Source organism: Arachis hypogaea, chromosome 17 (assembly GCF_003086295.3).
Source record: "Arachis hypogaea cultivar Tifrunner chromosome 17, arahy.Tifrunner.gnm2.J5K5, whole genome shotgun sequence".
Taxonomy (NCBI): domain Eukaryota; kingdom Viridiplantae; phylum Streptophyta; class Magnoliopsida; order Fabales; family Fabaceae; genus Arachis; species Arachis hypogaea.
In genome coordinates this window covers 128765939-128838027 of record NC_092052.1, presented here as the reverse complement: position 1 = coordinate 128838027, position 72089 = coordinate 128765939, and the positions used below count along the sequence as shown (strand labels likewise).

The window sequence follows — 72089 nt, the reverse complement described above, 5'->3', positions numbered from 1 at the left end:
GTAACCATTAATTGACCATCAATAATATTTTTAATGATGAGAGATTATATCCAATAGTGAGAGATCACTCACTTTTTTTTTTATGGTTAAGTGCTAGTCACAAAACACAGAAGTTGTTGGCTCCTAGACTTTTTCTAAAAGTAAATGCTACGATGTCTTAGACATTGTGTTTAATTTACTAAAAAAATAAATAGATAATATTTAATAAATTTTAAATATTTTATTTTTATTTTATATATTTTATTTTTTATTTATAAAAAAAATTAGATAATTTAGACAGTACAATAAAAAATACTATAGAATTCACGAAGAATAAAATAGTGGTTTGTTTGTTACCTGACAAAAAAGCATGACAAGGCCACCAGAAATAAAACAGAACCTTCGACCGAAGCGATCAACAATAGTAGTAGAGAAGAGGATGGAGGTAAGGTTAACAACTCCAAGAATAATAGCAGAGAGCAAAGCAGCATCATGTCCGAAACCCACAGATTGAAAGAGATTAGGAGAATAGAAAGCGACGATGTTGATACCAGTAAGCTGCTGAAAAGAAGGTATTAAAAAGGCCATGACCAAGTGAGGGCGATACTGCCTCTCAAATATCATCATAAACGGTTCCTTCTCCACAGATTTCGCGATTTCAGACCACCTAATGAGTTCTTTCAGCTCAGGTTCCACGTCGGTCTCGGAGCCTCTCACTTGCCGAAGAGCCTTCCTTGCTTGCTCTATCTTGCCACGTTGGACAAGACTGTTGGGGGTGTCGGTTATGAGGAAGGAGCCAATGGTGATGACTGCGGCAGGGACGATGGCGATCCCCAGGGAGACGCGCCACCCCCAAGTGTGTTTGGCTGTGCCGTAGTTGATGCAGCCCGCAACCACCACTCCGATTGACAAGAAGAATTGGAACCCTGCATTAAACGCGCCTCGCCATTTTGGTGGTGCGATTTCGGATAGGTACAGTGGAGCTGCCTGATTAATCAAAAGAGAATATTAGGAAAACAATGACCATATTAAACAATACGAACAACTATAAATTAAATAAAAGTACATTATATTTTTTAATTTAATGTTATTAATTAAATTTATTCTTTTAACTTTATTAATTTACATTATTTACATTTTGTTCAAAAAAATTGTTGATTACCTATATTTCTCCTTAATGAAATTCCCACCTACTAATTAGTTTCCCCTTTAACAAGAAATACTAACATAGTGTACATAAGATGCCATATGTAAATTCATTTCACTATAATGGACTTTGGAGTTTGGAGTAGGTGGGTTGATTGTGGAAGGAACGCTAGTTTTTTTGTTTACATGAACAATGTTTAGCAAACAGTAAAAAATTAGTCTAATTAATTTAAAATTAACTTATTTAATATTTAGTATTCACTAATTATTGTTAGAATAATTATATAATTTTAGAGGTAATAAATATGTAATTACGGATATTATGTATATAAAATTATATATATTATATTATATAAAATAATTTTAGATATTATTTTTTTAATATTTTCCTTTCATATAAAATAGTAATGATGGAACTTTAAAAGTCAAGTTAAATAAATTAAGAAATTTAAGTGATTAACATACTGTTTTGTTTTTATCTTATTTTTAAATTAATATTGATCAACTTTTTTACACTGAGAATTAGTTCCTTGACCTTCTCCTCAATGAAGATGAGGAAAGTATAATTTGGAGTTAGTGTAAATATGAAAAGACCTCCTGAAATTAAAGATCTCTATGATTTGCTCATTATAATATTGGACTTGGCAGTATTCCCTTGTTGTTGCATGTGACTCATGGACTTATCACTCATGGTCAAAGTTGGACATGATAAGAAATGAGGGAACTAGCAATTTAAGCTAAGTACACAAATAATTAATGGCCTAGTTGTTATTAGAATATTCTTTTAAAAAAAATTGTTTTCCTTTAGAATCCGCTATTTTCAAAAAAAAAATAATATATCTGGAACGTGTTTTAAAAGCATATGTTATTGAAAAACTAAAATTAATTTATTTTTTTTAAATTAGTTAAATATTTTATAATATTTTTTAATTAATTATATACTTATTAATTTGAGAGTCCAAGAAATTTTGTGTGGGACGTTCTCGTTTAAAAAAAATTATTATGTTAAATCTTAAACTTTAAAAAAATAAGGTATATAAATTATTTTATCACACTTTTTAGAATTTATTTGTTTAAGTAAAAATAATGAGTATAACTAAATTCTAAAGTAAGAACTTATATGTATTATTTTTATAAAATTCAAAGACTTTAATATAATAAACTTTTTTAAAGGCAGAAAAATTTGATAAAAAAATTTTTTAAATCCTATTTAAGTATATACTTTTAAAGAGTAATTAATATTGGTCAACTTTTTATTATAAATTATTTTTTAATTTTTATATTTTAGAAAATTTAAAATTTATTATTTGAAATTTGAAACATAGAATAAAAATAATATTAAAAAATTAGTTAATATCAATTAAAAAATAATTAATTTTATAGCTAAAGTCTTTTAAAATATACTCTTAAGAGATATGTTAACAATTGTTTAGGAAAAAATTAAAATAAAGAAAAGAGCGTTGACTAACCTGATTAGTGAAACCAACCCCAAAGCCGAGAAGGATACGACCCAAGATGAGCATGGCAATGTTTTCAGCTCCTCCGTTGAAAGCACCGCCGACAAGGAAGGTGGCGCCACCTATCATCATGGTGATCCTGCGGCCAAGCGCGGCCGTGACTCGGCTTGCAACGAGCGACGACATCAAGCCAGCCAGATACAAAGAAGACGTGAACAAAGTAAGCACTTGACTGTCATACACACAGTACAAGTTCACTTTAGTACCAGCTGCCTTCCTCAGTATGTCTGGGAAGAACTTCTCAAGAAACGGTACCATTGTTGTCACACCTCCTGAATTTTTTATACAAACAATTGTTAGTTAACTCGTCTGGTATTTAGATTTATAATTAATATTAGCTAGGATTTAGATTTATAATTAATCTAAAATGTATGATAAATAAAATAATTTTAAAAAAATTGACTGATGTATGTAAGTCGAAAAAATTAGTTATTTAACCTTACTCATCGAATAATTATGACTTTATGAGTTATCATAATAAGAAGGCAAATTAATAACATGGGAAAAGATGAATGAAGAACCTGAAACTCCGATGTCATATCCAAAAATGAGGCCACTGGATGCAGCAACAAAGCAAGTGATGACAACTGAGAGTGTCACCCTGCCGTCGAAGCTGCCGGCCGGTGTATCAACCGCAAATCCGCCACCCGCCATTTTCTGTGAGTCTCTTTCCTTGACTCTATAAGATTCAAATAGCAGCAAGGTTTTTGCTGCTTTTGTAATTGAGTCTAACTCTGTGGAAGGACACGCTCAACAGCCGAGTGTGTGGAAACTTATTTATAGGGTCGTAGCCTGTGTACACGTTTGTCCTTTTGTAAATATTTTCATATTTTTGTTCTTTTGCAAATATCTTCATATATATGTTCATATATATATATATATATATATGAAATAAAAGGTATTAATGCCACGTACATGATTTTAATTTTATTTAAAAAATTTTTAGAAAAAATTAAGATGTATACTAAAATTAATCACTAAAATCAGTTTCATTAGTCTGTTTAAGTAAGTATCGGGAGTTCGAATTCTACCTTGTGCATACAGTAATGCATTGTCCAGCAATAAACTCTTAAATGAAACTCAGTATTGTGGCAAATTAGTCTTTGGCTTGTCAGCCTAAAAAATACCGTGAAAATAAAAAAAAAATCAGTTACTAGTATAGAATATATATTAAAATATTAAATATATATTAAAAATAAATTAAATTATACGTATATATACTTAATTTTAGAGATTTATTTTAATGTATTAATAGTATTTTTTAAAAAAATTATTATATAAGCCACCGTAACACCATCTGTAATTTGTTGATTGATTCATAGTACCAATTAGTAATTACAATCATGAATTAAATAATCTTTTAAAAATTGTTGACTATCTAGTACTATATGATCCATTCTTTTAGCTAGCTAGCCTTGGCTACGATACGTATAGAGTACTACTGTCACACAATAATTGTTCCTTGTTTTCTCTTTTAAGATAATTTGTTCTCCATATTAACCTACTAAGTGATTATTGATGCATCGTTTTTCTGGTAGGAATGATATCATTATCACGTATAAGTATTTTATGTTAGTTCCACCTACTAAAAAAAATCATTAAAATTGACGGTCAAATCGACGGCTTAATCATCGATAATATTAAATTTCGACAGCAAAATAAACGGCAGAAGTGATCTCTATAAAACTTGTCAATTTTTTAAAATTCTAATAAAATCGACGATTTGTCTAGCCGTCAATAATAATTTAATAAAATCGACAGTCTTACTGTCTATAATATAAGTTTGAGAATTTTACATTCTTACTAAAATCAACAATAGTGCCGTCGATATTATTATATAAAATCGACGTCATCTTTGTCGATATTTGATTCAATAAAATTGACCATATTTCCGTGTATAATATCATTATCACGTATAAGTCTTCTATGTTAGTTTCACCATGCATCCATATCAGTCTTCTTTTCATACATTTATAATAACGAATATAATTCTCTGTCTGTCTTATTTGTGTTTGAATTTCATGTTCAATTTCCTCTTTCTAAATTCTAACCATTCAGTCTACTTATATGTCTGTCTAACTAGTTTAATCTCTCATAATTAATTTTGAATTCTGATAAAAAGAGAAAAATGAACGCTAGTTAGTAATTATTAGTATTCAATGTTTAGAATTTCTTAGCTTATACACGTCTACAATACATACAATGTCCATTGACTATATGTGGCTGTGAAAAAAATAATTCGAGTCAACCTCAGAGCAGATATATATCAGTATCAAAATTGAATTTATGATCCATATATGTACGTATAATTCGTGCTTATTTGGAAATTATCTATGAATTGAGATTTTGTAACCTCAAATTTTTATGCCATGGCCCTTTTCTTTTTCTCAAAATTTCTAATTCACAAACAACGCTTTAGCCAATTAATTACTCTCAAATCATCATTTTTCATTTTTTTTTAGTCAAATAGTTTATTTATGGTTTAATTAGTCCCTATAATTTTATCGAATTTTTAATTAGGTCTTTATACATTTTTTTTTTTTAATTGAGTCCTTATACTATATCAGATTTTGTAACTAAATCTATATCGTGACAAAAATATTAGAATTAACAGAATATTCTGTTTAATTATACAAAATATTCAGTCAAGTGTTAGACATATTCATTTTGTTTAATAGAATATTCTGTTAATTCCAACGTTTTTGTCACAACAGCGACTTAACTACAAAATCTAATACGGTATAGGGACTCAATCGAAAAGAAAAAAGGTATAGGGACCTAATTGAAAATTCAGTAAAACTATATGGATAGACAGAATAACCAAACCTTTATTTATTAATAAATTTTAATAAAATTAATTTTAATACGTTGATAGTATAAAATATTTTTATATAATTGTTTAATTACATTTATATTTTTTAATAATTATTTGCACAATAAATATAAAAATTAGTTATTTTGACTTACGTAATATTATGTGATTGAATATACGTATAAAACTGTTTTATACTGATATAATGTATTAAAATTAAATTAAATTTTAATTACCAACTAAATTTCTAATTTTTTTTATCCCATAAACAAATAGTGCACATATTAGATTTCAATTCCTTTTAGAAATTAATAAGTATAGTCAAATTTATTTACTCATTATTTAAAAAGATATGAAAATACTTAAATTTTAAAAAAGATCCTCTATATAAGCAAATTTTGATTGCCTCTAATAAAAATATCAAAATATTTGATACGAGAATTGATCTAAAGAAATATGAGATTAGGAACAGCTTAAAATTAAAATTTCTTCCTACAACATAGAAGGGGTGAAGTTATTGCTCCTCATTTTGCGAACAAGCCATATGTAGAGAGCAGTATTGCATCAATAATTGCACGTCCAATCTTAACATTAATTAAATTTTTTAGGTATATGTTACGTGTATATTAAAATTAGCTATCAAAATCAGCCATCAGAATAAAATATATATTAAAATATAAATACATATTAAAAATAAATTAAATTATATATATTTATATAAAAATATATTAATAACTAATTTTAATGACTAATTTTAATGTAGAAATAACATTTTCAAATTTCTTCAAAGTAAGCGCCACAAGAAGACCGGGTTTATGATGTATTTTTTGAGCAGCCAAATCTGATCTTTCAAACACTGATGACCACGGAATGAAAGCTACCTTAGCTTTATTTTATTTATTTAGTGTTTTTTTTTTTTTTTGGTGCACCTACCACTTGTTTACTTTATGCAAAGACTCAGGACATGACATTTATAATAAGGGTGTAATTATCATGTGTCTTTATTTATCATTAATAAAAAATTTTAATTCTTTTATTTAATAAATATATTAAATTTTAATTTTTTTATATTTTTAATAAAAAAATTTAATTTATAATTTTAATATATATACTTAAAATACAAGATAGATAATCCTTGCAACAAAATTCTAAGACTCTGGAAATATTGATACTGAAAGAAATGTACCCACAAATTCAATACATAACGAACGGTCAAAGAAAAAACTGGTCAACTGCACAAATAACTACTAAAAATAATGCCATATTTTTGTGGGAGTTTATGAGTCCAATACACAAGTGAACTTAGTCAAAATATTGTTGTCAAATATCTATCAAGTATAAACAATATAGACGGCAAAGTCTCGGCAATATAGTTCGTTACGTAGGTGACAGTGAAATACTTGAAGAAAGAAAAGAACAAAAAGAAATCTACAAACCAACTATAACATAGCCAACTAAATCAACTCCTTATTTTAAATTTTAAATTTTAAAAAATTAGAATAGTAAAAATTTATTTTCTTGTAATATTATATGAACTTTGTTAGGTAAACAATAGTTTTTAGAAATAATGTGAACAATGAATTTTAATATTGGCCCAATAAAGTAAAAACACACTACATCTTTAAATTATTCACATAAATTTTAATGAAAAAGTCTAGGGAGCTAGCAACTTTATTAAATTCTGGCTAACATGTAATCAGCAAAAGAAAAGTGAGTAATCCCACACTATTAGATGAAATCTCACACCAAGAAAAACATCATTGATGATTATTTGATGGCTACAAATCACAAAAATTGTTGACCCCTAACACTCCTCAATCTTAATAATCATCCACACACCTAATGAATTGAACATCCAATATATACATTGTTCACATTATTTAGTATTTTTATTGACTACATGTACTTTTTCTAAATATATATTTCTTAATTAGTTAACTGGAGTTGGCTTTACTCTTAATTGGTTCTCCAACAAAACTCAAAATAATTCAAAAAAAGAAAAGTACAAGGGACAATTTTTTTATAAGCCAACTCACCAAATTTTCTTTAAATCTAATTTTAAAATTCAAAAAAGGAAAAGTATATGGAATCAATTCCAAATCAGTCAAGAATGGAACAACTTAATTAATTATAAATATAGTAATTAGTTTTATTTATTTATGATTTAAAATATTGGTTATTAAATATTTCACCACATTTAAATTAGGAGATACGTTAACGTAAATCACAGAAACTGATTCAATTAGCTTCCGTCTTTTCACCTTCCTTCCCTAACCAAATGCCTAAAACATGATAAATCAAAAAATAGATTCAGAACCATCCAATTTATAAAGAAAAGAAACATCCTAATGCCTAGCATAAGCATAATCCACATAGAGGTTTTAGATTCACCCAGAAACATTTGGTTGATTTTTGGCTGGTACTCTCTTGATTCTCTAGCATTGTTGTTCAAAAAATTAGATTTTGTATTTTTTATATATCTAGGCAGTACAACTCCAAACCATAAATCACTCTTTATATGCACTCTCATCTCCTCTCTTCCACTCCCCCTCCTCCCATCCACTGTACCGTTGACATTTGCCTCGCGCCATCGACGCCCATTCCGCCACGCTCACGCCATCGCATCGCACTCTTTCATCTCGCTCCCGCTTCCTATCCTGCTGCCATTGCCACGCGCGCCTTCACCCTTGCGTCGCCGTCCTCAATCGTGCCACTCCTACCCTTTTTCTCTCTTCTTTGGATGTAATTTAGATTTTTTCGATGTAATTTAAAATTTTTTTTTTGTATATGTAGATGTTTTTTTGTGATATTTTTTTATAAAAAATAAACATCCAATTATAAAAAAAAAATCTCCACTATCTCGAGAATGAATTTTCAATTCACAAATTTTAATTAACTAAAAAAATTCAATATTTACACAATGAAATATCCCATTAATAAAAAAAAACATCCACAGCTTTTTTTTATAAATTTTAGGATGCAGTGCAAATAGAAGTTGGTTGAAATTGATTACATCCCTTATTAATTATCTAACGGAGTTATTCAAAGAATTGCCAAGTCACCAAAAAAAAAAAATTCAAAGAATTGCCAACTTAATTGAAAAGAAAATTAACAAGTTGTAAGAGCAAGTTTGAAATCAGAAAACGTAAAAGTGCGGCTGTACTGTTTTGTTTATATTTAATATTAATTAATCATGGGTCATGTAAAATATAACATTGTTTATACGTCCATCATGTTAGTTAAGATAACGATATGTGACACTTTTATATACGAAAATTAATCTCTATATAATATGCATCGCATGACGTACAAAGGAATCAAATATTTTGACAAATATTTATTCACGAAAATATTTAACCACTGTGATGAATCAAGGATATATAGTGCTAACTTGATACTAGTGTTTTTTCATTGAAATAATTAAGTATATAGTAGCGACTGATTTGGTGGTTTGTTATAAAGAGGGTCATGAATTTATTTTTTTTTAAGTTTTAGTCGATTAGAAGAAATATATAAATAATTATATTTTTTATATATATTTTTAAATAAGAATTTTTTTATTTATTTAAATTTATTTATTTATTTTTTATTTTATGTTTTTTTAAATAATAAAAATTATATTTTAAATTTTTTTAGTTATAAAATTCTAATATTATATTACAAAATTATTTTTTTAAATGTTTAAACTGATTAAAAAAAATATACGAATGGTTAAAGAGAAATAACGGTGCTAATAGTACATAGTGATAGTAATTAAGTGTCGGTCAATTGTTGAATTAGCCAGCCTTCTTGCTTGCAGACTTGCAGTCCATAAAGACCTTACTAATTAATTGCAGGAATGGGTTTTTTAATTTTTTTAATAATTAAAAAAATAAAATATAAATTTTTATTATTAATTTAAAAAATATAAAAAATTTTAAAAAATAAAGATTATATTTTATTTTTTTAATTACTAAAAAAAATTGAGAGAATACATTTTCGTTAATGGCCGCCAGCTATATAGTATGTACTTTTATTGATTTTGTTGCTATTATTGTTCTTTAGACGCAATAGAAGGTGTAGACCATAATATAATTCAACCATCCCCCTTAATTAAATACCAGCTTACTCTCGGATAAGATATAATAGTGTTATTATTTGTGTTGAAAATTTCTACATAGTTGAATCCTCTATAGAGACACGTGAACCAAACGTAGCATAAAATAATTTACACGAGCATATAGAATAAGCAACCAAATAGATTGAGAGTACATTCACTATTTGATCACTAATTCCATTGCTTGTTCAAATTTAAATTATATATATATATTTTCTATAAATCTATTTTGATATAGTTCTATAATTCTATTCAAATGGAAGGATATCCGTACAAGACAGGTCGATGATTGGGTTTTGATACAAGTTGTTTCATTATTCATTAGTAACAAGATAAGTGTATTGAAAGTTTCTACATTATGACTTAATCTAACTATTTAAATTTTGGTGAAAACTCAGTTGCAGTCGACTTCACGTGAAGTTGATATCTGAGAACCGTTAAATGATTTGACTGATTTGACTAAACTTTTATCTAACGGCTTTCGGGTATCAACTTCACGTGAAGTCGAATTCACGACTTTCGAGTATCAATTTCATGTGAAGTCGAGTTCACCTGAGTTTTTACCTTAAATTTTACATGCTTCGGTTAAGCATGTGCTAGGAGAGCTGCGATGTGATATTGGGAATACGTCTACTAAAGGAGGAGAAAGCAATTTTGAATAAGAAATGAAATTTTGAATAAGAAAGCATGGTCAATTGAAAATGGAAAATTTGAATATTTCATTCATCAAAATTTTAATACACGTCATAAATGATCATTCTAAAAGATTGAAAACGGTTGAGTGAGGTATATAAATAATTTTACATAGGTAATTCATAATGCAATCTTTTTTCTATAAAAAATTGTAGCTGCAAAATCACCATCGAATTCCACTTTTCAGAAATTATAATACAACAAAAATTTATTCTTGCCACCAATACACAATTTGTTAGACTGCTTTCGACGATGGATTTGATTTTTTTATAAAATGTTTTTATATTAAAAAAAAAAAAAAAGTGGCAAACGAGCATATATGTAATTGATAGTCAAATAAAATTAAGAGTAAATATATATTACAAAAAAATTTTAATCTTTGGTACTAACGGTAGCTAGTAACACGAGCAATTGTGCACATCAACTTGGAAATTTGAATCATGATTGAAGGCAACAAAAAGCATATATGGCAGCAAATTAAAGTGTCAATTATTGAAAAAGACAGGAGCAAAAGTCGAAACAACATAGTCTCCAGAAACAAAAGGAGAAAATCCAGAAAATGTACATGATCCTAGGAAGCAGCTTCAACAGTAGAGACCATAGCATGAAGCATACGTACACATCACAGACAACACATAAGACAACATAAGAATAATACAAAGACAAGATAAGATGGACCTGAATCACCTAAAGCACATAGCATCCATCACCCTTCAAAGAAGGGATGAAGGGGTAGGCTTGGTAATTCACTTGCCAACATAACAGACACAAAATACACTAATCAACATAGAAAAACAAGAACAGCAAGAAAGGAGTTCTTCTAATTAGAGGGGAATTATTTGAGAACAACAACATATAATTGTGTCATCACTGCAGATAGGTAAACATGATCATCATCATGGCTCACTTCTTAAGTAGGCTTCCAGAGAATATCCTCTTGCAGTATGGACTAGTGCGCAAGATCTTGTAAGGCCTAACTGCTTCCACCAATGATACATGAAGTGCACCCTATACATATAATTAATCATCATAAACTACACAAATGATCATGGATCAAGAGTATCACAACACCCAATTGAATATGCCCAAATAATTAATGTTAAAAAGAAAGCACCTTTTCTTCATTCTAAATGATTAAGTCATAAGATGAGTTTGGTTTGTCAAACCTTGGTATATGCAAGAGCAGATTGAATGACGTAGTTGGCATAAGGGTCTTGCAATAACTGCTCAAAGTGGGGTGTAGAGAGCAATTCACGGACAATTCTGGACCTGCTATCTGCAACATGCTTGAGGCATTTCTCAACCACATGGCTGCTGAATTTTTGTGTAGACAGGTTCACAAAATTCCCTTTCAGCTGAGACATCAATTTCGTTGAGGCAGTTGGGTTCTCTATCTCTATAATATACTGAACAACATAGTTTCTGCCATACATAAAATATACAAACATTTGTCTTTTAAATCATCAAATCACTGTCACTAATATTCGGTGACTAATAGTAATAGAAAATGCTGTTCCCAAATCATGTCTTTTCCAGTCATACAGAAAATCATGATTTGCCATTTTGAAACTAAGGACAAAACTTCTCAAACCTTGGTGCTTTTCATGTGGCAAAGCAAAATTGATTGGATTGGAAAAAGACACTTACTTTACAGATTGAAAATTTCCATCAAGCATTTAATGCATGCATGCAAAATTATAGAAGAATAGAGAATGTCTTTATTAAACACGAAATTGAAAAAACCATGAATGTGTTTAAGACAAATAGGCACGGAGAACTATTGAACACGAAACATGTTGCACCATGTATAAAATCATTGGAACAAGTTACCCAAAGGAAAAAAAGAAAAAAAAAAAAAAAAGGATGCAAGATCAAAGGGTATTATTTATTTACCCAAATGGATCCTGAGCGAGGAGAAGACCATGCTTGCAAATTTCTGCGACCAGCCTCTCACGATGTTTTCCAACGGAATAATCAATGCAACGTTGTAGTACACAGCATCCATGTCGATGAGTAGCTATGTCAACACAAAACTTTACACCAGCTTCAAAAATAAACTGCCACAAAAACAACAATAAAGATGAACAATATAAAAAGCAATTTCGTCAATAAGTTTCAAAGGAAAACAAACATAAAAGTTGTGTTTAAAAATCCTACAAACTTAATATTGATATGTAAAACTAGTGACAATAATGCTGGTACCAAACATGTTGAAGTGGTAAATTAATATTAAATTAAAACAAGTTTGTTTGTATAACTTGCTTGCATGCATCCATGGTTTGAATTCCATGTGAAGTTGTGCCAGGTTGTTGATTTCTATGAAGATTCAAACTGATGGCAATCATCATGTGACACTGAATAAAATTGAGATTATATTCGGCGAAACTAAATTATTACATAATCAAATGTTAGGTTTCTGCATTTATGGGAATAATGCACTCCAAAAGCATATATGAGTTATGATTTTGGCATGCATGAGTAAAAGGTTAGAAAAATAATAGTTTTATGATGATATTACCACGGAAACAATGACAAAAAGAGTATTGTTATTTATGCTATTTTTTTAATAATATTTCGATGTATATTATAATCTTTCCTTTAAACATTTTCTGAGAAAATTCTCTTAACCCAAAGACAAAGCTTATGATGATATCAATTTTTTTCCTAAAAATAACATTTTTATTAACATGAGGACAGAAAATCCCTAAAAGCCTATTTTCATTACCAATTTTGATGCCATGAATTATTATTATCACTTGGGAATCATTTCAATCTGAATGAATAGTACATTCATTCACAACATTTGCTTGGAGGCTACATAGTCAAATTTAATGTCTCATTCTCATATGAAATCAAACGATATTGAATTAAGTACACAAGAAGAATGCACAAATGTAATGGATAAAATTGGTTAACAGTAAACACTTATATAAAAGAGAAAATTATTAGTATTTTATATATAATAGTACCTCATTATCTTGACAGCTAAGACATTGCAGGCAACGTTGTATGACATGGTTTCCATTGAGATCCTTAATAAGGTCAAGGAAACCTGGTTGAATTGCACCCTTCACCAATGAAATTTGCTTCGCTGAGTTGAGGGTCTCAATCAGCTTCTGCACCACGCGCGTACTGCCAAAAGTTGCACAATAAATTCACCTCAGTGAACCACAAGAACAAAAACAATGTAGAGTATTTCGGAAAAGTTGGGTTTTTTTTTTCAACATACATCAAATTTTGAATCATATTAATTCTTCACTACATATACACTTTCTCCATTATTCGATGAGAAGAGTGTCCAAATGAATATCAAAGTTTTGAGTCTAAAAAAACATTTTTGAACAGCAAACACATCTTACCCCATAGTGTATAGTATAAAAAAGTTGTTACCCAATGCCTTTACAGGACTTGTTAAAGTTTTTCATTAGAAAAAGTTTTGATGTATAAACTGCTAATAAGTGTTCATTAGATAAAAATTTGAGAACTTTTCTTCATTAGAACAATAATTAACAAGTGTGTTTAGCTAGAAATAGTTATGCATGTTTTTCTCAGTCTTAGAACACTGGATTACTAAAGATCATAAAACAACAACTGCTTTTACTAATTACTAACCAAAAAGCACTTTTAAGAATCCGTAAAATATGAAGTTTTTGATAGAAAAATAAAAACTTTAAGCTTTAAACATATGAAATGCATGAAAACATTTTTTGGACTCAAATGTTGTTAATTAAGTGAGTCATTGGAAGCTAAAAGGTCTAGGTTGTACGTACCCGTGGGTATTCAAGGAGATTCGGACAAGCTGGCCTTGTTCTTTAGTGAGCATGAGAACAATTTGCAACCTTTGATCTTCATTGCAAACATCTAGAAGCTTCTGAACAAGGTAGTTACCAAAAGGGTCCATCATGAGCTCCACAACATTCTCAACGATCCCTTCAAAAACCACCCTTACATCCTCAAAGGTGCCTTCTTCAACCATCCTCTGCAAAAACCTGCAACCGTTCTGGTCCTTCGCCATGTTGTACACGTAACCCTGCGCCTCAGCTAGGTTATAGAAATCCAGCATCAATGGCACCGACGATGGATCCCTCACGAAACCGCCATTGTTGTTGTTGGTGTTATTGTTGTTGTTTCCACCACCACCACCACCACCTTGGCCATTATTATGATGATGATGATGATGATGAAGCTCATCGCATGGAACCTGTCCTTGACCGTGACCCTTCTTGAAACCTCTTACGGAACCACCGTAACCAGTGCTTTCCACGCAGGGTTTTACCATTTCTCTTCCTTGGATAATGACGCTGTTATCGCATCTAAAGGCAGCACGGTCACCACCATTTCTCATCGGAGAAATACACTGAGGAAACTCACCGCTGTTAGCGGCGGCGGCGGCAGCAGCAACTGCCATTGCCGCCATATCCCTGGGCGCATTCGCTGGGAGCCTAGGGTGCATTATCTGAGAGAATCTGAAGGGGTTCTTGACGCCGCCGCCCCATCCATTGGGAGGTTCACACTCGACGCCGAAATGCTGCTGATGAGACCCAACGAAACGGTCACAAACGTAAGGGTTTACGAAAGCCGGTGTTGGCGGCGGCTGCTGCTGCGGCTTCTGCTGCAACTGATGAAGGTTGTTATCACTTGTAGCCTGTTTCATCATCCTCTGGTCCATGATGTGATGATGGTGATGGTACACATGGTGATCATGATGCTGCGGAGCCATTGGAGAAGCTTCAAAAGCGTAACCTTTGGGAACAAAACCTGGGGTCACCGATACGGGAACCCCAGCAGCGTTGTTGCAGAATGGCGGCGGTGTTGTTTCATCGAAGAAAGGGAGGTTATTGGAATCAATGGAGCATGCGTTGTTGTTGTTGCTGTAAGCCTCCACGACGTCGTATGGGCTTCTGCTTTTGGTGGTTCCGTTTTCGACGATGCTCATTCTTGAGAAGTTGTTGGCCAGTGCGTTTCCTCCTCCTCCTCCCAGATCGTCGACCCATTTGTCGGCGCCGAAGGTGGTGTTTGCCACGTGGAATCCCGACGCCTGATCGGTGTCCATCCAGAGACAGTGGTCGCCGCGATACTGAGCTGGATAAGGAGAACTGCCGACAGGGCCACCGTCTGCGGCCGAGAAACGAGAGGCGGCGGCGTTGTTGTTGTTGGTGGTGGTGAAAGGGGCTCTGTTGGTGAGAGGTGAGCCGACGGCAACGTGGTCGGGGCGAAGGTTCATCAATGGCGGCGAGGTGTTATTGGGAACGCCACCGAACAAGGAAGATTCATTGTCGTCTCTGCGATTCCTGGTAGTTTCAAGGTTGTTCCTTCTATTGGTGTTGTTGTTGTCCGGGATCCTCAACATTACTGGTTAATGGGAGACAAAGAACAAAAAAAGAAAGAAATTGGGGTATTGAAAACTAGGTTAATGAAAGTGGGATAGAATTAGAAAGGACAATGAAAAATGGAATGTCTGAGTGTCATGGGGATTTGGGAGCAAAGAAAAAGAGAAAGAGAGAGTGGGTGGTGCTGAGGGATTAATGTGACAGTGACAGAGTAAGAGTGACAGGTTTAAGGGAGTGAGTGTACTGGGTGCTGCTGCTGCTCACGCCCCCAAATTAAAGAGCCACCCACGCTACGAACAACCACACTTTCTTCTTTTTGTTCTCTCTCTCTCTCTCTCTCTCAGCTTTGCTTTGGGTGCAGTATTGTGCAAATTGTTGGCCTGATCCGATAAAATTGTGAGAATCCAATCTCACATTCCTACTTAGGCGGTTGAATACTCTGAATTCGTTGTTCTTTTTATTTACATTTTATTTTTTGTTTTATTTAAAAAAAATATTAAAATCTAACTAAATTTAGGAGCACTTTTTATTTTTTATATTGTGCAGAACATGGTATTTTACAATCATGTTAAAATATGATATGTTTATTTTAGATGTGGAGAATATAAATCGGACCATTAGGTTTGTCACTTGAAATATAAATCTGACATTTAAATTTGTGTATTTTATTTTTTTTAATTTTTAATATATAAATTTAACCCTTAAATTATATAACTAATCTAAATCGAATCTTCAATTTTTTTTTTCTTCTTAACAAATCTGATATCAAATTTCTATAAAAATTTAAAGAAGTCAAATTGAAACCTTTGATTTGTTTTTTTTTTAATTTAAAAAAAAATTGTTTACAAAACACATCACCATTCCATAATCCTTTGTAACACATCAAAAGACTTCATTACTAAAAAATGAGTCAATTTAAAATTTAAAATTTATAATTTTTAATGTAAAATTTAGAATTCATAATTTAAATTTAAAATTTAAATTAAAAAATTATTTTTAAAAATTTTATTAATGTCAATTAAAAAAAGTAATTATTTAACATTATTCTTTTATTTGATTGTTTTAATTTGTATATAAGTTGAGTAAAGTATCGTTTTTGTCCTAAGCGTTTGGGGTAAGTCCCAAAGTTATCCCTAACATTTCAATCGTCCTATTTAAATCCCTAACGTTTTAAAATTGACTCAATGTTGTCCTGCCGTTAGGGATCCGTTAACAAAATTGACTGCGGGACAAAATTGAGACGATTTTGAAACGTTAGGGAGTTAAATATGACGAAAACGTTAGGGACAAAAACGATACATAAAAATAAATTTTAATTTAATTTTATCTTTCAATAATATTAATTTTTTACTGTATATAGTATTCAATTATTTTTTAATTACATCTAAATAAATTACAATTAATCACATTACTTTTATTTTAAATAAATTTATTTTTTTATAATTTTAAAGAATTTTGATACATTAGAGACAAAAGGTATAATTTATATTTTATTGTATATATATTTTTTTCTATAAATTTATATACTAGGCATTCTATAAACATTTCATGATAATTAAAAATCTTTACAAGTAAAATTATAAAAAAATAATTTATTTAAAATGAAAGTAATACGATTAAGTGTAATTTACTTAGATATGATTAAAAAATAATTGAATACTATGTATTGTAAAAAATTGATATTATTGAAGGATAAAATTAAATTTTATTTTTATGTATCATTTTTTTCCCCAACGTTTTCGTCCTATTTAAGTCCCTAACGTTCTAAAATCGTCTCAATTTTGTTCCCCCTCAATTCTGTTAACGGATCCCTAACGGCAGGACAACGTTGAGTCAGTTTTGAACCGTTAGGGACTTAAATAAGACGATTAAAATGTTAGGAACAACTTTAAAATTTACCCAAATGTTTGGGACAAAAACAATACTTTGCTATTATTTAATGATTATGATAAAAAGGATTTTCTGGTAAATATTTCAAATTCAAACCAATCATAAGGGTTCATCCGATGATAGCCCTTGTTATCTTTATTATAAACACCATAAAAAAAAAATTAATAACAAAAATTTCTACATGCCATATTATGAATTCAGGGGAAATAAAGGATAGAGTAGGATAAAGTTTGAACACAATTCTAATTTTATGTATATGTTGAACTTGTTATTAAAATTTAATTTTTTTTTACCTGTAAATTGAGAATAATTTATCTCTAATTTTATTCGCAAAATTGTTAAACTATCAATTGATGATCTTACTTCAATAGTAAAGACTTTTATTTTTATCATATATATATATATATATATAAAGTAAAGATTAATCGAATAAAATTAAAACTCAATACATATTATCCGACCTATATTTAAACTTACTCTACACTCAATTTTACCTGCAGCAAATCAAATTAACAATCTTATCCGACCAGATATTTACAAATACCCGCAAATAAAGTGAATGGTACCACCTTGTTAAAATTCCTCCTAATCATAATATATTTTGGTTTGATGTTTATTGCGAGTACTGTAGATTGTAGAAGTACATAGAATTAATAGCATTTTAGTTGTCTTTATTTATTTTTTAATAAGCTTCATAAGTGTTGAGCTTTTTTTTTCCCTTAAAAAAAACAACTCTTGCAAATATGAAAAACTAAAAAATTTATTAAAAAATATTGAAATTTCTTTAATATTGAAAAAAATCAGCTGACAATTGACAGAGAATATTCAATTTCTGGTAATGATGCGTAAATATTACACCCACCAATTTAAAAAGTATTAGAAATAGGAGAATCTTTGATTTTTGTTTTCTGAAAATTAAAAATTTTTAAAATATTTTAAATTGAAATCAGACATTTTTTATTTTTCAAAAATTTAAAAAATTTAAAAATTAAAATTGAATCCTTCAATTTTCAGTTTAAAAAATTAAATTAATTTTTAAATTAAAATCAGACTATCCGAATTCACTTTTTACAAAATAAGAAAGATAAAAAATTAGAATACTGAAATTAAACCTCTAATTTTTTTTCCCAAAAAGCCCCCATATTTTAGTAAAAAAAAAAAAAAAAGATATACATAACAATATAACTCATGAAATTTATTTTTTTTGCCTCGCTTCAAAGCTACCCTAAGATGACTTTTTCTTTACCTGACTGCTTTTCAAATTTGAGGATGCAACCTACAATAATCCTCCTTATTCCAGCAACTTCTTGACTTCATCACCCAAATAAATTTGGTGATTGGTGTCCTCATTAATATCAGCTAATAGTACATGCTTCTACACAGCGCCGATTCAAATTTATACAAGTTAATTAATGCAAAATGAATAGCAAAGTACAATGGTACGTTTTAATTAAATCAGGTAAACAGTCCAAACTTCCATTAAACCAAACACGGAGGAAAACACAGGATTATGGACATACAACCAATTAGCAGATGGTCCTTTTCCCAGTCAAAGAAGACATCAAGAAGCCTAAAGACACGAATGACCAAAACCCAGAAAATACATGGTCAAATAATATATATAATAACACATCCCCACTAAATTAACAAAACGAAGGACAGTATATGAGAATGACTCTGTTAGGACCCTAACAAATTATACCAATGCAATGCTGCTCTCCCCACCCGGCGGCTTCCGTACGCCCCCAAGGTAGTCTCTAGATTCTACCTTCCCATCGGCAAAGATGTTGCTGCCGCTCATCTCTCGTAGTTTAGCCCCGCTCAGCGATTTCTCGGCAGATGAAGGCGGCACATCCCCCTTGAATATGTCATTTCCCGAAAGCTCTGAGAATTTCTGGTTGTAAATCTTCTTTGCTGTTTTAAGTGGTTCCCCATTAGACTTTCCATCACCCTGTTAGAAACAAAGCCACAACACAAGCAACTTAGATATTTCAGATGCACAAGCAACATGGACTAGCATCTCAAAAAGTCAATTATAATGTCTAGTCTCCATTATTCATTCTATGACACAATTAACCTCAGTTTCCCTTTGTTGTGGAATCACAGCACTAATCATTTTGCATAGATGAAGTATGATCCATAATTTATTAAAGACATCTAACTAGATTTTGAAAAACATTTCCCCCCAAGAATTCAAGTTTAGCAACTTATAGTGGTGCATACATGTGCAGCGGGTTCCCCAATATCTATGCTCCCTTTCAACTCCATTATGCGAGGAGTTATTGGCCGGGGTTTGATTTCTGGTGGTGGAGCAAATATGTCATGACCACTAAGCTCCTTGCACTTGGCATCCGAAAGCTGCTTTTTCAGTTGAGAGTCTTCACTTTCCAGAGTTCCACTTAGCTCCCGCTGCTTGGCCACCTCTGGTAAACTAGTGGGCTTTTTTGGAGAAATAGCCTCCTCATCACCAAAGGAGATATGACTGATTCCTGCAATTGCTTGCTGCAATTTCCAAAAACAATCACAGTGCTTGTTAGCAGGGATCCACCGCAATAACGCATATAATTTGTGAAATTCACCAACTATCCATGTTCATATAAAAATTAAAATGATACCTGATACATCCGCAATCCTGTTTTATTTGCAGAAGGGTTGGCACTGCCAGCTTCTGATGCGTCACTTTCCCCTTCACCCACAAAAATTCCACTACCTGTGATCTCCTTCATCTTATACTCTGAACAAGGCTTTCTGGAAAGTCCACATGTAAACAATGTTAGATGCCGCAAAACATAAAGCCACAAACCAAATTGATATGGGATTTCATATATGGGAAAAACATAGTTCTGTCATCATATTTATTGTGATTAAATCCATTTCTTCACACTAGTTTGCAAATCATATATGCAGCAAGCAGAGCTATAGCAGCACATACACAAAGTATCAATTAAAAGAAATTAGTGAAATAGCCCTTCTTTATTTTGTATCGAAATATCTCTGCGGCGTCAAATATTTTGGGGGGCTTATCATTGTCTTGCAAGCCCCAGGATTTGGGCCAAATTGGTGGAAAGGATAGATAAACAAGTGAAGGGATTTCTTCATTCTGAGACATGACATAATTAGAAGTTACGATGATGTTAGGACCATCATTGATACGGTCCCAAGAAAAAATAGAGGCGATACTTATTATAGGGAAAGATGGGATTAGAGCAAAGAAGCACAGAATTGAATTTCATATTACTATTTATAACCAACCCCAAAAGTTTTTAACATGATATTTCCGTACTCTAATGTTAGAATGACATTGATATGACACTGAACTGAAGCATCACATTCCCCTATTTCCTTTCCGAAATGATGAACGAAAAACGAAAGAAAGAACAAAAGAAAGTAAAGCAGGTGAACCCTTGGGAATAAACGTAAATCAGAAGAAAACTAGGAACTATGATTGAAATTTTGAAATGATAGATCCGCTGATCCAAGTAAAACAATTTAAGCAAAAAGATAAGACCAATTCTCAGACATTCGCTTTCTATTGCGGGGTGCTGGATGTGTGAGTGGACTATGGAGGACTATGGCCTAAAAAAGAAGTAATTATTAATTGACTACAGATATAGGAATACACAAACACAAATTTGGGAAAGTTTTATTCCATTTAAAAACTTAAAAATAAAAGAACCAATTCCAGAAGCATGCCTTTTACCACCTCTAGGCCATAGTAATCCAGGAATGTTATTAATTAGATAATGATAATAAGTAATAATTTATACGAAAAAAATGGAGAAAATGAGGAACAGATCTCACCGTTTGTTTAAGGACTCGACCTCCTCATCAGTGACCTGACCCCCAAACACCACCTTGCTGATCCCATCGGACGGCTACAATTATTCCATCACAGAAATTATTATTATTATTATTATTATTATTACTATTATTCCATTAATACCTTCTAGAGAGAGAGAGAGAGAGAAACCTGGTGAGAGCGAAGGGCGGAGGAAGGAGCTGGAGAATCAGCTGGCGGAATCTCGGACCAAACAAGCAGATCTGCCGTTGATGTGTGTGGCTTCCTCACCGGAGTGCTCCTCTCCATTATTCCTATTCTTCTTCTTCTTATTCCTATTCTCCCAATCCACCCAACCAAACACTCATTAGTCTTTACCCAAACAAACAAGAAAGAAATAAGTAAGAAGTAGAGACGTGCCTGTTGGTGATGAGTGAGTGTGTCTTGTTAATATTAGTACTAATCTCTCTCTCTCTCTGTGTGTGCAGTGAACAAATGACGACGATGACCTTGCTGATCTCGAAGATTCCTTTTCGGAATGAGAGGACACACTCGATTTTATACGATGAGAGAATTGGGGGAAAATAGAGAGAACAGGACCAGTACAAAGTATAAAAGAAAATAAAGCAGCTACAAGTAGAAGAAGCAGTAGAAGCTACTCTACTTGGTTGTGTTTTAAAAACAAAGCAAACGCCAACAATGCCATTCGCTTCGCATATCTCCCTTATTTATTATCCACTCCCCACTCCTCTCTTACCTGACCTCACCTTTTTCCTTTATTCTTTTTTATTTTATTTAATTCCTTTAATTGTTTTCTTGCCTTTTACTGTCTCTCTCTCCCCTAAAATTTTGAATCTTATACCGCCCATATTTGTGTATTTCTGTTTCTAGTCTTTGTATTACCCTTTTCAATTAAACTTAATTATGGACGGTAACCACGTACCGCCACGTGTCGGTTGCTATACCGGAGCACGCATTACTCCCGGCTCGCTCCTCCCCTCAAAAACTCTCTTTCCGTTACTCTCCTTCCGTATTTTTTTTTCCGCACGTCATTTCCTACTACTACTTAGTACTTACTCTTTTTATTAACCTCCTAATATGTACGTTCAACTTTACATTAATATATACACATATATATCCATTGGAAATGTGAAATAAGTAATTAAGTACTATACTGTCCTGTGACTAATTAATAACAGGAAGTGAAATTTTTATAATAGTATTATTAAGGCACATTCCTAATGACGATTGTTCTATAGAGCTTGTTGGCAACCCGATATTAGTGGCTAGTGTAGTGGGTTCTACTTCTACACACGAACATTACAGCTGCTACACATTCCTTGTGCTCAGAAATCTCGTGATGTTCATGTGCAAAAAGTCAAGCATTGCCAACTAATTTGTCATACTTTGGGAAATTAATATTCTCTCTTATACACTAGCACAACATAATCTAAGAGGGAAAGACGCAACAAGCATTAAATCAAGTGAGCTTTCTTCCAGAATTAATAGACTGAGCTTTAATTCTATCTTTTTTTTTTCGGTAAGTGAAATTCCCTTTTTTTTCTTGGTTATCCTTATGTAATACATATTTGAATGAATCAGAAACCATTCGTGGGACAGAAGCAATAAACAAGAAAAGGTGTCACGTGTGGTGAATGAGCATCTCTTTGCCAAGTGCCAACTTGTGTGATTCATGATTAAGATTATATGAATCGTTTTGTGTTATCAAGTGAGAAAGTCGTCCCCTCCCTCACATGCTCATAAGCTAAGGTTTTGCTTTTTCAGCCTTTTTTTTTTCCTCCTTTGGAAATTCCCGTCCACATTCCCAAATCCCAATTCCAACTTCAAAAAGTTCCTCCAAAATAGGATAGAATAGTAAAATATTTACAAATAAATATTTTTAAGAAACAAGTTAAATTTTCTGTGTATGAAATTTAGTTAAATTTATACATTTATTGTCAATTGTGCCAACAGGTGAATATACGGTGGGTATAAGGACATTTTGGTCAATCAAGTGCAACGTAGGTTTTGGTTTGACGAAGTGTAACGGCATCCAATGTAACGATAGAGTGATCCGTTGGAAAGCAAAATCTTGTAGACGCTAATTACGTTTATTTCAAATTTCAAAATATTGTGCACCTCAACTTCAAAAATATTCTCATGATACAAAAGTTCAAAATTTGAAATACTCAACTAAAAAAATAATAATTTCACCCAAATAGTCTAATATATTAATTATGATAAATTATTAAAATAATATTCGAAAATCTCAAATAAATGACAAATAAATTTTTAAAAGATAATAAAATATTAAAATCTACAAGAAAGACGAACCGCCAAATGAGTCTATTATCGACGACGAAAAATGTTGAGCAACCTAGCACGTCTATATAACATCAATAACTTCAAACATATAACATCCAAGTCACCAAAAAAAAAAAAAGCATATAACATCCAAAATCCACAAATTAAAGTTAATTTGTTATTATTTATTTTTTATTTTGCAGGTTATAAACCAACAGTTTTTTTGTATGTTTTTTACTTCTAATAAATTAAGAATAACGAATTTGAGATTCTGGATTTTTTCTTTATAAGATGTGTTGTTATAATTTGAAAATATTTTTTAGGATTAATAATATAAGGATTAATAAATAAAGATTAAGAGTTTTATTTAAAATAAAAATTATATAATTATAGATGCAAGCTAATGATGAGAGAAGAATTTTTGGGATTTGATTACCAACAAAATTTAAATTGGTTCTGGATATAATTAAATAAAAGAAGATATTTATAAAAAAAATTAATTAATAATCCATACTCTCTTGTAGATGAGAATGTTATTAATAAATATATTTTTTTATTTATTATTTATATTTTTTAGCTATACAACATTGTTGAGTTAAATTTTAAAATGGTCCCTGAGATTGGCATCATGCACTAAAATCATCTTTGAGATTTCAATTGCACCAATTACGTCCCTGAGATTGAAAAAAATGCACTATATTAGTCCCTGACCTATTTTCTATTAACGACGTGATGACATAGCAATATGACGTGGACTGTAAGTGACACATGTCACTTCATAATTTGGCCACGTATAATGGTATGATGATGTGGTGACCAGTGACACGTGGCATGCTGACGTGGATGGTTGTGCCACGTGTCACAATGTTATTTGGCCACGTGTCCGTTTGTGCCACATGTCGCAGCAGTATTCGTCCACGTGTCATCTATTATGTCATCGTTGTATATGCACCAAATTAGTCCCTCACTTTGCATTAAGTGACTCATTTTAGTCCTTGAAATTGAATGTCGTGCACCAAACTAGTCCCTGCACCAATTGTTTCTCATTTTTTTTAAATTTAAAATTTTAATTTCTTGGATACACTAATTTCAATTCTATTTTTTCATATATCGTTTAAATACAAGTGCTTTCATAAAAATTTTTAAAATTTTACTTTTAAGTTTTAATTATATAATTTTTTTAATAATTTAACATTAGTAAATTTTGTAATACATAAGTATGTTATTATAAAAAAATAATTATATGATTGATTAGACACATTTTTTCATAAAAATATGTGTTTTTAATAATAAATTAATAATTAAAATAAATATTTTTTTTCTTATGAAATACACGTTTTCGTTATGTGTAAATGAGCTAGATTGAAGGCACTTCAAGCACCCTCACTACCATCTTTGACCTCTGCAGTCTAGACGAAAGAGGTCGGAGATGGTAACGAGGGAAGTTTGAAATGCCTTTACGTCAACTCTAAGACGGCGGTTATTAAGGGTATTCGTAAGAAAAAAAATTATTTTATAAAAGTACTGAAAGAGGTCAGAGATGGTAGTGAAGGTGCTTGAAAACCCTTCACGTCAATTCTAAGTCGGCGGTTAGGGTATTCGCGAGAGAAAAAATATTTTATAAAAATACTTTTATTTGAAGAACATGTGAAAAAATAGAATTGAAATTAATGCATTCAAAAATATTGAGAATTTTGAATTTATAGAAAAAAAATGAGAAAAAACTGGTGAAGGGACTAGTTTGGTGCACGACATTCAATTTCAGGGACTAAAATGAGTTATTTAATGCAAAGTGAGGGACTAATTTTGTGCATATACAACGATGACATAATAGATGAGGCGTGGACGAATACGGTTGTGACACGTGGCACAACCATCCACGTCAGTAAGCCACGTGTCACTGGTCACCACATCATCATACCATTACACGTGGCCAAATCATGAAGTGACACGTGTCACTTACAGTCCACGTTATCATGCCATGTCATCACGTCGCTAATGGAAAATAGGTTAGGGACTAATATGGTGCAATTTTTTCAATCTCAGGAACGTAATTGGTGCAATTGGAATATCAGGGACGATTTTAGTGTACGACGCCAATCTAATGGACCATTTTGGAGTTTAAATCCAACATTACTCAAAGATAAAATGGAAAGATGATATTTGGTCATATTATATATAAATAAAAAAAGCAACCACCAACTTAGTTATTTATATAAAATATAGGGATAAGTACAATTTTGGTCCCAAAAATTTTGTGCCAGAATCGAAATCGTCCCTCTTTTAATTTTGGATTTAAAATCGTCCTTAACGTTTTTTTCGTATTAAAATCATCTTTTTAAATAAAATTTTTAATTTAATTCCTAAACTACCCCTATTTTAATAAAAAAATAAAATTTTAAAATAAAATAAATATAAAATAAATATAAATAAAAAAATAAAAAGAAAGAAAGGGGGATACAGAGAAGCGAGGTGGGTGGGGAGAGAAAGAAAGAAAAGGGTGGGGGGCGAGAAGAGGGGGGAGGGTGGAGGGGGGAGAGAAGGGGGACGCCATGCCGCCACACCGTCGCCCGCCGCCCGCCGCTTCTTCTTCTTCTTTCTTCTTTCCACCGCCGCACCGCCGCCCGTTTCTTCTTCTTCTTCTTACCGCCGACTCCACCGCCCGCCGCTTCTTCTTCTTCTTTTTCCTGCCACTGCACCGCCGTCCATTTCTTCTTCTTCTTGTTGTTGCTGATTTGTTGCTGATTTGTGAAATATTATTGTTGCTTTCTGTTTTCTGATTTGTTAATTTTCTGTTTCTGCTTCTCTGTGTGGAGGTGAGGGGTGGGGGCTGGGGGGAAGGGCAGACGGGAAGGGGGAGGAGACGGGTGGGGACGCGAGGTGGGGGGAGGGAGAGGGGGAGGGGACGCGGGGTGGGGGTGGGGGTGGGGGTGGGGGAAGGGGAAAAAGGGGAGGGGGATGGCGGCGGCGTTGGTGGTGGTGTTGGTGGTGGTGGAGTGGCAGTGAGTGTTGATGATGATGATGATGATGATGATGATGATGATGATGATGATGATGATGATGGTGGAGGATAACGATGATGATGTTGATTTTCTGAGTTTTGGTTGGTGTGATGCAGATGGTGATGGAGTGGCAGTGGGTGGGGGGTGGTGTTGGTGTTGGTGGTGGTGGTGGTGCTGGTACTGGTTGTGGCGGTGGTGTTGGTGTTGGTGGTGGTGGTGGTGGTGGAGGAGGTAATTATGTTGATAGTGGTGAGGGTATTTTTGTCCAAAAAAATTAAAAGGACGATTTTAATACGAAAAAAACGTTAAGGACGATTTTAAATCTAAAATTAGAAGAGGGACGAAATCGATTATGGCGCTAAACTTTAGGGACCAAAACCATACTTATCCCTAAAATATATAATAGAGTACAAAATATATATTAAAAATCTATGAAAATAATATATAATAGGATAAAATAATTTTTTTTTTAAATTTGTTAAAAAATTTAAAAATATTTTTAAATTTTATTTTATTTTAATTTTATTTCAATATTTTTCGTTTTCGATCAAATATACCTCTGATGTCTATTTTTCAAAAAATTTATGACCAATTTAATAATAATTTTACAAAACCTTTAACACAAATAAATCAGATATAATTGTCATGCATTATTGTTTGATTGGTCTTAAATTTTTTAAAAATTTAGCTACTAATAATATATTTGATGCAAATCTAAAATTTATGAAATAAAATTAAAACAAAATAAAATTTAAGAATATTTTTTTATTTTTAATAAATTTTAAAAATAAAAAATATATTTTATCTTTTCTAATGTAGTAGTTAATATTTTTTATTTTCACGTAGCTTTTTAATGACATTTTTTAGTAATTACAAAAATTACTTAATTTTGATCTCACGCATAGACTTTTATTTCTTGAGAAGAAGATCTTTCCACCTGTCCTGATCAACTTCAAAGTAAGTTGTAATCTAATTTGAGCAATTTCTAATCTACTAGCTTTTTTTTTTTTTAAATAGGTTGAACAATCTTTAATTTTAGATATAACATTACAAATTCGTACATATTACACACTTATACATATATTCTGGGACGGACCGAGGTTGTAGAAAGAGGGGATACTTGTGCTCACAAATATTTTATAAAAAGAAAAGTATGAGGAGTTAATGAAATATTTGTACAATGTGTACAATAAAGGTTTATGGAGTATTAGATATATAACCATTAGTGTTACCTTTTTTCATTAGTTGAAGCTTTTGGGATGAGTGGTATCATGACATGGTATTAGAGCGCTAGATCTAAAAGGTCAAGAGTTTGATCCAATCGAATTCTTGACCTTTCGGATCCAAAGCTCTAATACCATGTCATGATACCACTCATCCCAAAAGTTTCAGCTGATGACAAAAGGTGACACTAATGGTTATATATCTAATATTCCCCAATCCTCCATTGTACAAATATTTCATTGGCTCCTCATACTTTTTTATTTATAAAATAATTAATAAATATATATAGATGTATATATTTATCTGCTTATTAGATTATATTTTTTTTAAATAAATAATAAATAAATAAATCAACAAATAGTTATAATTAATTTCACTACACTAGCAAATTAGTTAATAATTATGTTAAAACCTAATTTTATAATTAAATTTAACTTTAATTAGTAGTAATATTTTTAAATATTAGACAAGAGACTTGCTACATATATAAATTTTTTTTGACATATAAGTCTATATAAGTTAGCACAAACCCAACAAAAACAACTCTCAATTTAGAGAGCGTGTAAACACATGCTTCTTCAACTTTGAATAGTGTGAAATGAGAAACGGTTCTTCTTCAACGTTTGTATTCTACGTTCTTCCTCCTCCTCCTTCTCCTTTTTCTTCTTCTCCTTCTTCATTGCATTCCTCCTCCTTTTTTTTCGCATTCCTTCTTCTTCTTCTTCGCGTGTTTCATCCTCATCGTGGTTATTTTTATTGTTATTATTGTTGCTTCATTTTTTCTCTCCTTCTCTTTCTATTGATTTTTCAACATTATACATTTTTTTTTCTTCTTTGTTTGATTTTTTCTTCCAAGAAGAATTATAAGAAAATGAAATAAGAAGATGAGGAAGAAGAAGCAGTAGAAGATGAGGAGGAGGAAGAGGAATAGTTTTGAATTATGCAGAACTTATCAGAATAAAAATATACCCAAATATCTTTGTGTTACACCCAAATTTGCTGCAAATACAGAAAAATGTTTCCTCTAATGCTGCATTTTTTCTTCTTCTTTTTTTTCCCTTATTTCTTTCTTTTTTTTTTAGTTAAATGAATGTAAGTTCATCCTCTTCCAAATAATTTTGCAGCATTATGTGTTTTTTCTTTTTCTTTGTTTGATTTTTTTATTTTTATTCTTGTTAAGAGAGTAAAACAAGAAAAAACTTGAGAAGATAAAACAAAAAGGAAAAGATGAATAAGGAAAAAAGAAGAAGAAGATGGTGATGATGATAAAAAAAGAAGAAGCAGTAGAAGATGAGGAGGAGGAAGAGGAAGAGTTTTGAATTATGCAGAATTTATCAGAATAAAAATACACCCAAATATCTTCATGTTACACACAAATATCTTCGTGTTACACCCAAATTTACTGCAAATACAGAAAAATATTTCTTCTAATACTGTATTTTTTCTTCTTCTTTTTTTTCTTATTTCTTTCTTTTTTTAAGGTAAATAAATGTAAGTTCATCCTCTTCCAAGTAATTTTGTAGTATTATGTATTTCTTCTTCTTCTTCTTTGTTTGATTTTTTTTGTTTTTATTCTTGTTAAGAGAGTAAAACAAGAAAAAATTTGAGAAGATAAAATAAAAAGGAAAAGATGAATAAGAAAAAAAGAAGAAGAAGATGGTGATGATGATAAAAAAAAGAAGCAGTAGAATATGAGGAGGAGGAAGAGGAAGAGTTTTGAATTATGCAAAATTTATCAGAATAAAAATACACCCAAAATTCTTAAAATACACCCAAATATCTTCGTGTTACACCCAAATTTGTTAAAAATACAAAAAAATATTTCCTCTAATGCTATATTTTTTTCTATTGAATTGAATCACATCTTAGCCACTTGATTGGATTCAAAACAATAAAAGGAGGAGAAGAAATTCCAATAAAAAAAGAAGGAGGAAGAGGAGGAGGAGAAAGATGTGGTGTTGATGAGAAGAAATTCTAATGAAAAAGAATGAGGAAGGGGAGGAGAAGGAAGAGGTGGTGTTGATGACGACGATAACGAAAAAGAAAAATAACGAAGAAGAAGAACGTGCAGTAACAAGAAGAAGAAGAAGAAGAAGAAGAAGAAGAAGAAGAAGAAGAACGTGCAGTAACGACACTATTGAATTTTTTCTCTCCTTTGTGAGATCAAAGCCCAACTTTTTGGGGGGTGTATTCTTGCACCCAAGTATCTCTACCCTAATAAGATTTTTTGAAGTCTTTTGAAAGAGAGAGTGTAGCATCAAGTGAGAGAGAAGAGGGAAAAATATAATTCTCGTTTTTATGCAAAGTAGTAAATTTCAAATATCAGTTTCTCATTCATTCACCGTTGGATTGACTTGAAATTTGAACTGCGTGTTCCTCTCATCTTGTTCTTCATTCTGGTTGGTGGCGATGTTGATTAGAGATTTTCAGTGGGAGAAATTGGCTTCGTAAGAGAGAAATTAGATTTCCCATTTTTACACAGAGCAGTAATCTTTGAACAGTAGTTTCTCATTTTTTCACCGTTGGATCGACGTGAAATTTGGACTGCAAATTCTTCTTATCTTGTTTTTTATTCTGAACAGTGGAGATTTTAACTGTTGTCTTCAGAGGAAGAAATTGGCTTCGATAGCAGCTCTATTTTTTGGGTATTTTTCATCTTCTTGCTTTACATTTATGAGCTTTGGTGCTTTGTTGTTTTGGCTAGTTATATGCATATTTTTGTGCTTTGTTTGAGACTCTCTTGTACCTCATTTGATTATAGTGGAGCTATTTCATTGGTCTAGATGACCCGTGGTTTTTACCTCTCACATTGAGGGGGTTTTCCACGTTAAAATCTCGGTGTGTTCTTGTTATTGCTTTACTTGCTATATTTGCTTGTTATAGTTGCTGCTATATTGTGTTGTGAGTGCTTCCATATTGTTCTTGTGTTGTTTCCGCTGCTAGGTTCTTTCAAGCATGAAACGCGTGAATATAAATGACTTGTAAAGACTTGTATAGGAAAAATGCTTGTATATGGAGAATAATTCATTAGTTAAATCTTAAAACACATTATTTATATAAATTGATTCTGAAATTAATGGGTAATCAGATATAATTCGAACCAAAACCGATGTCACTTTAGATAATTGGTTCGGATAATAATTTTGGAGATACGAAATCCAAACCAACTCTTAAACCCAAAATTTTATTAATTAAATTAAAAAATATAAATTTAATATATATATACACACACACATTTTAGTGATTCTAACCCTAACCTAAACACATTGTAGCGGCAATCACCTATGGTATGAACCCTAGTAGAGCACCCTCAGTCCCTCACGATCTCACCGTTACTCACCCAACCAAATCGGTGGTAGCTTTCTTTCTGTCAGCGTCTCTGTCAGTATCAGTATCATCATCTCTGTCAGCATCATTGTCTCCATGATCGTAAGCATCGTCTTTTCCAGTAATGATAGCGTCGTCTTCTCCATCAGTCGTCATCTTCTCCAGCAGTGTCTTCGTCTTCCGTCGTCCTCTCCAACAGCGTGCTTCGTCTAGTGTGCGTCAACGACGTATGTGGCATCATCTACTCGTCAACGATGCCATCTCCTCCGTCTGTGGTTGTCGTCTTCTCCGATCAAGTAAGGACCTAGTTTTTTTTTAAGTTAAGGGTTAATTTTTTGTTTATGTTATCTGTTAATTGTTTTACTCTCTTTCAAAATTTATTCTTGTTAATTTTTTGTTCAATTTTTATTATGTTTTAATTTTTTTTGTTGAAATTCTGAATCATTAGTTCTTGTTGATAATTTATTTGCTCATTTTTTACTCTCTATTTGTGAATTCTTGTGAAATATTAAGATGTATAAAAATTTTGTGTAGTTGATAGTTCTATTATGTGTTTCGCAGTTTTAAAAATGGAAAAAATTAATCCTGTCAGCGACACTGTTGTTGGAAGCTCATCCTCTCCAAATGCAGTCACGGTTGATTTTACATGTTTATTATATTTATAAGATTTTTAAGATAAAAATTTCATTTTTTTATGAATTTTTGTTTTATCGGGTACCCAATTATCCTAACCGAACTCATCCGTTCTTAATCGGTTTAGTTTGGTTCGAGTATATATATAAAAAAAATGTAAATTCGACCCAATCCAAACCAATTATAATTCAATTGGTTCGATTCTAATTTTACTTTAAATTTGAATTAACCCGATGTGTAAACATCCTATTCATGGTGTAATGTGCTCCCCACTAAATGACAAATTTCTAAAGAATAATCCACAAACTTTCAAATCAGATCGCCTAGAATGATACATATGTTGCGCATCCTCGCGCATTTTTATTACCCACTTCCGGAAGTGTACAAGTTATATATAAAAAGACAAAGGTTTTACTTATGGGAGACAAATTATCGTACTAACTAGGGGTGTTCAAAGTTGATTCGAACCGAACTAAATCGACCAACCAAACTAAAAACACTAAAAATCGAATAAACTAAAAACCAAAAAAACCAAAAAAAAAAAATTATATTTTGCTGTTTTTATTGCGGTTCGATTTGATTTCGATTCTGACAATGAAAATTCCAACCGAACCGATGAGGTTAAAAAAATCCTAAAAAAACCAAGCCCCCCTCGGCCCCTCCCATTCCCATACCCCCAAATGAACGTGAGTACGTGACCTAACCTAACCCCCAAACGAACCCCCACATTCCACCCCCCAAATGAAACCTAGCTGCTACCTTCTCAGCTCTCACTGCCTCGCTCTCTACACCTCCCAGTGCCGGCAAGAGACCCTTCCTCCCACCACCTCGCAGCGCCGCCAAAGCCTTCCTCCCAGCGCCGCTGAATCTTTCCTGCCACTGTTCCCAGGACCTCCTCACGGACAAAGTAGCCCAGCACACAGCCAGTCACAACCAGCGCCCAACAGCCGAGAACCACCCTCGCAACTCGCAAGTCGCACCAGCACCACCTACTCACCCAGCACCACCATCGCAAGTCGCACCCAGCAGCACCCTCGCAAGTCGCAAGTTGCACAGCACCACGCCACCACCCAGTAGTGTTTCTGGCCACCCACAACACAACACCTCCCACCCAGCCACCGATTCAAGTCAAATAATGGAGCCTGAGCCACCGAGTCAGCTATGTAATTGGACTAAAATTGTTGTTCTATTTGTTGTTCATTTTTCAATTGCTGTTCTGTTGAATCGTTAAAACTGCTTCTGGGTTGTTCATACTGAAATTGCTGTTCATACTGAATTACTGAAATTGCTTATGGGTTGTTCATACCGAATTACTGAAATTGTTGTTCTGTTTGTTGTTCATACTGAAATTGCTGTTCTATTTGTTATTATTCGATAATATCCGAAAACTTGATCTGAAACTGCTTCTGGTTTATTATTATTAGTTATTTTGGAAAAATAAAAAATTACTTTTGAACTAATTTAGTATGATTTATTACTTTTGTTTCCAATTCTATATATATGGGGAATTGGTTTGTTAGCAGCAGGACAAAATAGCACAATTATAGGAACATATGCAGGATAATTCATAACTGAAGGGTTTTTGAAACTAAATATAAAGAAATGGTTAAAGTCACTGATTACTAGAAGTTGTGCTATTATTCCAACAATGATAGCTGCTATAGTTTTTAATACATCAGAGAGTTCATTGCACTCATTCCACTGCTTACATTGGTGTCTAAAGAAGAGGTCATGGGAACTTTTAGAATAGGCTCTGTTGTAGAGGTAAGCTTTGTTTGCATTCTAACTTTTATAGAATTGATTTTGATCTATACTGATTATGTTTTGATAATTCGTCTAAAAGTGATTTTTTCTTTTGAAAAATAAATGATTCTAAATATATCATGTCATATGAATATAAAAAATCAGTCACCAATTAAATCACTTTATTTGTGTTTGTCGATTTCAATGTTATGATTTTGTGAAATAGTATGGTAGTGCTTTTTTAATTGGTTTGGTTTGGTTTGGTTCGATTCGAATGACTTCGATAAAAAAATCGAACCAAATCGAACTGTAATTTAATTAGACGATCGGATCGGATGATTTTTCTCTCAAAAATCGAACCAAACCGCACCGCAAACACTCCTAGTACTAACATTGTGCTTACTTGCTTAGCCTACGTACCTGGTCTAAAAATCTAGCAATAACTAATAATTATGAGGAAAAAAATTAAAATTGTTCTCATAATAACAAAATTTTTTAAGAAATAGTATTAATAATTCTTTTATAATTATTTGTCATTAATTACTTGACTTGTGATTATCAAATCAACATTTTCTAATATCAAGAGTTATATATTTAAACAACTTTACATAAATCAGTTGTGTTTAAGAAGTGAGGTGCTCGTCGGGCTGATCAACCCTCGAATATTCATAAGTTTTGTCCTATAGAATTCTCATAAAGATTAAATTAGTTACTATACTATGAGTATATAAAAAAATAGTTATTTGTATAAATATATATAAATATAATTTGATAATTAATTTTCAGTGTGTACATAAAAGTTTTGTTGGCCTTGACGCCCTTGTTATATAACTTCCAATTGACGATTATACTAAATACTGTTAAATAAACGAAGCGATCATTAATTAGTAGGAAATGCAACTTTGAACGTGCCACTTTTTGCGTCGTAATCATATACTGTACTTTCTTTAAAAGTAGGTAACTATATATGCTAGAACGTAGGAGAAACACATGATTCATCATTTGCATTTAGGTGACCAAAAATTTTGGGGAAATTAAGAACTGAGGACCAGAAAACAAGAATGCCCCAAAACCACAAACAAATATATGTATCAATGTCCCTACTACAATTACGCCTCAGTGCAACCTAACTTGAAGCACACTCAGCTAACAAATCGAAGAGATTCCTTGAAGTAGGTTTTAACACCCTTGATTTCGCTTCCACCGATCCACCAATGTTAGAATAGTACATTAAAATAAAATTTTCGAATAAATTACCATTTGTACCCATAAAAGATACAGATACTAACAAATGTATCTATATAAGAATAAAACGACAATTATAACCACGAAATTCCGTGTGCCAAGAGTACCCAGACGTTGGTTACACAGTTGGTCCGTTAGGGTATTTTTGGCACACAAAAATTATCTTCCGTTGATACAATTGTTGTTTTATTCTTATATGGATACATTTATCAGCGTTTGTATTTTTCATGTATACAAATGGTAATTTATTCTAAAATTTTCTATGTTTACTAGCTGCCCTCATCATGATCATTAATATTAAACAATTAAAAGTACTCATTCATGGGACAGTTTCGGATCATATATTATGATTATTATGAGTGGACGTGCCATGAATCCATTTAAAAAAAATTAATATGCAGTGAAAACTTTGATTAAAATATCGAAAACTCATGAATTCACTCTTTCCATTTATCAGTTCTAAAAAAATAGTTAACTACTAAACTTTATATTTTAATAATTTTAGCTGTCAATGCCAATCATAAAATAAACACAAATAACTAAAACTAGTTGTGAAGCCCTAATATTTTCACAATACTTCAAAAATTTTCTTATGCATTGATCCAATATGAAAAGTCTGTATCATGTTAAAGCTTGGTCACATGTATACATGGCCTCAAAATTTAAAAGAGAGCTCTATTGTGAGTTGTGACAATGGCACGTCATTCAGAATAAAACGTTACACCGACCAACGGATAAACAAGTTCAGCATTCTTGGATAAGGTGGTATTTTTATTTATTTAAAAAAAAAGTGTTTTGTAATTTACTAATTTAGTTTGACGTGCTCAAATAAAGTTCTTGGAATAATGCTAATTTTGTATTACAGTTTTTATAGCTGACATGTATATTGATTTATTATTGTCCATTGATATTCTCCATCAATCAAGCAAACCAAATATTATTACACTTCTTAATATATTTATACACTCTTTATACCTAATAATCCACTCAATCCTTGTACATTACTTGGAGGAGAGAATACAAGAAATTGAAAAATGAACTCCATCAGAATTGAATATTTAAATGAGGAGAAAAAAATCTAAATCAGCCTCTACAATTATCTCGAAAGACAACAAGAAAAAATTCAACCCGATTCCTGACAATTACCTCGAAAGAACAACTAGGTCTCTGTGCAAAAAAAAAATCAATGTTATTTTTTTTGGCACAGAAACTAATTAGTTCCAAAAAAAATTATCAGATACCGAATTTGATGTTTTTTTTCTTGAAAACCTCGTTGTCCTTTCGAGATAATTGTCAGGGCCGGATGGGTATTCACTCTTTAATGAGTAATAAGGTTGGATTACCAAGGACTTGAATGAATAATAATAATATAATTTCAATATAGAGATGGGTGACCAAACAACCTATTAAGCATTAGAAATAAGGTGTTGTTGCTTGCTTGTGGTCCACCATGTTTTGAATTTATATATACACTATACACCAGTGTTTAACTAATCATCCTTCAATTTTCTTCAAAACCATAATGCTTAATTATTATCGTATTGTCAATGTGTATTTGTGGTAGGTTCATTTTCAATAGGAGTAGTAGCAAACGTGAAGTTCATTTGCAATGAATTGTGTATTATTGTAATTTAAAAGCAATAAATAAGATTTGGTGAGGATTGGATTCATAGCTAAACATTAATTCAGTGTAGTAATGATTGAAGATTAGATTGAATCAGAATAAAAAGTGGATGGTGTTAAGTGTTAAGAAAATCAATTGATGATGGGTTTTGGTATGTGATGGGGTCAGGTCTAAGGGGTTTTGATATAATAATTTGTGTGTCGGCAGGAAGATGAATGAAGATGACAAGGAGAACCTTTGAATAGCCCAACTCACCAAGCACAAATCAAACATTAAAGTGTAAGATCAAACAAAGCACCTGCTGCAATGTCCACTACACCTAATAGAATAAAATATTAAAGGAGAAAGTTAAAATATAAAACACCCACCGTGGGGCTCGAACCCACGACCACAAGGTTAAGAGCCTTGCGCTCTACCAACTGAGCTAGACGGGCAGATGCTTATTTATTTAAATATTTAAAAAATGTACCAAATTGTGAAACATATTAGAAAAATATTTTATAATCAAATTTCAATGTAATTTTTGCAAACTAATATAATTTTAAAGAGCTAAAATATATTGTAACTCGTTTGATGAGAAAAGAGTCACAAAGGTGACTTTGATGTGTTATAGACAAAAACCCTGAAGTTACTATTTATATTTGAGTTGGATACTTGTTACATTCTAACATCATAGTATATCTAATTTTATTCTCATTTAATTCTAAATTAAGAGTAATAATGACTTATTCAATTCAGCATTTATGACAATAAATAAGATCATTGTTATATAAGTTATTTAATGTGAAATAACTTAATTTAATATTATAATTAATATATGTATTATCCATAAATAGATCTAACATAGAATTGATTTGATTTGTAAATCAATTAATTTATATGAAATTAGAAAAAAATGAGAATTGACTTGAGTTAGAAATCTCATGAGTTTATTTTATTTGTCATTTCAATTTCTCTAAATATTATTTTTTATAGAATTTGGTTGTAATTGAATTTGATTAATTTAAATTTAAAAAATAAAGAGAATAATTTGTTCTTTAGACACTAATTTAAAGAGAGAGTTTAGGCTGTGTTTGTTTATAGAGACAGGACACTGAGACAGGGATACAGAGACACAAAATCGCATTTGATAGAAGAGACATGGACAGAGACAATGTGTCTAGCGACACTGAATTAGTATATTTTGTGTCCATCTTGACAGGAAGGACACAGAAACACTAACGAAGGACACAGAAACACTAACAAATGACACAATTTATTTTTTATTTTTTTTCATTATTCTTATTGATTTTTTATAATTATATTTTTTATTATTATATTTTTTATCTTAAATTTTTTGAATGAAAAAAAATAAGAATAAATTGAATTTTCATAATTTATTTTAATTTATCACTAAATAAAATACAAGAATATTTTGTTTTATTCTATTCTCATCCTATCTGTTCTGTTCTCAGAAACAAACGCAGTCTTAGAGACTAAGAAGGTGGTGGTGATCAGACAAAATTAAAGCACATGGTGGTTTGACAATGATAATGGATTGTTATGAAATTATTAGAGAATACGTAATAAAAATAAAATATTTTAAACTTAAATAATCAATTTAATTGTTACTCATTTCAAACATAAAAAATTATTTTTAATTGAATCAATTATTATTTTATAGTTTATTTTAAACATAATAATTAATACAAAATTCAACTAATAAATTCCAAATTTTTTTTTCTAAACACATCGATATAGTTTTTATGGTATTTTATAAGAAAGGTTAGTGCCATCTTTCATGTAATATACAAAATGACCATATTTCATTTTATAAAATATAAATTTATTGAGTACTTATAGTGTCATCTAAATGTTAGAGCAGGTTAATATAAAATAATTTTTATTCCTTATAAAAAAATAAAATAAGGAAAAACCCTAATTACTTTACGGCATTTATCCTTTCAAACACAAACTATACGTACAGTACAACTAGTATTTTTATTTTTTATTTTTTGGGAAACTTACAACTAGTATTGTTATTCAACTTGTTATTGTTTACTATAGGAAAAATTAACCCTAATAAGAATCACTAGCAAGAGTTAATTATTCAAAAAGATTAATTACATCGAAATTATTTAAAAAATTATATTTAAATAAAATTTAAAGAAAAAAAATTAAATTATTATTTTAAATAAATAATAATATTTAAAATTTTTTAGCTTTTTACAGTCATTCAATTTGACAGGATAAAGACTAATTTATTATAGATTTAAATTTTATTTAAGTATTTGTTACTGATCAATAAATTATTACATGCACAATAATACTCTAAATTAATCTTTAACATTAAATGAGTATTTTTAAAATCTTAAATTTCTAAATTTAATAACACTAAATTTTATATTATTCTTTTATTAATGCGGTAATATTTCAGGTATTACTCCTCGAACACTATCAATACTATTATTTATGAGATTTATTCTAACCATTGTTATTATAATTTAGTCACGAATACTTAAAAATAGACCATTAACAGGATTTAGTTGTGAGTAAAGATGGAAGTGGACCGGACTATTCGGCGGGAGTTCATAGTTCAATTCGTTTTAGATTTGGTTTGACTCGACTTATTTTATTAAACAGATTATGTTAGACTTTTTAAAAAGTCTATTAGTTAAAAAAATCTACAAAATTCGTTAGATTTATTCGTTAAAATATTTTTTTGTAAAAATAAATTATTTTTAGTTTCATTTATATTAAACACAAAACAAAATAAAAAAAGTATCAATAATTAAGATTAGTTAATATTGTAACTTTTTTGTTAAAAAAAATTATGAATTGTAATATGATTGTGATATGTAACTAATAATTAATATATAAAGAATAAATTACCATTTGTACCCACGAAAGTTGAAAACGCTGACATATCTACCCATAGAAAAAAGAAATTACCATTTGTGCCCATAAAAAATTGTTTTTACAGGCAAAATTATCCAAACCCTAAAAAATTATCTAAAATCCCTAAATTACCCTCCTCTCCACACTATCATCTCCTTCCTCCCTCCTCTCTCTCTCTCTCAATGTTCACAGCCACCTCCCTCCTCTCTCTCTCTCAATGTTCACAGCCACTCAATCTCAGCATCAACCACAAACTACCGTCTCACCCTTCTCATCATCGTTCACCCTTCTCCGCTAGCAACGTCGCGGACCTCCGCCAGCCCAAGAGCACCGCGCCAGCTTCTCCTCGCCACCATCACCATCGGCCTCAAATCAGAGCCTACCGCGTTAGAGACCCTTGTCAGTGACCACCCCTCCTTCTCTCTTTCCCTGTCTCGGTCTTGCCGACCAGAGGACCTTCGCTCCCACTCCGCCCCTGTTTCGCCGTCGCTAGCAACCCTAGAGCCGCAGTGCCCCCTTCTCCTCTTTTCACCGCCGACCACCCTCACCTACCGGGACTACCTTCTCCTCATCACCGAACCAGTGCCCCTGATGGGCCACTGCGCCAGCCGCCGCCACCGCGGTCCCCTTTGCGAACCAAAATCGCGGTGAGCTCTCTCTCTCTCTTTCTGTCTCTTTCACCATTTTTCTTTTCCCCCAGAAAAAGTGAATCCAAATTAATACATGAGGCTTCTGTGTTTAATTGTTCAGATTTGATCCTCTCTCCTCACTCTCTTCTCACCTTGGATCTGTGTTCTTGTTTGCCCTATTTCTATTAGCTTTCTCCATGACACCCTTTTCAATGTTTTGTTCTCTCAAACAGCTTCAGATTCAGCTGAAACCAAGATCCAATTTTGACTCTCACCCATCGTCATCCATTTCAAATTCCTCTCTGGGTTGATTTTGATTCCTCCAAAGGTGAAGGTTATGGTGATGAAGGAGTGACAATGAAGTGGTTTGTGGCAGAGGTGGTTTGTGGCAGAGAAATGGAGGTTAGATCAGAGAGTGTTCATGTGACCAAAGAGAGAGATGGGGGATGATGGTAGCAGTGGTAATGATAAGGGTATTTTGGGGTTTTTAGATAATTTTTTAGTGTTTGGTGCGAAATTCATGTTTTATGGGTACAAATGGTAATTTCTTTTTTCTATGGGTAGATATGTCAGCGTTTTCAACTTTCGTGGGTACAAATGGTAGTTTACTCATATATAAATAAATTATTCTTTACAAATTATGAATTATAAATTTTAAAATATATTTATTGTCAATTTAATTTTTTTAAGTGTATTATTTTGAGTTTTAATATTTATTGTCTTTGGATGAGGAGCTCCTGAGATACAGATTCACAAAGAACATTTGGAAAGGCCTAGTTCCACCTCGAGTGGAGTTGTTCACTTGGTTTGTATTGGTAGGTCGAGTAAATACAAAAGATCAGCTAAGTAGGCTGGACTGCTACAACAAAATAATAATTTGTGCGTGTTGTGTAACAACGAAGTAGAAAATATTCAACACTTATTTGTTACTTGTGAGTACTCTTGGCAGGTGTGGTGTGCTTGGATTTCAGAGTTTGGACAGACGTGAATTGTACCTGGTACCTTGAAAGAACACTTTGAGAGCTGGAGGTCCATGCCGCTGAGTAAAGAGCTACGCAAAAGTGTTGGCTACTTGGTTTCTTCTCAACTATATGGAATATTTGGTTACAATAGAATCGTGTCATTTTCCAGAGAAAGACAACAGAAATTGTAGATTGTGTAGCTCAAACTTTTTCATATGCTGAGGAGTGGTGTTGTAAATAGTTCATGTTATTGATGGCTATACCAGAGATGACGTAGAAATTATTTTATTTTACTTTTGTTTGTTTGCTCCACTTGAATGTTGAACTCTCTCTTCAACAAAAAATTAACGAAATACGCTTTTTAAATAGATTCGTAAACTTGTCGAATTTTAAATAGGTAAAGTTCTAGTTTAATAAAAAGGCCTATAAAAAAATAATAGACATAAATTTAAATCAACTATTTATAATATGAGTAAGACTCGTTAAAATTAAAATTCCACTCGACTTAACTCATTTTCACACTTAATTGGGAGAGAAAAAGAGAGATTTCCGTCTGGTTGCGGAGTTGCAGAATTGAGCTTTTGTGTGACGGCCTAATCTAAAGAGTGTAGCAACAATTCTCCTTGTACAAATTCATTTTCATCGATGCTTTGGTGGTATTGTCATTAGTTGCATTAAGATTATGCTTATTGTTTGCATTGTTCTTATTAAATAATTCTGATATGTGATATCTTTTCCGTCGTGAAGAAAAATTGGGATAAAAATAATAATAAACTGAAGCTTTTTTTTCGTATTAAAAAATATTTTTATATATAAAAAAATTAGACTAAAAATTAATTAATGACATGATTGCCTTTTTAAAACAATATTTTGATCCTTCTATATAAATTTTATTTAAATAACTCCTTTTTAATAATAACAATATAATTGGTCTCTTTTATATTAATTAGTTGTTGTTATTGGTCCTTCCCTTTAATTTATCAATTTGAAGAGTTCTGTCTAGTAGTTGTTGATTTTTTCTGAAGACACCCAAAAAAAAAGTAGTTGATTCCTTTTTATTATTTTCCAACTTGAAGAATAATAAAAGGAATGTTATATGTAACCGATTTTTTTTTTTCTAAAATCTTCTAATTTTTTATATTAAAAATCATCGATAAAAAATAAGAAAAAATAAAAATTTTACGTAAACAAATATAATACAAACATCATTTTTTTCGTGTGAATATTCATTCTGACTCTTGATAATTTTTTTTAAGGACTTTGAGGTCCCTAACAAATTTGACTCTTGATAATTAATTTAGTGGAACTGATTCATTTTTTTGTCAATGATCTCTCTTCAAAACATACTTATGTGATCTGTTAATCACTAATATATTCTCTATTTAATTTTTATAGGTAAAAATAATTTAAAAATCACTAATATTTTTTAGTTTTACACTGTAAATTTAACTAAAGTATTTAAAAATAATAACAAAAAATATAAAAAGTTTAAACGACATTAACAATTCTCTTCAAAAAGACAGTAAGACTCTCAACAAAAGAAAATTTATCAATCTTAGTTGATTCTTAACGAACAAATCAACATTTAAAAATTTAATCCATTAATAAAAAAATATTAATAACAGACTAATTAATGTCATAAAAAAGTTTTTTTTTTTATTGAGAATTTTATTGTGTTTCGAAATAATTATCACGATGGTTTATTTTTATTTTTTCATAAAATAATATATAATATCAAGCGAAGATAGAGGACTAGAAGAGTTTTAAAAGGAAAAGAGAGTTTTCTGGTAGTGGTAATCCATAGCACGGGAGACAGTCACGGTCCACTTCTTCGAAGCTGCTCAACTCAACGGCAACAATGCCCCCAGCGATGGCAGTTATCGGTAACACCTCATTATTCTCTAACCTCACGCTCTCTCCTTCGCTCAACCGCTCCACGCGCCTCTTCTTCATCTCTGTTGCTTTCTCTCCCACCAACTTTCGCCTTCGAGCTGCCTCTGCTTCTTCTTCTCCTTCTTCCACTGCTACTTTCGTCGACACCAACCCAACCGTAGCGCTTCTTCTTCTTCTTCTTTCACTAATTCAACAAACAATTTCATTTGTTATACTTTTTTGTTTGTTTGTGTATATATAGTTTATTATTCAATAATACGTGGAGCGTAATTTTGTGAGTTCAGGATTCCATCGTTGCAGAGAAGGAGAAGGAGAAGGAGAACGAAGTGAAGCACAGCAGCAACTTATTGGCTTGTCCGGTTTGTTACGACTCCTTGAATTGGACTAGTCATCCTTCCTTATCAGTGTGAGTTCATCTCATTAATACAAATCCATCTTTGAATTATGATTGTGATTACCGATGATGAACTTCTAATTTGCTTCTATATTTTGATTTTTGATTGATTTTCTTCTTTTCTTCTTATAATCAGATAGTAAGTATCGTAAGTTCGTAACCATAGTAAGTTCTAGGTTCGAGAAATGTTTGCTGTATTATTATTATTACTACTATGTGTTGAAACAGTATGCCAATTTATTCATCGTGGACCATTGAATGAAATGTGAGTGATATTGAAATTCAATCAAATGGAAGATGACGAAAGAGTTGGTTCGATTCTGCAAAATGAGTACACTGTAAGCTTAACATAACCTCTGCTGTTTCTTGATTGGGTAATTTGATTCAGAGATGCTATAGCTGGGTCTAGTTTACAATGTGGAACGTGTAAGAAAACATATGTTGGAAACCAAACGCATCTAGACCTCACGGTAACAACCGGAGCCAAAAGCTATGGTGAACCTATGCCATTTACCACAGAGTTTTTCAGGTATCCAACTTTTATCTCTTCTTTCTTGATATATTATGATCTTTTCTAAGCTAACATATGCACATCAATAAAGTAAAATACAGTGGTATAATTTGACAATGATTGTGTTCTGAACCAGGTTGCCATTGATATCAGCTCTCTATGAGAGAGGCTGGCGCCAAAGTTTTGTATGGGGTGGTTATCCAGGTCCTGAGAAAGAGGTGAATCAAATCTTTTTGTTCTTCAACTTGACTGTATTCCAAATTTATATTGGTTTCTTATTTATCATTATTTGTTCTTCCGCTTCTTGCATAAGATTGTGTGCAATTGCAACAATAATGATTCTTCATATATGACATTATATTGGTGACTTTTAGAGTTTTGAGGAGCATCCATCAAACAAACAGTCTGATAAGTGTTTAATAACGGCTCAAACTCAAAGTCAATTTGTATGCTAAGCAACTAATAAGACAAAAATTTTGAGGTAATTTGTCATAAGCTGGAAATATGTGCTTAGCAAAATCAGTTTAAAATAAGTTTTGCTGCTTTCACAAGCTCATCCAACTATGCAAGAAATTACTGCCACTGCCAGAACCAAATTAGCACCTCTAAACCTAAACTTAGCTAATGCTGATGTCCTGAAATCTTGATCATTAAGTTTGTCATATTTACTTTGTGGACGTTGATGAGAAGAATAATTCATATTTACCTTGTCATTCACATTTCTACCATTTATATAATTGCTCTGTGTTGTAGATCACCAAGTTCTTTAGATTTATATTGAGATCTGCCTTCTTCACCATGCATGTCATATGTACTTCCAAAGCAATGCTGATGCATGGCTACTGTAATTTACCTCATATAATCATGCATGTTATTGAATTTTATTGCAGTTTGAACTAATGAAGGAGTTCTTAAAGCCAGTATTGGGTGGAAATATCATCGATGCTAGTTGTGCAAGTGGATTATTTTCAAGATTATTTGCAAAGAGTGGATGGTTTTCTTTGGTTGTTGCTCTAGACTACTCAGAAAACATGTTGAAACAGTGTTATGAATTCATTCAGCAGGAAGAGAACTTTCCAAAAGAGTATACATTTTATATTTCTTTTATTCAACTTTTGAGTTCAAAGTTATACTTATTATACATTTTGGTTTATGTGACAAACTCAGTAGTGCATCTGTTGTTAGGAACATCACCTTGGTTAGAGCAGACATATCAAGACTCCCTTTTGTTTCAAGTTCTGTCGATGCAGTGCATGCGGGTGCAGCTCTCCACTGTTGGCCTTCACCTTTAGCAGCTGTAAGCAAATGGTTGTTCATTAATATTTGGATTTTAAAGAAGTGTTTAATTTGGTTAGAATATCTACAATTTCTTGGAGCAAATCATTTAAACTATGATGTGTTACCTTAACTTTATTTGCATTGTTTCCTATAATTTCCATGATCCATATTATGCAGGTAGCTGAAATAAGTCGTGTTTTACGACCTGGAGGTGTCTTTGTTGCAACCACCATAATAATTGATGGGCCTTTCATTGTTGTCCCATTTAGAAGTACTTTCAGTCAGGTATAGAATCTTTTTGGCTTGGGACACTCGTATCTGCATTTATTGGTAACCTCGGTGATAGTAACCACTAACCAGACTCACTGTTATATTCTCAATTGCATTAATCTTGTGCGCTTTATTTCATTCATGATTAATCCCTCTGATGATACATAGGAAATTTCTCATATTTTTTCGTAGGACATAAGAAAATGTTTCTGGCAAGTTTAAATAATGGATCAGTTCGTTTTTCATTGTAGAGTTTTAAGCAAGTATCCGGAAGTAACTTATTTCTCTCTGAACGTGAACTTGAAGAACTCTGCAGTGCCTGCGGGCTGGTTGGATTTAAATGCATCAGAAATGGATTTTTTGTGATGATTTCTGCTACCAAACCAAGTTAAGGTTTGAGTTTTCTGGTGCTGATTCCTGTGCTACCTTATATACATCTTACTGAAGGATTTACACAGTTCATTTGATAAATAAGTAGCAGATCATGATAATATTTGCTCCATTTAGCAAAATTAATATAAGTCACATACTTATGTGCCATAGATGTCATGAGTGAATGCACCACTGCATAAACAAGTCATGGTGGATTATAGATGTAAATCTCAAAATTCTTGATTTAGATGTAAATATGATTACCCATCATAATTCACTTTCATTTTGCATTTGATTTATATGTCACAATCATCATAGTTTTGTCAACAAAGTTAAGTGGAAGGAAGAGAATATAAAAATATGGAAGAGAAAACTATGGAAGGCCTATACTAAAATATACAATCTCTTTTAACCTGATATACAATCTCTCTTGAACCTAGCAACCTCAGCCGGCTGCAGAGTTGCGAAAACTATTTGTCCAATCGGCAAATGTCAACCTCCGTTGGAGCAATGTGTTACCTTCACCATCATGATCAAAATCACCAGTCAACCCTTCTTTCTCAAACTCTCTATCCAAGGGCAAACTAGGTGATTCAATTTCCTGCAACTCCGATTCTATTAGAGCCTCCATCCTAGCACGTTCCCTGTCTCTTGGGTAAGCATGATAGAGAAACGAGTATATGAAACAGCATAGCGCCATTGGAATTCCAATTGCTGTATATAAAGCCTTTGCCAGTGATGCAGCATTCTCTCTATCTGTTAAAATTTCTTGAGATACCGTAGCACCTTTAGGAATAGGCTTATACCCATAAACATGTTGAGCCAAAATCCCCACCGCAGGAGGAGCAAAGGATGATAGTATAGACTCAAAAGATCGATCCATCGCATATACACTAGTTCGAGATCTCTCTGGAACTATCTCTGCAAAAATTGGACTGATGTCCATGCAGTTTGTGATAAATCAGACCTATGGATAAGCAATAAGCCTAACAAGTTGTCTAAGAGTCTAAGTTCAAAATCTATGCAGAAGATTATCACAAACAATAGTTCCTAATAAGTGGGAAAATTACTTGTTTGCAGCTGGAGCATTCCAAGATATGCAGAACCCCACAATGATCAGAACCAAACCATGAGGTATAATAGTAGATGGATTTTGTGGCAACCCCAGTAAAAGTATTGCTGCAAGGGGGATTGCGGATGCAGAGCTTATTTGTGCCAGAATTATCCTTCCAGAGTTTGGAAGCCGTTTCGAAAGTATGTCCCCCATCTTGCCTCCAAACAAACCCCCAATGGATGAAGAAACCACAAACAAACCTATGAGAAATGCAGTTTTCTGGTGGGAAAATCCACTAAGCTCAAGCCACATTGGTGAAAATGACAAAGCTGACCAGGGAAATGAACCGGTGACACCCTGCGCAACAATGATCTGAAAAGACAAAATCTTGGAAACCGACTTGGCTTCCTGAAATAAATTTTTCACTTCCGACCAGAATGTTCTACCGGCAGCGTCTTTCCGGCGCATTTTCGCAGAAACTTCAAGTTCAAGTTCAAGTTCACGGCTACCATTATCCGAGAAGTGTGGATCCTTGGCGAAAAGGAAAACTAGCACACCAACTAGAACACTAATGAATCCAACTAGATGGAAGGAAATTCTCCAACCAGGGATGCCCATGATGGTTAAGGGAGCAATCAACATGGAGAAGAAGCCACCAAGAATGGCACCAATGTTGCCGGTGAGTTGAAGCCATCCAAAAGCCATGCCGCGATTGTTGTCATGAGTTGAGTCAGCAACAAGAGACTGAATTGCAGGGGTAACGAGTGCAAGGCCAATCCCATTAAGCCCTCGTGACACAGCCACCTATTATTGATTATTAATTCAATATCTAAATGCGAGAAAACGTAGCACGCGCCTTGGAAAGAGAGGTGGGGAGTACCTGGAAGAAGGTGGAGGAGAAGCCCACGAGGAAGGTGGCGGCGGCCCAGAGGAAAGCGCCGATGGCGATGACGTGGGCGCGGTTGTGGCGGAGGGAGAGGTAGGCGGCGAGGGGGTAGCAGGAGGACTGGACGATGGATCGGAAGAGAGTGAGGGATCCGAGGCCGGTGGGGTCTGTGTGGAGGGCCTCACCGACTTCCTTGTAGACGCCGGGGAGGAGGGACTCGTCGGCCCTCTCCATGATCCCCGCCAGGTTCACAAGCAGCAGAGTCACCGTCTCTCCTTTCATCGTATCATCGAATCACCACCGTTCACTTCACCAAGTCATCATTGTCTTATGGGCCTTTTCTCTCACTTCAATACGCGTTGCTGTGTTTCTTTGACACCATTACACCAACACGACTTTTCTTCATTGAATTTTCCATTCTTTCTTTCTCGTCAACGCCCCTCACCTCACCGCTACTCTCTATTTTTGTCTTTTTTTTTTTAATTTATTTTACAGTCCTGGTAAGCTTATGCAGCCCAAATCTCATCCAGACTAAGTTGGGGCCTGAATCCAATAAGTTCGGAGAGGAGAAAGGCCCCATGTCCAAAAAAACAATAGAAAGACTCTTTTTTCTTCTTATATTAGTTTATTACGGTAGAAATTGTGGTATCTTAATGTTTAGGGTTTTGCTATCTTAAAGTTTTAATTTATTTATTATTTTTATGCATTAAAAATATAAAAAAATTTATTTATATAATAAATAATATTAAAATATTTTTTTATGGTATGTTTAACCTATACTTTTATGGTATTTAATTTTTTTTTATCATGTACCCAGAAAAATAAAACCTGCTATATTAAATTAATAATAGGGGCCAATTGAAGTTGACATTAGGTTTCAGGATTTTGTTAGTGACTCCTCATGGTTAGGAGACTGAATTTTTCCAAAATCATTAAATCGTCAATGAAAGAATAACTGCGCCGTGAGAGATTTTATAATAGACAATTCGATTTTTAGTTTATCTAATTAATTATCAATCATTGTATTTGCATATTTAAAAATTACCCACTGATCAGTTAATGTGTATAAAAATATATATTCGACGTCTCATAAATTTTTGTTATGATACTATTATAAAAAATTTAATGATTCGTTTAATATAAGTTTAATTATTCTACTAATTGATTATTATTTATTTGATAAAATGTATAAATTTATATAAATATGCACAAACATATACTCATTGTCTCATTGATAGATCAGTGACTAATTTTGAATGTACATTGAACATGATGAGTTAAACTATACTTTAATTTTTTTAAAATTGAATTGCTCTTAATTCTTCGTCAATTAGGACAATAAAATAAATTAAAAACATTGAAAGTAGAAACCATTGCTATTATTATTAGTAGTTACCAGAGAGCAATGATACCGCCATGTTGAGATGATGTTAAGACTAGAAAAAGAGAGACCGAGTTGGAATTTGAAATGAAGAGATAGAATGACCAAGTCCAAAATGAGTATAAAGGACAAAAAGAGATGTCAAAAGCAATTGATTCCTAATTATGCCTGTCTTATATATATGCTTATTCTTGATACCACCAGTAGTAGTTGAGGGATATATGATTTAATGGCCTTGTCACTCACTCACTCACTCAGTGTTGTTGCATAACATTATTATTATTATTATCATTATTGAGTACATATGACACTGAAAACTGAGAAATCAGACACTAATAGTTCACAGAAGAAATTAAAGTTGGAAAGGGAGAAGAAGGCGGGGGTGAATAATGAATAATAAATCATCATTGCTAGAGAGCAGATTATTGTCCGGCATGGGCCACTACCATTCCCAAAGGGGAACACTCACATGTCACTTATCTCTCTCTCCTCTTCTCTCCTTTCATGTAATCATCTCCTTTCAATCATCATCATAAGCATCATTCTTTGTTATCGTTTTTCTTATATTCCTTTCTACTTGTTTTACCCATAATAATTCCCTACCTGCTATGCTACCCTAATTTTTTTTTTATATTGATAATTTTAGTTAATATTATAATGTTTTTGTATAATACATTGATATAAAAAATATATAAGATAAAAAATAAAAATAAAAAATTAAAAATCGTGAATTATGATTTTAAATAGGACAAAAAATAATTAAAAATCTTGAGTCACGATTTCAATTTTTTAATTTAAAAAAATTATAATTTATAAAATCATAAATTACGATTTCTTTTGTTATATAAATTGATACTTACAAATTGTGTTGTGCATCATACATATAGAATATACTAATTTAGATTCATATTAATATATTACACAACTTCAACTATAGTATAAAAAATAATTAGCGGCTATAGGACTAGTATAACCTCAATGGGATATAGTTCTTGATTTTTTTAATATTCTTTTTTCAAAAACTATTATGTAGTTATTTTATAAAATATATCAAGTTATTAATACACATTCTCTAACAATATAATTAGATAAAATGAAAATTAATAAATTTTACGTCATATCTAATAATAATAAAAGAAAAAATATAGAAAAATAATTCTTAATCAACCAACTTTAAATAACTGTAATTAATAATTATTAATTTTATATTTTTAAAATAAAATTTAAATAATTACTAATTAATCACAATTAATTAATGTAGAATGCAGTTAAAAAATGTTTATTGATTTATTGTTGCCTAAATTCCTGTTGATTACTTAGCGGAATTGATAATGAAAAAATTATGTGTGACAGCTTAATACATGAAATAATCTCTGTATACATACTTTGTTACATTGCTTAAGAATTTGCCCTATCCCCTTGCATTGTAATTGAACTACCTATGTATTTTGGCAGCTATAATATGATGTACGTCATTCCGCTATAAGCATCAATAATAATAACCTTTGCTATTGAAATTTTGGCACGTTATCAACTTAGCTTAAAAACTTAAAGGACAAATAATGATGATGAAGATGATATATCGGTAATTATTTCGCTAGATTGCTTAAAACAAGCTAAGGAAATAAGGTCCGTTGGTATGAACGAAGTATGAACAAAAGAGTGAAAGACACAACTAGTCTCTGTCAAGATACTTGTCATTTGGATAAGATATGCGCTTATGCTAATTAACTTGTTTTGAGAGCAACCATCAAGAAAAAAGAAAAAACAAAAATCATACTAGCTTTTTTTTTTTCTGAGAAAAAATGTGATTGGACGTTTAAATAACATAACAGATGCTTGATTGCCATATCATCTAGCATTATATATGACACTATCGTAATACCGACCGAATTTCAAGCAAAATTGGTCGTTAAATCCTTAAAAACTGATTTAGTTATATGTTAAAACGTTGGCCACTAAATTATATTTATCAATTGATTTTTAAGTAAGAGGTGACTAAATTAATGACCAACTAGATCCGTCATTAAGAAATTTAGTAACTGATTTAGTTTTTTTTTTTTTTTTTGGGTCATATAAATTTTTGATCAATCACAAATTCGATTGTTATTGACGTCCAATTTGATTTGATAAAATCAGCCGCTATTCTAAAAATATTTTTAGTTTAATCTATTTCTCTTGCTTTCTTTTCTAAGATATATATAGAGTTATTCCAAAAACTTTAAAAGATTACAACTAAGGCCTAATTTGATAGAATTCTTTAAAAATGTATTTATATTTTTTAAAAGTACAAGAGTTTTATTTTATATTTGGTAAATAAAAAATATTGATTGAAAGTTACTTTTAATTTATTTTAGGATATAGCTAGTTATTTTGTGTCTTGGAGGTATTTATTAAGATTGTTATTAATAAAAAATTTTAAATTTTTTTTAATAAATAAATAATACATATATTAAAAACTTAATTTTATATTTTTTTCAAAAAAACAATTTTAATTAATAATTTGAACTAGTACTCGTAGAATACATATTAGCTAAATCTTTAAATTTTTCTACGATATTAGCTAAATCTTTAAATTTATCAAAGATATGTGCTATAACTTTTGAAAAATTATCTTTCAAAAGTCAACTTAATAAATTATTTGCAAAAAATAAAAATGTTAACAAACAAAGTCTAAATGTAATAAATCCAGCATGCACATACCCTTTTTGGGAAGGAGGGTTACATAATACAACACGTAATAATTAAAGTAATATATATAATTAAATTTCGTAAATACATTTGAAAATGATTTTCTTTTTCTAAAACCACCAAATCAAATTTTTGAACTTCAAACCTAATCTAGCACTACTAATTAAAGTTGACTTCTTTAATTACAATCTCAATCCTTTCTAGTCACCAAAAAATCTCAATCCTTTCTATAAAACTAATTCCTTTGCAATTGAATACTAATATTTTTTTACGGATCTATGTTAAGATATGAGGTCTATGCAAAAAGAGGCGTAAAAAAATTATGAACCATGATGAGTTGGTTAAAGAAAGAATATAATCCATGAACATCTTGCTACCTAGCTTGCTCCACGATCGAGAAAATACTATAATTCTTTGTTGAAAAAACTGAAACATATGACAAAATGAAATCAAAGAACAGCTAGCTAGTAACGCAGAAACGTACAATATAATAAATCATGCATATCTTTCATACATTTATTTTATACATATGAAAATGAGTATGATATGATATTCGAACATCCAAATTAAAATGGGTCATATCACTGAAAACCAGAAACTAATTCCTAGATGGTAGTATTAATAGGTAGCGTTTGATGGAGAGATAGAGACGGAAAGACTGAGACTGAGAGACAGAGAATAAGAGACAGAGATTAAAATAAATATCAGTATTCTATTTGGTGCAAAATGGGAGACAAAAATTGAAACAAGAATGAAATTCTAATTTAATTTGCACAAAGGATAAAATTGGAATTAATTAATTGAAATGAAAGTATTTTAGGTATAAAATGTTATTAAAGTTTCAGTCTCAATCTCTAAAAATTTTAGTCCCTTATGTCTCTACATTTTGGAAGTACTGAAATATTGAAATTTTAGAAACAGAGACAAAAATTTTAATACCAGTCTCTGAATCAACAAATATAATAATGATTCTCAGTCTCTCAATCTCTATCTCAATACCTCAAAACAAACGCTACCATAGTGTTTTAACAGTGTTTTATTTTAACATGCAATAAATTATGTGCTACGATCTTATATTCCTGGATTTACATATTCTTTTGATTTTCTGTATTTTCTGTATTTTAACATACAATCAAATTATTGTCTTCATTCGCTGAAGGTCGTAGATAGTATTAGCAATAGATATTTGGAGCTAAAAAATTTACTTTCAAATATCAAGTTTCCACTTTCCACATATATAATACAAAAATTAAAAAAATACATAAATAATTATATCTCTATAACTCTTTTACTTCTTCTCACGTGATTTATGATGTGATTTATGATGCACAGACACTGATACTGACACGGGACACGACACGACATGGGACATGCCGATACGCAAATTTTAAAATCTTGCATTAGACGGGAACAAGCATACATATAAAATATAAAGTATTTTTTAGATAAATTGTAATGATATTTTGATATTTTATTGATATTAAAATATAAATTAAAATTTTTAATTATTTTTAATGTCTTATTTTAATTATATCAAGTATTTAAAATATTTTTTGTTTTAATAAATAATAATATATACTATATCTAAATTTATTTTAAAAATATATGTTAAGAATAAGACTGGACACGCTGACACGTGATGATATTTAGGTGTGTCCAGGTGTGTCCGGAGAAGAATTTTTTATTTTTTATTAAGACAATATTGAATACAGCAAACACGCGTGTCGGACGAGTGTTGTGTCCAAAATGTGTCTGACACACGGATATGACAATTCAGCAAAGTGTCCGTCCTTCATAGCACGTGATAGATTTTTTTGACTTGAAACGAAACTTATAAGCTTTCTTTTAATTTTTGTGTTTGCCCTACATCGAATACTTTTTAGAAGCAATAGAGATCAAATTTTAAATTTTTTAATCATAAAGACTCTTATTATATATATTAATAGGAAAAAGCACAAAAATAGTTATATATATATGACGGTAAGATTAAGGCTGGGTTTGGTAAAGCTTTTTTAAGATGTGCTTGTGCTTTTTAAAAGCACAAGCACGTCATTTTGCGTTTGGTAAATTAAAAAGCCCAAGTGCTTGTGCTTACGGCTTTTAAAAGTTAGGGGTGCTTTTGAAAGCACCTAGGAGGGAGCTTTTCAAAGCTGGCTTATGCTTACTAAATTTTTTTCATTTTCCCGCACGTATTTCCCGCTATTATATTGTCATTAAAATTCTCGTATATTTCTAACTTCTCATCCTAACCTTCACAAACTCTAACACAATCTTCATATATTTTTTATTTTTCAACCTAATCTTCACAAATTTCAATACAAATACATCTCTATCACATATTAGGTATGAACTTCTATTTATTTATGTTTTTTTTTGCGTTAATTTTGTATTTTTTCAGTAGATCTATTATGTTTGTTTTTCTCTGTTCTTTGAAACGGGAAGAGGTTGATCTGGTTTATGAAAACCAATCATAAAATTTTCTTTGCATGAACATTAGTCAAAATTATAATAACAACATGTATATACATATGTAAATATAGATATATAATTATAAGAGTAGTTTATTTGAGATAAGTGTCCTATTTTTTGTGATCTATAAAGGTGAGCCAATATATATAGGTGGGTAATGAACGTACCCAGTATTAACATTGGATTACATACAAATTTTATTATTGACTAATGATAAATCTATTTATATTAGTACAGAGAATAAATCAAGTAAATATGTTAATTATTATGATGCTTATATAATAAAATAAATACTAAATATGTTAATTTAGTATTTTTAGTAATGATGTTTAGGATAAAATAAATTTTTATGATACTTATATAAAATTTTAAAGTTAAAAAATAAAAGAATTTATTTATTATATTTATGTTTATTATAAATTTTTTATTTTAACATTATTTTATTTTAAAATATTATATAAATTTTTAAAAAATTTAAAAATAGAAATTATTTTTTGTTATAAACATGTTTATTATAATTTCTTTAACTTTTAAAAGCTGTTTTACCAAACACAATTGTGGTGCTTGTACTTATTAAAAGTCATTTTTAATTTGATTTTACCAAACCCAAGTGCTGTAGCTTTTAAAAAGCTATCTTTTAAAAGACAGTTTTCATAAACTACTTTTAAAAAGCAAAAGCTTTACCAAACCCAGCCTAAGACTTTAAGAGTAACTAGCGTATCTCAGTTCACATATATATATATACAATATTATGGATGGTAACCATACGTAGTGGAAATAGAACGAAAGAGATAGGGGGAGAAAAAGAAATTAAAGTTGGTTGCATTGTGCCAAAGTCAAAATTCTTAGGTACATAATTTGGACCAAAGTGAAAGAGAGCGTTAGCCAGCGCCATCGTTGCAACCTTTTGAATTGGATGTATATTGAATAGTACTAATTAACTCCATGAGAAGCCCAATTTGCACTTCTCAAATACCAATTTTATCATGCTAATTGCCTACATATATATCTATATGTTTACCTTTATGTCTAAGATAATGATGTTAGTTCCATATAGTCAAATATTATTTGATGTATCACAACTATTCTCACCGACTTCTTTGGTTACACATAACTATCTCTTTATTGTTGTAAGAAAAAGTTTAGGTAGCACCGGCACATCTTATATCATAGAGTTAGGGCATATTAAAGGATCATTCAATTAAGAAAATACTAATTGCCTATCAATCACTCGTTAAAAATAACCTTCACATTTTTTTTTTTGCATATTTCTGCATTTTAATTAATTTGTTGCATGTAAGCACGATGCAAATAAGTTGTAAAACCTGTCACCCAAATGACAATGAACATCATAAAGCTATCATGAATTCATCATCCTCATATAATTGCTACTAGCCTACTAGTATATATATTACTTTTATAAAATTCTAATTATATGTGCGTACAAAATAAAATTTATAATGAGGAATAAATTAAAGAAGTTATATTATTCCTTATATAATCTACCAATGTACATAATAAAGATATGATTCATAATTTCATTGTAGACTAACTAGCTTCATACTGCAATTAATATCAAATAATAATAATGATAAAAAAAAAAAAGAAGAGAAAAGGCAAGAAAGATGGTAAGCACCAACAGAAGCAGCACTATGATGAACATCATGATAGTCATATAATTCTACAATGTAATGATTCACAAGTTCTCTGTACTATTATTATTTACCCACCCTTCATCATCATCACATGGTTGATGATTAACCCTAATTGACACTTCCTTCATCATCAACAGTACCTAATTAAACTTACCTTACCTTAATTATCTTTCTTCTTCTGATCTTCTTCTTCAGATTGCAGCTAATAAGCTACCTTATTTCCATGTAAAGACCTAATTATTCTACCATCATGGCTTGGGATACCCTCATCGGAAGCTACATGTTCTTGATCCGGTGGTAGCATCAGTTGCGCATTATTGTTATTATTGTTCGGCGGCTGATGAAGATCCTGATGAAGCGATGCCGCCATGGATAGACTTGCTTGAGACTTAGGAGCAAACCCTGCAGGAACATTGTTGAAAGGAGTGGTAGTAGTGGTGGTAGGGTTGTTGTTTTGCATGGTTAGATTCATGTGGTGATAGGGTAAAGCAAGATCAGGGGGTAGATGGAAGTTAAGGGGGTTGTTGGAGGCGGTGGTAGTGGAAGCCATAGCATCAAGCATGCTGCTAGTGTGATTGTGATGATGGAATAATAGCGGGTTTGGGTTTGGGCTTGGGTTTGGGCTTGGGCTTTGGCTTTGTGCGAAAGTGCGTGTTAGAGGGTGGAAGTCCATGTGAGGGATGACTCCTGATGATGAGCGGAGGGAAGCGGAGGTTGCAAGAAGGTCGAGGCGGCGAGAGAAGGCGGAGGAGAAGGGCGGAGAAGGGATGCCGGTGAATTCCTGAACCATGGATCTGAAGTTGGTTGTGTCGGTGGTGAGAACGGTGGTTGGCGCTCGCCTTGAAGCTCTGCTTCTCTTCTTAGTGTTAGCGTTCCGATGATGAGCAACACCGATAGTAGTTGTTGTTGGTGGTGGTGGCGGTGGTGGTGCAGGTTGAAGAAATAAAGAGGAAGATGAAGAAGAAGGTAGGATTGGGGTTGGGGGTGGTTGAATGGATAGTAATCTTTGTGAGGAGGAGGAAGAAGAAGAAGAATGATTAGTATCCAAATTTATGAATGAATATTGTGGAGGGAAGGTAGTGGAAGAAGGAAGAAGATTAATAGCAGAAGAGGAAGAAGCAGAAAAGAAGTTTGCATCTGGCGGATTTTGATTTGGATTGAGGAAGAGTGAATGCGAACGTGAATCATCGTCATATTCGTCATCGCCACTAGAGGAGATACTTCCGCTATTCCCAGAATCCATAAATTAGGGTTTGAGGGAAGAAGACGAAGAAAAAAGAGTTGATAGAGGAGAAGGAGAAGAAGAGAAAAAAGAGGGTTGGCTTTTTTAGAAGATGGGAAAAGAAAGAAAGAAAGAGAGAGTGGAGTGTGGGACCCGCCCGCATTGGAGTAGAGATAAAAGACCTGCCGGTGGCTGGGGCTGGCAGCGGGTCAAACTCAAACTGAATGTCACAGCGACATTCACAAATAATATTTACTTTTTACTAATTAATTTTTAATATTAAAAAATTATAAAAATAGGCTGCCGGAGAGCAGAGATGGAGGGCAACGTACTTTTCCATACACACCCCCCAAAAGGTCATTCCTCATATATGTATCTATCACTAAATAAAGCTAAACATTAATTAATTAATTCAACAAAGTGACACACAAATAACAATAGGCTTTCTGAGTAAGCTAGGTTATTAGAGGTGACTTCACCCAATACATAAATTACTACAAATTCTTTGTTGCCGATACTATAAGTTAACCTAGCTTTGAGTTAAACATCTGAGATCAATTTAGGGGGAAAAATATATATATATATATATATATTCTTATTGTCTTTCTTGTTCCAACTAATCTTTTTTGCTGTTGTTTAAGAAATAAGCATTTTTTTTTTGCGAGGAGTGCTAGGGTCAGTAATTTTTGTGTTTTGTAATTATTAATTGGTCATTAATAGTATTTTTAATGGTGTAAAATTATGAGGAGTGCTACACATACAAGTCATTTGGTTTAACCCATATACGATTTTCATGGCGTGCTCCTCCTTCTCCTTCTCATCTTCCTTCTTCTTCTCCTTCTTCTTCTCCTCCTCTTCCTCTTCTTCTCCTACTCTTCTTCTTCTTCTTCCATGAAAACAAATTTTTTGTCAAATTTGATCTCCTTTGTGCGTTCTCTCTTTGTCTTTTCATTCGTTGTTTTATTTGTATTTATTACTGGTATTCTTGCTTCGTTTTTTTTTTTTCGATTTTCATGGTTTATGAAATCAAGCTTTGAAATCGTTTTGAAGATAATGGAACTTCAGAAATACACCAAAACGATTACAGAAATACACCCGAACAATTACAGAAATACACCCAAATGGTTACAGGAATTCACCCAAACGATTATAAAAATACACCCAAAGGATTACAGAAATATACCCAAAAGATTACGAAAATACACCCAAAGAATTTAAGAAATACACTCAAAATTTGTTGAAGTACACCTTATGCAGAACTCTTTCTCTTTCTCCTCCTCATCTTCTTCAAAAACGATTTCAGAGTTTGATGTCAAAAAACAATGGAAATCGAGAATAACGAAGAAATAAAACAGAGAAAAAAGCACGTAAATAAAGAAGGAGAAAGAGAAGGTAAGAAAAGAAAGAAGAAGAAGAAGAACGTGCAGAAACGAAGAAGAAGAAGAAGAAGAAGAAGAAATAAATGACTTGTATGTGAAAAGACTTGTATGTGGAGAATTTCTCTAAAATTATATCCAATAGTAAGAGATCACTCATTTTTCTTTTGATAGTTAAGTATTGGCCACAAATACAAAAATTGCTGCCCCTAGATTTTTTCTTTTTTTGCCTTCCTTCATAATCTTTTAATATACTTAACTAGAATTTAAAAAAAAAAATCTCAAAATACTAATGGTTAAATCAGTTTAATTAGGAGTGAAGTTATTAATGTATGTATAAAAAATGGAAAAGAAAGGAATTTAGTTGATAGAGAGTGGAGGCACGGTAAAAATTAAATTTTGGCAAGTCTCTAAAAATTAGACCAATAAATGAACCAATCAAATAATTGGTTTAAAATTTTAGGTCAAATTATAATCAAACTGCATTAAAATATATATGTATATAATATAACAGAAAATCTTAGAAACAAGTAGTTTTTAGTAATTTTCACAAGTATTTATGCAGCATAAATATCAAATTGTAAACTTTTTAACAAAATTTTTTTATTAATTTATGTATGTAAATTTTAATAAATATAAATATAAATTATATTGACTTATATATATAAACTCTCATAAATATATATATGAAACTGATGTATTTTTGTGTATAAATTTCTGTAAATATAGACGCAAATTATTATTAATTAAATATAAATTATTGTAAATATAAATATAAATACAAATTATTATAAATTCTTAGTCATATAGCATTACTAATAATATAATATATACGATTATTCTCAAATATACATATATATATATATATACACAAAAATTTACAATTAATCTGTGATAACGTTATTGTTTTGACCTTTAACAAACTAGTAATACAAGTTCTTTGCGCCTTTAATCACAAATCCAATTTTGCATTTTAATATAAATTATTTATCGTATAGTAGGCTAATAGTGTGTAACCTTTTCCCCCTCAATTTTTCTTTCCCCTCAGCTGCGTTTCTCCTTCTCCATTATTAGTCCATTATTATTCACACCTCAAAGGTCTTTTCCATATTATTTTCACTTCCAGACATAGCTAGAAAAATCGAACTTTTAATTAATCCAGATAAATAACTGAATTACCGAATTAATACTTAACTGATAGATTATTTGTAAATTATTTGATCCGATAATAAATAAATAAATATATAAAATTATAATAAAATAATTAAATATTTTTATAATTTAATACAATGCAATAAAATATATACTACAATATTATTATTAAATAATAATTAAATAGTATATATTAGCACTAAATATAACAAGAGCTAGGTAATGGAAAAATGGGACAAGGCCTTGAAATCACACCTAAAAATTAGGGGAGGGAAAAGTGGGTGTTTTATTATTATTATTATTTTTTTGTTGACTAAAGATGATGAAAAGACAAAGAAAAAAGAAAAGAAAGAAGAAACGAGGAAAAAAAAACACTTGAGGGTTATCTAGTTTGAGTAAGGTTCCTACATAAATACACTTTGAAATCCTCTGGAGGGATAGGGAGCTTCACCTGAGCTTGATCCTTTATTAATACCACTACTTTAGCCATGTTATCACTAACTTTATTGGCTTCTCTTTGAATCAATCGTAATTTTATATCCCAGCTTCAGTGCATAATATTTCAATTTTTTTTTTAACTAATAAACGATCTGAGCTCCAAATTTTATTTCCGTTATGAATAAGATTGTAGGTTTCCACACAATCAATTTTACAGATGATATTTATGAACCTACCATCTCAAGCAATAAAAAAATCCTCTCTAAATAACAAAAAATTTACCATAAAGAACACTATTATTGGAAAGGACTCCCAAGCAACCTCTTAATCATTTCTCATTCCAATTTCTGTATACACAAGCAAAATTAATTTTACCACCATTCCCCTTATAGCTAGCATCACAATTCAGCTTATAAGAATAGTCGTAAAAAGATACATTTTTGTGCAGAAGATATTTCGTTTATTTTTAAACACAATCGTAAAAAGAGCGTCTCTAAGACACAACCACACTAAAAGTTTGTACTTATCCAAAATTTGTTATCTTCAAAGCCAAAGCCAACTTCGATGTTCTTGCCATCCCACAATTCTCTTATTCAACTATAAATAACCATTACTTGCATTATAAACCTTAGAAGCTGCCTAGACCAACTCCAACCTGCCTCCGATCCAGATTGATCCATCGAATTATAGGAATTAATATTAATTATCAAATTTTGATTTAGAGGAGAGAAAATACCATCAATTTTTCACTTTCCGTTGACCTAAATATTAGAAATGTGAAGTGCCAAATCATAAATGTGGACATATGCCATCTCTTTCGACAAGGTCCCTTCTTTTCCCCAGTTATCAAACCAAAAATTCTGGTCCAGCGGGTCAGTGCACCACATGAAACCCTCCTCTAAGTGACGGTAGGTCTTACACATACTTTTTCACACATGGGAGCTTTTTCCAGGTTCAAAACAACATCGATTGCTTCGATAAAGAAGGTAGTTCGCTGCCAAAATTGTAACCCACAATTTATTCGGATGCTTAACGAACTGCCACACTAACTTCTCCACCAAGGAGATATTGATGCACATTGGGTCACAGATGTCAATCCCTCGATACTTCTTTGGAGCAACAAGAGTTTTCGTTTGTAAGATTCAACCCCCTACTATCTACTTTTACTTTCCAAAAAAAAAAAATTTCGCATCATAGAAACAATCTTGTTTGTTATTGCCTTTAGAAAAATAGAGACTTGCATATAATATGTAGGAATAGATGCCGCAATAGAGTTAATTAAACACATTTTACCTGCCCTTGTTGAGCATTCTGCCCTTTCAGCTGGCCAGTCTTTCCCGAATTTTATCAAGCACATCATTAAACGAAATTTTAGTTACTCGAAAATGACTAAGATCACTCTAAGGTATTTACCTAGGTCTTGAACAAAATAAATAGAGAAAACTCTTGTGAAAATATCCTTTCTTCTGGCTGAAATATTTTGAAAGTAGAGAGCTTTAGACTTGGCTATATTAATGTTCTGAGAAGAGGAATATATTTGAAACTAAAAAAGGGTAGTTATAGATTGAGGGTTAGTGAGAAGGAGTCAGAGTCTTAAAAATATAAAAGGAAAAATATGTGTGAATATTAATTTTCGAGGGAAAAAGAAAACCAAAAACACGCTTCTCTAATTTTCCTTCATATGCTAACTGCAAAATCATCTTTCATCATCAGATTTTAACATGGTATCATGAGCCAAGCAATCTTCTATGGTTTCAAGCATGTAATTGTCTACCTCTCGTGAAAGATCTACTCTCTTTGTATCTGGAATTATTGGAAACCCCCCAATCGCGAAATGTAAAACCCGATTAATTAATAAATAATTAATTCATAAATTAGAATTATTCTAGGAAATAAGAAATGTAATTTTTATAGTTTAATATGATAGAAAAAATGAAAACAATAATTTTGACACTAATTTTAAAGAATTTGGCCCAAGATTGGGTAGAACGGGCCAAACCAGTCAAATCGAGACCAAGGCCCAACCCATCAGCCCGTACACTTAAAAGAAGAAACACTATTCTTCTTCCCTTCAGCTAAGGCACGCTGAAGCAATGCTCAAGGTGAGGGAGAATAAAGACAAACCTTAACACCATAATCCAACCACTATAACTTCTCGCTCCGAGCTCCGATCGCCGTACCGTTTGCGGCCACGCATTCGCAGTGACGAGCTCTACAAAGCCCAATAAGTTATAAGATGAGAAAATCATATTTCCAGTTCCTATTCTCTCTTCTTCCGTTCAAAAATATCAATATTTTGGGGTATTGAGATTTTGGTTAATTGGATGTTTTAGGATCAAATTGACTTGAGAGATTAGTGGATTTTTGCTAAATTGAGGCACATCTAAGGTAAGGATCATTAACCCTAGTCAATTCCTTGTTTATATGTGTTGGATATTGAATTTTGGGTATATATATGTGATATGAAGCAATTAGAAATGTTGGAAGCTTAATTGGAATCTTGGAGTGAGATCTAGTTGCTGAATTTTGGTGATTGAGGCTTGCAATTTTGCCTTGTGGGTTGCCTTGTGTTATACGTGGAAATCGGCCAAGGTATGATTTCGGTTTCTCGTGACTAAAATGTAATGTAATGTGAAAACTTAGACTAGATGACCATAGGATAAGTTGGAATGTATGATTGTGTTAAATGTTTAGTATCCTTGATTATGATTATTGATTTGGGTTAATATGAATTTTGGCAATTGATGTTGTGGTGAGAATGTATTGATGCATGATGATTTTAATGATGAATGATGAGGATGATGAAAATGAATATATATATATATATATAATGAATTATTGATGATCTTGTTGGTTTAATTGAGAAGTTCATGTATAAGATTGTTTGAAATTGAGGTATGATTGGTTGTGGTAGGATGTGGGACTGTGTTTCTGTGATATGGTATTTTTGGTGTTGATTATGAGCATAGGAAGTTGGTTTTGAATGGTGAACGGTTGAAAATAGAGGTTAGAGTATTTTTGTGAAAATCTGATTTTTGGTCGAATTTCGGTGAGCCATAACTTAGTTTCCGGACTCCCAAATTACTTCAAACTTATTTCAAACAAAAATTAGGTCTGTGAAATTTACGCCGTTTGAAGACCAGATGAAAAATATTTTCAAACGAAAAAGTTATGCACGTCGGAAGTTTGGAGTGCAAAGCTGAAAATTCTGCAGCATTCAACATCTTTGCTGTTCTGCATAACTTGCGTACGCGACCACTGCATGCGACGTGACTAACCTATTCGGGTTGGGCATCTCGTGTACACGTGACCCCTGTTTTCAGCAAATAGGATTTTAGTATTTTAAACCTCTAAACCTTTATTTTCACTCTTTTAACCCTAGATCTTAGTAGTAAACCTAGTAATGAGATGAAGTTAGGGAAGAGGAGGTATATTGGGAGTGAAGTAAGGTTGGAAAGTAATGACTTATATATGGAAAATGTGAATACATGAAGTATATGTGATGCCATAGCAATGATGAATGGTTGTGAAATGATTATGCATGACTGTCAATGAATGTGATGATTGAGACTTTGTTCATGATGAGAATATGTAAGTTTCTCTCTGTTGTAAGGTGTGTTGGGCACTATATCCCATGAGTGTGACGGGCACTATATCCCAAGAGCATGGCATGTCGGGCGCTATATCCCAAGAGTGTGGGAGCACCTTACCCTGGGAAGTGTGTCAGGCACTATATCCATGTGTGTGACGGGTACTATATCCCAAGAGTGTGGCATGGCGGGTGCTATATCTCAAGAGTGTGGGAGCACTTTGTCCCAGGAAATGCGACGGACACTATATCCCATGAGTGTGACGAGCACTATATCCCAAGAGTGTGGAGACATAGAAAGACGATATCTGGGTTAGTTGTCGGGTTCTGGAAAGTAACCGACACGTGAGCTTGCTATATGATTTTCTTGCTGTACCTGCCTTTTACTTGTGTTTGTCTTGTCTGTTTTGTTTGTCTATGTGGTTCTATCGAAATTTTGGAGGATTGGAGGAAAGACGATGATTTTAAGTTAAGTTAGAATTGAGATAAGTTAGAACTCTTTAGATACCTTACCTTATTTTATGATCTTACATGTTGGTTTTAAGTTTTAAATTTATTGTCGGAAGTTCTAGGATTTCCTTCGGCTTTTCCAGGACATTATATGTTAGATATGTGGGCACTGTTACCATGCTGAGAATCTCCGGTTCTCACTCATGCGGATTTTGTGGTTTCTAGATATAGGTCAGGTGGCACCTCACTGAGTCATGCTAGAAGCTTCTGATTAGTGAAGATCCTTATCTTTTGGGGCTCTATTTTGGTTATATGTATTTACTCAGATACTTAATATCTCCACTGATTATATACTTGATGTATTAACTTCCTCTTAGAGGTTATTTTGAAGAAACAAGTTTTGTAACTCTATACTTTGGGTTCTTTTGGGTTTCCTATATATATATGTGCTCGGACCGGTTGATCTTTGCGAGCTGAGTCTTGAGTTTTATTATCTGTATTTTGGAACTCTTAGGATATAATCTTGTTAGCTTGCTCTATCTTGTTTTGTTTACTTTATCGCTTCGTGAATATTGTGCTTTTTGTTTTATTTAATTTTGCTTTACCCTTTTTTCTTCAAAGGCTCCTAGATAAAAATATCCTTGCTATATTATATAAATATATTTTTCTTTTAGAGGTTGTAGCGCCTCGCCACCTCTATTTTACATCATAGGTGTAAAGCTCTATGTGGTAGGGTGTTACACAAAAAATCTACTCTTCTTGGTCACTGAATGCCAACCCTTACCAGTGCCCTCATTTCACTTGTTGTCGTCGCCCCTGTTCACCTCCGCCATGCCTCTTCATTGGTCGCCGATCGCCTCTACCCTGGCATTCTGAAATTTCAGAAATCCCATCCCCACAACACCGAATCATCTCCCGGAACGCCAGAGTTTGTTCGGATTCATGGCTGAAATCATTCCATTACCCACCGGTTCCACCAACAAATCCTTCCACTCCATACCCGTTCTTGATAAACTCGATAAGAACTCTTACAAAACATGGCTGTAGTTAGCTCTTCATGCAATTGGCGCAAATTCCTTTGAAGATCATCTAATTCCAAAAAAAAATTTTAACGGAGGCTGAGAGACAAGCAAACACTGAATCTGCAGCATACAAAGACTGGAAAGCCAAAGATCGTTATTTGATGACTTGGTTACTCTTGTCCATGAAAACGTCAATTAAGAACAAGATGCTTAATTGCACTTTTGCTTATCAAGTATGGCAGCGCATTCAAGATTATTTCCCTCACACTTCCAAGATTTAGGTAAAACAATTAAAACTCAAACTTAAAACCATCAAGAAAGCAGGATTATCTGCCACAGAATACCTCAAACAGATTCAAACAGTAGTAGATGCTTTAGCTGCTATTGGTCATGAACTTACTGTCGATGGGCACATTGATGCCATCTCTGATGGGCTAACCGAAGACTACTCTCTATTTCTTTCTTCTATGTTGTCAAAATTTGATGATATCACCATTTTGGAAGTAGAATCCTTGCTTCTTGGGCATGAAGATATGCTTGAGAGATTTCAAAAAACTGAACTCGGGCATATAAAATCCAATTTCACTCAAACATCATTTGGTAAATGTTTTAGTAGAGGGTTTCAATCAAGAAGAGGAAGAGGAAGAGGAACCGCTAGGGGTTATGGTAGAGGATTACAATTTCAGAATTCTTTCTCATCAAGACCACAATGTCAACTTTGTGGTAAGTTTGGTCAACAATTTCCTCCTTAATCTGGTTCTGGTCAAAACTCATCCCCTGTTCCTACTCTCACTCCGTCCAGTTTTTCAGAATCCACGATCTTTTATGGCTACTACTTCAAATTTCTCTGAACATTCTTGGTTTCCGGACATGGGGGCCTCACATCACATAACTCCTGACCAGTCACACTTACTTTCTGCATTGGAATTTACAGGTCCAGATCAGGTTATGCTAGGTAATGGAACAGGTACATATATCTCCCACATTGGTCATAGTTATTTGGTGTCTCTTGATACAAATCAAAAGTTTTTATTGAGAAATTTAATTCATGCTCCCGATATGTCTGAACATTTGATAAGCGTGCAAAAATTTGCTCAAGATAATAATTGTTTTTTTGAATTTCATGCTAATCATTATGTTGTTAAATCTCAGGGCACTCATCAGATCCTGCTTCAAGGGGTGCCTAATAATGGTGTATATCAATTTCATCGTGTTGCAATTGCTACATCTCTTCCAACTGATTCTGATTCTGTGACTTGTGCTACTTTTTCTTCTCCCTCCAGTAATGCAGCTCGTGTTTTTCCTTCTATTTTACCTATTTCTGATTGTACTTCTTCTTTTTCACCATCTATTTCTGATGATCCTCGTGTGTTTGGTGCGAAATGCTCCTCTTTCTCTGTTTGGCATGATAGATTAGGTCATGCTTCTTCTATAGTTGTTAAGAAAATTTTGAACTCATGTAACATACCTATATCAAATTCAATAAAAATAGATACTTTATGCAGATTTTGTTGTATAGGAAAAATGCATTCCTTACCATTTGTTAAAGATGATTTTCAATTCAATAAGCCTCTTGACATGATTTACACAGATGTATAGGGTCCTTCCCCAAATCTGTCTTACCATGGTTTTCGCTACTATGTTTCATGTATTGATGCTTTTACTAGGTATACCTTTATTTTTTGCTACATACTAAAGCTCATGTTTTTCAAGCATTTGTTCAATTTAAGACTCAAATTGAAAACCACACTGGTCTTAATATTAAGGCTTTGCAATCTGATCATGGAGGGGAATATTTATCCTACTCTTTTACAGAATTTCTCATTAAAAGTGGAATAGAATATCGATTTTCATCCCCTTACACCCATCAACAAAATAGGAGGGCTGAAAGAAAATATAGATACATTGTTGAGATCGGATTGTCTATGCTAGCTAGAGATTCTATTCCCCTTATTTATTGGGATGATGCTTTTTTGTTCGCAACCTATCTCATAAACAGATTGCCATCTTCTACCACTCATGCTATATTTCTGTATGAATTTTTACATAAAAAATCTCTAGATTATTCTTTTCTCAAGATTTTTGGTTGTGGGTGTTTTCCTTATTTACGACCATACAATGATAAAAAATTTTCTTTCAAATCTGATCTTGCTGTATTTATTGGTTATGCTCCAAATCATAAAGGATACAAATGCTTAACTAAATCTGGTAAGATTATCATCTCTAGAAATGTGCTATTTGATGAAACAATTTTTCTTTATTCTGAATTATTTCATACCCACACTGCTAAACAAGCTCCTGCACAATTTTCTCCTACAACTTTATCTATTCCTGTTCTGCATTCTTCTTCTGACATCTTTACTACTAAAAATCATTCTGGATCTTCTTCATCTCATGCACAAGTATCTTCCTCTCACACTCACCATCTTGTAGACGCACTAACAAATCCTTGTATTTCAAATCCAGTAGCCTTTTTTCCATCTATTCCACCTGATCCAAATTCTTCTCACCCTCCACCCTCTTCATCTTCAATCTCTATCTCTGGCATTGAAATTCACTTGCCCCTTCAAAAACCAAATGCTTCTACTAAAAATAATCATCCTATAATAACTAGATCCAAAACTGCCTCCTCTAAACCAAAGGTTTTTAAATCCGCATTTTCTATATCTGATTCTGATCCTCGGCATCTTCAAACCATACCCTCTTCTATTAAGAAAGCTCTGACTTTACCACATTGGAAAGATGCTATGCTTGCTGAATTGAATGCTTTACAATGCATTCAGACTTGAAAACTGGTTGATCCTCCGTCTAATAGTAAGGTTTTTGGGACAAAATAGGTGCATGCTATTAAAAGATCTTCCTCTAGTGAAGTAAAGAGATACAAAGCTAGGTTAATAGCCCTTGGAAATTATCAAGTTCAAAGAATAGATTTTACTGAAGTATTCAGTCCTGTTATCAAACCCTCTACCATTTGTGTTATTTTAATTATTGCAATCTCCAAAAATTGGACAATTCACCAATATGACTTTAATAATGCTTTCTTAAACGGCACTCTAAATGAAACTGTCTATATTACACAACCTCCTGGTTTTGTTTTACATCCTTCTTCTCAGGTTTGCAAACTTAATAAGGCCATCTATGGCCTAAAACAGGCTCCTAGAGCCTGGTATCTTACATTATCTTCAACTCTTGCTCAGTTCGGCTTCAAGAGCACAAGGTCTAATCCTTCCCTCTTTTGCTTACAAACTAGTGATTATAGTGTGTATATATTGGGGTATGTAGATGACATACTAGTCACAGGTAACAATTCTTCAGTTATAACATCTATAATGACTAAACTACATCACATTTTTACTCTCAAATATCTTGGTACCTTCAATTACTTTCTTGGCATAGAGGCTCTTCAATTAAAATCTGGCTCCTACCTTCTATGCCAAACCAAATATATCAAAGATTTGTTGTTAAAACCTGGCATGCATGATTTGAAACTTGTTCCAACTCCTATGTTATCTTCCGAAAAGCTATCTCAGTTTGGTGCTGAATCATTTGATGACCCTACACATTACAGGTCTATTGTAGGTGCCTTGCAATATTGTACTCTCACTAGACCTGATATTTGTTTTGCTATCAACAAAGTCATCCAATTCATGCACAAATCCTTGATCTCTCATTGGAAAGTTGTTAAGCGTATTCTCAGATACCTTTCAGGCACAACAGATTAGGGTCTTATTTTTCATCCCTTTTCTCATTTTCTAATTTTTGCTTTTACTAATGTAGTCTGGGGCTCTGATGTGGATGACTAGTGCTCAACCTCTAGGTACTGTGTTTACTTTGGTAAAAATTTGGTGGCCTGGTCTAGCAGGAAGCAACATTCCGTCAGTCGTTCTAGTACATAAGTCGAATTTCACAGTGTTGCTGATGCTTCTACGAAAATTATTTGGCTTGAAAATCTCCTGCATGAGTTACATATTCTTGTCTATGGCACCCCTACGCTTTACTGTGACAATGCTAGTGCTGTCCAAATATTTGCAAATCCGATTATGCATAGCCGCATCAAACATTTTGAGCTCAATCTTCATTTTGTCCGGGACAGAGTGAATCAACAAAAATTGCATATTGTACATGTCCCAGAACTTTATCAAGTTGTTGATATTTGTACCAAACCCTTGTCTCTAAATGCTTTTGAAAAATTCAAAAGCAAACTCAAGATCACTTCAAGAGATCCCTTGAGTTTGAGGGGGGCTAAGAAGAGGAATAGACTTGAAACTAAAAAAGGGTAGTAATAGATTGAGGGTTAGTGAGAAGGAGTCAAAGCCTTGGAAATATAAAAGGGGAAATGTATGTGAATATTAATTTTCCTTCATATGTTAACTGCAGAATCATCTTTCATCATCAGATTTCAACATGTTCATCCTTCTTCTCAGGTTTGCAAACTTAATAAGGCCATCTATGGCCTAAAACAGGCTCCTAGAGCCTGGTATCTTACATTATCTTCAACTCTTGTTCAGTTCGGCTTCAAGAGCACAAGGTCTAATCCTTCCCTCTTTTGCTTACAAACTAGTGATTATAGTGTGTATATATTGGGGTATGTATATGACATACTAGTCACAGGTAACAATTCTTCAGTTATAACATCTATAATGACTAAACTACATCACATTTTTACTCTCAAATATCTTGGTACCTTCAATTCCTTTCTTGGCATAGAGGCTCTTCAATTAAAATCTGGCTCCTACCTTCTATGCCAAACCAAATATATCAAAGATTTGTTGTTAAAACCTGGCATGCATGATTTGAAACTTGTTCCAACTCCTATGTTATCTTCCGAAAAGCTATCTCAGTTTGGTGCTGAATCATTTGATGACCCTACACATTACAGGTCTATTGTAGGTGCCTTGCAATATTGTACTCTCACTAGACCTGATATTTGTTTTGCTATCAACAAAGTCATCCAATTCATGCACAAACCCTTGATCTCTCATTGGAAAGTTGTTAAGCGTATTCTCAGATACCTTTCAGGCACAACAGATTAGGGTCTTATTTTTCATCCCTTTTCTCATTTTCTAATTTTTGCTTTTACTAATGTAGTCTGGGGCTCTGATGTGGATGACTAGTGCTCAACCTCTAGGTACTGTGTTTACTTTGGTGAAAATTTGGTGGCCTGGTCTAGCAGGAAGCAACACTTCGTCGGTCGTTCTATTACATAAGCCGAATTTCACAGTGTTGCTGATGCTTCTACGAAAATTATTTGGCTTGAAAATCTCCTGCATGAGTTACATATTCTTGTCTATGGCACCCCTACGCTTTACTGTGACAATGCTAGTGCTGTCCAAATATCTGCAAATCCGATTATGCATAGCCGCATCAAACATTTTGAGCTCAATCTTCATTTTGTCCGGGACAGAGTGAATCAACAAAAATTGCATATTGTACATGTCCCAGAACTTTATCAAGTTGCTGATATTTGTACCAAACCCTTGTCTCTAAATGCTTTTGAAAAATTCAAGAGCAAACTCAAGATCACTTCAAGAGATCCCTTGAGTTTGAGGGGGGCTAAGAAGAGGAATAGACTTGAAACTAAAAAAGGGTAGTAATAGATTGAGGGTTAGTGAGAAGGAGTCAAAGCCTTGGAAATATAAAAGGGGAAATGTATGTGAATATTAATTTTCCTTCATATGCTAACTGCAGAATCATCTTTCATCATCAGATTTCAACATGTTCATCCCTGAGGCCTTGCAAAAGTTATTCATAACCTCCACTACCAACTGAACCTGAGTCTTTCTCGCTTTACAAAAAAGCAGTAAATCATGAGTAAACATAATTAAGATGCGATATCTTAGGCGCCCCTCTTGACACAACCACCAGATTCCAATTAACTTCATTTACCTGATGCTTAATATAACAAGCTAATTATTCCATACATAAGAAAAATAAATAAGGTGACATGGGATCACCTTGTCTAAGCCCACATCTTGGAGAAAATCTTTTCAACTTATTACCATTCCAAAGTATAGCTAAGGACGATGATGTTACATAATTCATGATCAGCCTAATAGTTGGTGTAGGGAAACCGAAGCAGAGAAGAGTGTGCTCAAGAAATCTCCAATCAATTCTGTCATATGCTTTTTCAAGATCAAATTTGAAAGCTAGGGTACCTTTCTTTGACTTAGTGTACTTCATGAAGTGGAGGACTTCTTGAGCAATTATTATATTCTCCTGTATACTTTTTCCAGTAATAAATTCACCTTAAAGGAGACCAACAATATCAGCAAGGAAAAGACGAAGTCTATTGACAAGAACTTGTGTAATGATCTTATAAACCATATTGCAGAGACTGATAGGTTTGAACTCTTTCATAGAGGAAGGATCTTCTACCTAAGGGATAAGAATAATTAAGGTTTTCATAATATTGGTACTAATAAGGCTGCCCATGAAAGCTTGACAAACCATATTCCAAATATCCAATCCAACAGTATCACAATATTCTTTGAAAAAGAATGCTTGGAAGCCATCAAGTTCCAGGGCTTTAAATGAGCTCATATTGAAAACGACTACTTTAACTTCCTCTAAAGAGATAGGAGCCGTCAAATTTTGGCAAGCATCCTCATTAAGAGAGGGAGTAGAGGTGTTAACCAGGCTATCTAGATTTATCTCTTTAGTGGTACAGAACAAACGTTTGAAGAAATTGCCATTTTTCCTTATAAGAGCTTCCAGGTCTGTTTTCCGAACTCTGTCCTCCAGAAAAAGCCGATGAATCTTGTTATGTTTTCTATGAATGAAAGTTTGAAGATGGAAAAATTTAGTTTTCCTATCTCCAAACCTCATCCATTCCTCCCTTGACTTCTGAAACCACAAAAACTCTTCTTGGATCAGAATATTATTGTAATATTCAATCAACTCCCTCTCTTTAATTATAAGAGCCAGAGTATCAACTCTTTTCAAACAATTCTGAACAGCATTAATGAGACGCTCCAATTCCCTTTTTCTCGTAAAAAAGTTTCCAAAAATTTTGGAATTAAAATCAAGAGCACCTCGTTGCACCTCAACCATCTTATTATGAATCCCATTATTCACTTTCACCCAAGACTGATGCACTACATCCTTGTAAGCCGGGTGAATAGACCAAGCAACTTGGAACCTGAATGGTCTATTGCCTTTAGCTTGCGGACAGCCCT

At 32.4% G+C, this 72089-nt stretch overlaps 5 protein-coding genes and 1 non-coding gene across 7 annotated transcripts in view; 1 reads left to right on the top strand and 5 right to left on the bottom strand.

Annotated features, from left to right (window-relative positions):
* LOC112765706 (sugar transport protein 5) overlaps positions 1–3490 on the bottom strand; it is a 4170-nt gene extending 680 nt beyond the window's left edge. The window contains exons 1-3 of the mRNA XM_025811574.2: positions 3164–3490; positions 2595–2914; positions 337–966 (exon numbers count right to left, since the gene is read on the bottom strand). Of these exons, the coding sequence (XP_025667359.1) occupies positions 337–966; positions 2595–2914; positions 3164–3296 (1083 nt within the window). The 5' untranslated portion in view covers positions 3297–3490. The remainder of the gene's footprint in view (positions 1–336; positions 967–2594; positions 2915–3163) is intronic.
* A 7522-nt stretch (positions 3491–11012) lies between these two features.
* On the bottom strand, positions 11013–15593 carry LOC112765717 (uncharacterized). The gene is made up of 5 exons (XM_025811579.3): positions 14014–15593; positions 13213–13375; positions 12137–12300; positions 11410–11665; positions 11013–11251 (listed from the first exon to the last, which is right to left on the bottom strand). The coding sequence occupies exons 1-5, from the start codon at positions 15591–15593 to the stop codon at positions 11147–11149; spliced, it is 2268 nt and encodes a 755-aa protein (XP_025667364.1). The 3' UTR covers positions 11013–11146.
* Positions 15594–18887: 3294 nt separating this feature from the next.
* Positions 18888–22064, bottom strand: LOC112764553 (uncharacterized). The gene is made up of 6 exons (XM_025810218.2): positions 21662–22064; positions 21434–21576; positions 21265–21338; positions 20079–20211; positions 19687–19965; positions 18888–19414 (listed from the first exon to the last, which is right to left on the bottom strand). Exons 2-6 carry the CDS (start codon positions 21548–21550, stop codon positions 19160–19162), a joined length of 858 nt encoding a protein of 285 aa, XP_025666003.1. The 5' UTR covers positions 21551–21576; positions 21662–22064; the 3' UTR covers positions 18888–19159.
* Positions 22065–36704: 14640 nt separating this feature from the next.
* TRNAK-CUU (transfer RNA lysine (anticodon CUU)) lies at positions 36705–36777 on the bottom strand. The gene has a single exon. It is a non-coding gene; the product is annotated as a tRNA-Lys (tRNA).
* Positions 36778–42547: 5770 nt separating this feature from the next.
* LOC112764196 (uncharacterized methyltransferase At1g78140, chloroplastic) lies at positions 42548–45812 on the top strand. 2 transcript variants are annotated; one of them, XM_025809738.2, is made up of 8 exons: positions 42548–42861; positions 42989–43110; positions 43487–43627; positions 43746–43827; positions 44500–44693; positions 44795–44906; positions 45065–45172; positions 45409–45812. In XM_025809738.2, the coding sequence occupies exons 1-8, from the start codon at positions 42670–42672 to the stop codon at positions 45547–45549; spliced, it is 1092 nt and encodes a 363-aa protein (XP_025665523.1). In that variant the 5' UTR covers positions 42548–42669; the 3' UTR covers positions 45550–45812. The 2 variants fall into 2 exon arrangements, with proteins under 2 accessions (XP_025665523.1, XP_025665522.1); XM_025809737.3 differs by having other exon boundaries at positions 42558–42861; positions 44780–44906.
* LOC112764194 (uncharacterized) lies at positions 45773–48186 on the bottom strand. The gene is made up of 3 exons (XM_025809736.3): positions 47464–48186; positions 46600–47387; positions 45773–46464 (listed from the first exon to the last, which is right to left on the bottom strand). Exons 1-3 carry the CDS (start codon positions 47749–47751, stop codon positions 45975–45977), a joined length of 1566 nt encoding a protein of 521 aa, XP_025665521.1. The 5' UTR covers positions 47752–48186; the 3' UTR covers positions 45773–45974.
* Between the last annotated feature and the right edge of the window lie 23903 nt (positions 48187–72089).

Bases quoted from the DNA above. Each gene is read 5' to 3' on its own strand.
- LOC112765717 (XM_025811579.3), bottom strand. From the start codon at position 15,593: ATGTTGAGGATCCCGGACAACAACAACACCAATAGAAGGAACAACCTT. The intron at 13,376-14,013 runs GTACGTACAACC...AACTTTTGGCAG, and splicing joins ATCTCCTTGAATACCCACGG to TACGCGCGTGGTGCAGAAGC. The intron at 11,666-12,136 runs GTAAATAAATAA...TATGTATGGCAG, and splicing joins CTCGCTCAGGATCCATTTGG to AAACTATGTTGTTCAGTATA.
- LOC112764553 (XM_025810218.2), bottom strand. From the start codon at position 21,550: ATGGAGAGGAGCACTCCGGTGAGGAAGCCACACACATCAACGGCAGAT. The intron at 21,339-21,433 runs GTTTCTCTCTCT...GAATAATTGTAG, and splicing joins CCGCCCTTCGCTCTCACCAG to CCGTCCGATGGGATCAGCAA. The intron at 19,966-20,078 runs GTATCATTTTAA...TGGAAATTGCAG, and splicing joins CAGGATTGCGGATGTATCAG to CAAGCAATTGCAGGAATCAG.
- LOC112764196 (XM_025809737.3), top strand. From the start codon at position 42,670: ATGCCCCCAGCGATGGCAGTTATCGGTAACACCTCATTATTCTCTAAC. The intron at 42,862-42,988 runs GTAGCGCTTCTT...TTGTGAGTTCAG, and splicing joins TCGTCGACACCAACCCAACC to GATTCCATCGTTGCAGAGAA. The intron at 44,907-45,064 runs GTAAGCAAATGG...CATATTATGCAG, and splicing joins GGCCTTCACCTTTAGCAGCT to GTAGCTGAAATAAGTCGTGT.
- LOC112764194 (XM_025809736.3), bottom strand. From the start codon at position 47,751: ATGAAAGGAGAGACGGTGACTCTGCTGCTTGTGAACCTGGCGGGGATC. The intron at 47,388-47,463 runs GTACTCCCCACC...AATCAATAATAG, and splicing joins TCTCCTCCACCTTCTTCCAG to GTGGCTGTGTCACGAGGGCT. The intron at 46,465-46,599 runs GTAATTTTCCCA...CATGGACATCAG, and splicing joins AATGCTCCAGCTGCAAACAA to TCCAATTTTTGCAGAGATAG.